Source organism: Taudactylus pleione, unplaced genomic scaffold (assembly GCF_031769625.1).
Source record: "Taudactylus pleione unplaced genomic scaffold, aTauple2 ptg000548l, whole genome shotgun sequence".
Lineage (NCBI taxonomy): Eukaryota > Metazoa > Chordata > Amphibia > Anura > Myobatrachidae > Taudactylus > Taudactylus pleione.
The window spans coordinates 2,000,262-2,058,141 of NW_028284950.1; the positions used below are offsets into that span (position 1 = coordinate 2,000,262).

General features: G+C 45.7%; 1 protein-coding gene and 1 pseudogene across 1 annotated transcript; one reads left to right on the plus strand and one right to left on the minus strand.

Annotated features, from left to right (window-relative positions):
- The first annotated feature begins 4,160 nt into the window (after positions 1–4,160).
- Positions 4,161–20,046, plus strand: NDUFC1 (NADH:ubiquinone oxidoreductase subunit C1). Its single transcript, XM_088451455.1, has 4 exons — positions 4,161–4,318; positions 16,395–16,498; positions 18,010–18,097; positions 19,936–20,046. The coding sequence occupies exons 1-3, from the start codon at positions 4,249–4,251 to the stop codon at positions 18,067–18,069; spliced, it is 234 nt and encodes a 77-aa protein (XP_088307581.1). The 5' UTR covers positions 4,161–4,248; the 3' UTR covers positions 18,070–18,097; positions 19,936–20,046.
- Positions 20,047–56,591: 36,545 nt separating this feature from the next.
- The window catches only part of LOC148500714 (uncharacterized), a 16,156-nt pseudogene continuing 14,867 nt past the window's right edge, over positions 56,592–57,880 (minus strand).

The following is a 57,880-nucleotide window of genomic DNA, read 5'->3' on the forward strand; positions in this document are numbered from 1 at the left end:
ACGCCATGAGGTCGATTTCTGGAAGACCCCACCTGTCCACCAGTAGTTGAAAAACGTCCGGGTGCAGGGACCATTCCCCTGGATGAACGTCCTGGCGACTTAGAAAGTCCGCCTCCCAATTTAGCACTCCCGGGATGAAGACCGCTGATATGGCTGGAAGATTGCGCTCCGCCCAAACCAGGATCCGAGAGACCTCTACGAGAGCCGCCCGACTGCGAGTTCCTCCTTGCCTGTTTATGTAGGCCACGGTGGTAGCATTGTCCGACTGGACCTGCACCGGGTGACCCTGGAGAAACCGCTGTGCCTGCAGGAGAGCATTGAAGACCGCACGGAGTTCCAAGATATTTATTGGAAGCTCCGCTTCTGTCGGTGTCCACCTGCCCTGGAACAAGTGTGGACCCGAAACTGCTCCCCAGCCCCGAAGACTGGCGTCCGTTGTCAACAGGACCCAATTTGGAACCCAGAACGGACGTCCCTTGTTGAGGTGGGTCGTCTTTAACCACCACGCAAGGGACAGGCGAACCTCCGGGGTGAGCACAATCGTCTGGAACTTCAGAGACTGAGGCAGCCCGTTCCACTTGGACAGGATCAGGTGCTGCAGAGGTCTGGAGTGAAACTGGGCGTATTCCACCATGTCGAACACCGACACCATGGAGCCCAGTAACCTCATCGCCGAGTGTAAGGACACCCGGCGGCTGTGCAGACAACTGCGCACCCTTGACTGTAAAGCAGAGATCTTGTCCTCCGTCACGAAGATCCTTTGCTGTCCCGAGTCCAATAAGGCTCCAAGATGCAGAATCCTCCGAGACGGGATTAGAGTGGACTTCTGCCAGTTGATTAGCCAGTCGTGCCGTTGCAGCAGTGCAATGGTCAGGTCCAAGTGGTGTAACAGGAGCTCTGGAGATCCTGCCACCAATAACAGGTCGTCCAAGTACGGCAACATGCGGACTCCTTGCAGCCGCAGAGAAGCCGCCATGACCGCCATAGCGTCCTGTATGTCCAATGACACCATGTAGTCCCCAGGTTCCAGCGCCAGAATGATGGACCGTAGGGTCTCCATCCGAAACTTCGGGACCCGCAAAGACTTGTTGAGTGCTTTGAGGTTGAGAATCGGACGATATGACCCATTGGGTTTCTGTACCAAAAATAGATTTGAATAGAAACCCTGGCCCCTCTGGGAGAATGGAACAGGCACTATAACTCCAGCCTGGAGCATAGTGTGCAATACCTTCCGCAGCTCCGTAGCCTTGTTCCGGTCTGATGGTAGACCCGTGGTGAAGAATCGAGCCGGGGGTCTGTGCCGGAAGGAGAGGGCGTACCCGTGAGAGACCACCTCCAGAACCCAAGTGTCTGTCGTAGTGAACGACCAACACCGGGAGAACTTCAGCAGGCGGCCTCCCACCCTGGGATCCCCCAAGGGGAGACCCGGACCGTCAGGCCGCAGGCTTGTCATCTGGCTTGGGGGCCGGACGTCTGGTACTCCATGCCTGTTTCCGGGGCTTGACCGATTTCTTAGGGCCAGCCTGTCGAGGAAACGACTGTGGTTTGGGCCTGCCCTGGGCCCTAGATGACCGAAAGGACGATGGTCCAGAACCAGAAGGAGCAGCGGCCGACGGGAGACAAGCAGATTTGGCTGCCGCCAGCGTGGCCACAATCTTATCCAGATCCGGACCGAAGAGAACTTCTCCGGTAAACGGCAACGCTTCCAGACCTTTCTTGGATCTGCGTCCGCCTTCCAGGATCGCAGCCACAAGGTGCGACGAGCAGCTACCGCTGCTGAAGAAATTCTAGACACCAGAGTACTAATGTCTAGAACCGCCTCGTTGATGTAGGTGGCCGAATCACGGAGATTGCCAATCAACTCCGCCTGTTCGGCCGGACAGTCGGATTCAAAAGAAGCCTCTAATGAATCCGCCCAGCGCTCCATCGCTCTGGCAACCCAGCAAATGGCCATAGCCGGCCGTGCTGCCCCCCCTGCAAGGGAATAAGCGGACTTCAGGCAGATTTCTACCTTGCGGTCCGTAGCATCCTTAAGGGAGGACATGGATGGCATCGGCAATGTGGCACTACGGACAAGACGGGTCACGTGAGAATCCACCTGTGGAGGGGATTCACACTTAGCAAAATAATTATCCGCGAACGGATAAGCCACCGCCAGGCGTCTCTGCGGCTGGTATCTTTTGCCAGGTTGTTTCCACGCCTCCTCTAAATGGTCCACCAACTGACCCGAAAGAGGAAAGACTGTGGCATCGCCCTTCACATCTTTGAAAAAGGCATACTTAGATTTAGCCGCTGGGGGAACTTCGTCCTCAATCACCAAGGCTGTGCGGACCGCCCGAATAAGTCCAGGAATATATACTTTGGACTTAGCATCAGCGTCCTTAGTATGGAAAGGTTCCTGATCGTAAGGATCCAGAATCTCCCCATCATCAGACGTCCCTTCGTCATCCTCATAAGGAGCGGACAGAGACGCCACCGGCCTTTTATGAGGCCGCATCACAGACTCCCCTTGCAACACATCCGACAAGTGCTGTACAGAACTCGTCAGGGAGTTAACCCACGCTGGCTCCTGAGAACCCGGGAGCGGGGAAATAGGGAGACTGTGGGGTACCACCAATTGTCGTGGGAACCCCTGCATGGGTGACGACACCACAGACTGCTGGGACAAACCCATCGGAGTAAACGCGGGCTGCGGAGCTAACTGGCCCACTAAAGCTGTTAACGCCTGAGCGAAACAAGCCCAGGGCGGCTCCTGTACCGGTGCTGTAACCGTAATAGGCCGCGCCATGGACAAACACTGCCGGCAAAGGCCCTCCGCGCTACCCTCCCCCTCCGCTAACGGTACTTTGCACGTGGTACACTGTAGCCGGAGGGGAAAATCACTTTCAGACATTATGGCACCACGTATGTGACCTCTCTCACCAATTAAGTATTAAATAGGCGAGAGACCACCCTGCAGCACCGCACCGCAAGGGCTTTAGCAGAAAGAACAGGGACAGTAATAAAGCTGACAGTTTAGAGAAGAAAAGTTACAGGCAGCGCTAGCACAGTCACATACAATGCAGAGAAATAACAATTCCTGCACTAACAGCGCTGATCACTCAACTACACAGACACAGGGCCTGGTAGGACACAGCGCTGCATACACAGACCTGAGCCACAGCGGAGGAGAGGTATGCGGGGGGACCCAGACCACGATGCTTCCTTCCAGACTTCCAGCAGCGTTCACCATGCGTTGCAGAGAAGATGGCCGCCGAGGAGCAGAGAGAAGCTGGCCTGGGGGAGGAGCGCTGACACAGGACCAGTCAGCACAGTGCAGAGAGGGCTGTGTGCAGCGGGGGAGGCGCCGGCTGTGAGACAGGGAAGGCGCGCTCCCCTGGCATGCATTTAACCCCTGGGACGCCGCAGCGCTACCGCTCTGCTGCGGTCCGCTGTCCCAGGGGGTAGTGGAAGCGCAGGTTGGTCGCCTGGCTCCACGCTGCAGCCAGTCCCCAGGGAGCCCCCTGCCTGGGGACTTAGGACCATGTGATCAGCGGGGACCCACCGCGGGACCCCGCTGCTTACCTCTGTCCCCCTTGAATCCGGCCATGGTCCGGAGCATCTGGGGTCACCGCTAGCTGTGACCCCAGATGCCCACCAGCATCCCCGGATCAGTACCGGCGTTCTGGTACCGGCGGGGTGTAGGGAAGACAGCATGGACGTCAGGACTGAATGTCCATGCTGTTCATCCAGATGTGCAGCCACAGCTGCATGAAGAAAAAGCTTCAGGGGCTCTTCTAGCCCCCACTCCAACAGGTGCACCCGACTCCGGCCGGGCACCAAACTAAACTGAGGTGCCTTGGCCCGGGGGCGGGGTATAGGAGGGGGACCTAGTGCATCCTGGGAGGCTGAAAGCTTAACTCTTTGGTGCCCTGCGACTGACGTCACACCTATACCCCAAGGTATCCTGTGGATACCCTATGGACCCTGAAGTAGAAAAAACACTTTTTAGCTCACATCTATCTCCCATCAATACAACACATCTTACATCATTTAACCAATTCCCCCCTGTACAGTGGCGTGAGCATTGTACAGTCCTGCCGGGCAGTTTGACCAGTGTGCGGCAGCCTCTCCTCTGTGACGTAACCGACAGCTCAGTGTTCGTATATTTATGTCTAGGTAGACGGGTGGGGGAGAGAGAGATTGCCGAGCTGATCGCTCCTCACACAGACAGCAGCACTAGTAGTGTACGGCTGCAGCGGCTTTGCTATGTCGGTGTTGCAGCAGGCGGCTGGGGCGCTGAGGAGAAGGGGGAGGCTTGCTGCTTCCTCCTCCATAGGTATGTTTTATCCATTCCTGCCTGTACGTATATATATAAGGCGAGTTCATCACATGGTCACGGTATACCGGGGGTGTTCCTGCGGGGGGGATACAGTGTACATCTCATTCAGTTATATGCTGTACTGTGCCTCATACGCAGATATTCTGCCGTCTCTTCATTTAGTATTAATAGCTTCTTTTATATGTAATTGTCCTATTAAGTCTTCTCAGTTCAGTTCTGTAAATAAAATAAGTGACCTTGACTACATTGGCAATCGTGGCAATGTCATGTCTGCTACACTAGGGGGAATGCTTTACCAACATAGGGGCCCATTTATCAAAGGGAATTTGAGGTAAATTCCCCGAAAACACCTGTTTTCGGGGGTTTACCTCAAATACTAAGTATCCCCCGGATGTATGAAGGAGGGACCCCAGCAGGTATCTGATACCTGCTGCGATTCCTCCATTGCCGCTGGCAGCCAACCCTGCGATGCTGCCAAATGTGTCAATGATCTTGGCACCAGCAGCTAACGCCATCTGAAGATAGCGTTAGCTGCTGTAGCCTATGGGGATTTACCACATGTCAGCCGGCGGAGGGATCTCCCAGATCCCTCCGCCGGCAATGGGCGCTGCTCATGTGCAGTCCGTGGGACTGCGCATGCGCAGCAGCCTCCGGCCACATCGCAGGACCGGTCTCCTTTTGTGCTGGATCATACGTTCGGCCGCTATGATCGCTATGAGTTCTGTTTTTTTGGAGGGAAAAATCCGAACTCAACGTGCAAACTCGAACCTATCCGAGCCTGCACATCCCTAAAATATATATATATATCTATCTACTGTTCAAAAGTTTGGGGTCACCCAGACAATTTCGTGTTTACATGAAAACTGACTTTTATTTATCAAATGACAACATAACTGATTCAGAGCCGTTCGCTGAGGCGCGATTGCTCGCTGCCGGGCGATTGTTGCTCAGTGTGCATGCATATAAGTCGCAGTGCGCGTGCGCAAGCCAGTCTCAGCGATGGGGAATCGCGTGCTTGTAATACGCAGACTGCCCGCTAATTTGATTGACAGTGCCGTTTGTGGGTGGTAACAGGGGAAAGTGCTTGTAAACGGGGGAGTGGTGTTGAGGACGCAGGCGTGTCAGGCCGACAAAACGGCATTTAGAGGGTGTGCATAATTAGCAAAGTAGCATCATTGTACACGTCACCTGCATGTATTTCAGCCAGCATTGATCGCAGTGCTTGCGGCTGGGTAAGGCTTCCTCAAGGGAGCAGCTCCGATGGCTCTCGATGTTACAAACTAATTCAACAATTCCAGGAGATGACGTGTGTTGCGAGGGGAAAGGGGGCGTCTTTATACACTAGCGAGCGCTCAGTGCCGTAGCTCGCTAAGACATAGTGGGCGTCCTTACGCCACACAGTGCGAGCGTGGAATTTGAATATCCGGCCCCTTTTTGCCAGCGAGCGGCCGCATCTTGCGAGCAGGTCTGAATGAGCTCCATAGTCAAGACATTGGCAAGGTTAGAAATAATGATTTTTATTTGAAATAATAATTTTGTCCTTCAAACTTTGCTTTCATCAAAGAATGCTCCTTTTGCAGCAATTACAGCATTGCAGACCTTTGGCATTCTAGCTGTTAATTTGTTGAGGTAATCTGAAGAAATTTCACCCCACGCTTCCTGAAGCATCTCCCACAAGTTGGATTGGCTTGATGGGCACTTCTTGCGTACCATACGGTCAAGCTGTACCCACAACAGCTCAATGGGGTTGAGATCTGGTGGCTGCGCTGGCCACTCCATTACGGACAGAATACCAGCTGCCTGCTTCTTCCCTAAATAGTTCTTGCATAATTTGGAGGTGTGCTTTGGGTCATTGTCCTGTTGGCGTTGGAAATTGGCTCCAATCAAGCGCTGTCCACAGGGTATGGCATAGCATTGCAAAATAGAGTGATAGCCTTCCTAATTCCAAATCCCTTTTACCTTGTACAAATCTCCCACTTTAATAGCACCAAAGCAGCCCCAGACCATCACATTACCTCCACCATACTTGACAGATGGAGTCAGGCACTCTTCCAGCATCTTTTCACATGTTCTTCTGTGTGATCCAAACACCTCAAACTTCGATTCATTTGTTCATAACACTTTTTTCCAATCTTCCTCTGTCCAATGTTTGTGTTCTTTTGCCCATATTAATCTTTTCCTTTTATTGGCCAGTCTCAGATATGGCTTTTTCTTTTCCACTCTACCTAGAAGGCCAGCATCCCGGAGTCGCCTCTTCACTGTAGACGTTGACACTGGTGTTTTGCGGGTACCATTTAATGAACCTGCCAGTTGAGGATTTGTGAGGCATTTATTTCTCAAACTAGAGACTCTAATGTACTTGTCTTCTTGCACAGTTGTGCATCGGGGCCTCCCACTTCTCTTTCTACTCTGGTTAGAGCCTGTTTGTGCTGTTCTTTGAAAGGAGTAGTACACACCGTTGTAGGAAATGTTCAGTTTCTTGGTAATTCCTCGCATGGAATAGCCTTCATTTCTAAGAATAAGAATAGACTGTCGAGTTTCACATGAAAGTTCTCTTTTTCTGGCCATTTGGAGATTATAATCAAACCCACAAATGTGATGCTCCAATTACTCAACTAGCTCAAAGAAGCCTGTTTTATAGCTTCTCTAACAAGCAAACCCGTTTTCAGCTGTGCTAACATAATTGCACAAGGGTTTTCTAATCGTTCATTAGTCTTCTAATGCACTTAGCAAACACAATGTACCATTATAACACTGAACTGATGGTTGCTGGAATGGGCCTCTGTACACCTATGTAGATATTCCTTTAAAAACCAGATGTTTGCAGCTAGTATAGTCATTTACCACATTAACAATGTATAGAGTGTATTTCTGATTAATTTAATGTAATATTCATTGAAAAAAACAGTGCTTCTCTTTCAAAAAGAAGGAAATTTCTAAGTGAGCGCAAACTTTTGAACGGTAGTGTGTGTACACACACACACACACACACACACACACACACAAATCACTCTAGACCTGGAAGTATTATGTATAGTAAATCTTAAGGGGGGCATCCACTACACGATTTTAGCAGGCGATTGAACGATAACAACGTCATTATCGTGCAATCATTTAAAAATCATTTATAAATCATGCAGTGTTTGGTCGTTAACGATCAACGATGCGCGCTCACGTTGGTCGTTTGATCATCTCGTCAGTCGATTGAACATGCAGGTCAAATTCACTTGATCTATGAAAGATAGTTTGCAAATCGTTCAGACTGAAAGATAAAATTTCAAAGGAAAAAATCAAGGGAAAATCGTTTAGAGATTGGACAGGGAGTAGATCGTCTAGTGGATGTGCCCCTTTATTGGGCAGTCTTACTACTGTAGCGGTTGTTCAGCTATAACTGATCAGTCACCACCTGTGATTTTGCTGAATAACAACTGGGGAGCCTATATTAATATGTATACCTGAATAATTTATTAATCCAGTGCTTCTACTGTGGCAAAATACAATTTAGTAAATTAAAGGGCAAAGGTGCTGGCAGATATTTATTCATGGAGAACAACAACCACGGAGGCAGAACAGACGTAATGACGGGCAGCAGGTGCTGTGAGCCTGATTCTGATATGTACGTAAACCCAATAGATTATGTACATATCCAATGTGCAGAAGTCTGCATATGTGCAATACGAGTCCTGTGTGGTTGCTTGCAGCATGATTGACATATTGCAGCGTATGTCAATCATGTATATATTTATTTTTTTAAATGCAGACAGACATTTTTCCTGAACCACTAAAGAAAGCAATTGTTAGACCATTTCTTAAAAAACCTGATTAAAACCCCGACTGCATGACCAACTACAGACAGGTATCAAACCTTCCTTTTCTAGGAACGGTTATTGAGAAAGTGGTGGCAACTCAACTAGAAACCCGCCTGTCTACCCATGATATTTATGATCCATTCCAGTCAGGATTCAGGAGATGACATAGCACTGAAACAGCACTGGTATGTGTGCTTAATGATCTTCTGATGGCAAGAGACAGAGGTGACTGTTAGTCTTATGGTGCATACACACGGTCAGATTTTTCTTCAGATCTGAACGATAACGATTTTAAAAATCGTTCATATCTGAAGAAAATTCTGACATGGAAGGCTTCGAAGATGAACGATGCGCGTTTCCGATTGTCAGATAACGATATCTGACATCTGATGTGTTTGCAGTCAGATTTGGTCGATTTCAGTAATTTTAATACAATCAAAAATCGTTCAATCATTCAAATCGTTTGTAAAATCGTTATAAAAATTGTTCAATCGTTCATCTGACCGTGTGTATGCACCATTAATCCTTTTGGATCTCTATGCAACATTTTATACTGTGGACCATGGGATTCTAATTGAGCGCGTGAAAAACTTCTGTTTACTGGATGGCACAGTCTTTAGCTGGTAAAAATTATTTCTCAACAGCAGGTCACAGAAGTTTCTTCGGGAGTAAACTCTTCGTCACCAGTGCCCCTTCCATGTAGTGTCCCACAGGGTTATATACTATCTCCCATTCTTTTTGCTGTATACATGCTACTACTGGGTTAAATAATTAGACATCATGGCCAGGTCTAACACTGCTATGCAGATGATACATAACTGTACCTGTCCTTTGCTCCAGGTACTGAGAACTCCATAACAACCTAAATAAGCTGTCTAGCAGAGCTCTGGAAGTGGACGAGTGCCAATTGGCTGCAACTGAACCTTGATAAAACAGAGGTCCTTATGATAGGTCACAGGACAAAACTGCAGCATAGCCAACCAACAGGACTTACACTTGGGGGTTCAGAACTACAAAACACCGAACATGTGTGGAATCTTGGTGTTGTCCTGGATAGTGGCTTGACACTTCAACATCAGGTATCTGCCACAATCAAATCCTCATTCTTTCATCTGAGGAACATAGCCAGAATCAAGCACTTAATTCCCTCAGAAGATTTGCCTAAAGTCATACATGCATTTATATCATCATGCATAGGCACTCTACCTTGGACTCCCAGCAAAAGAAGTGCACTGCTTGTAGATGGTACAAAATGCAGCTTCCAGGCTATTAACCAACCAGCCCTTATTTCATCCACATAACACCCATTCTCTACTCCCTCCACTGGCTGCCTGTAAGTTGGCGAATCATTTTCAAAATTGGCTTACTACTTTCTAACAATATAACACAACAATTGGATCTGCGCCTGAATAGAGAGTGGTGCCTTATATCAAAGTCAAAATATTAGGAAAAAATGAATAGAGTTAATGTGCTGCATAAAACCTTTTATAATTTTGGAGTCACAATGCTCTGGGGTTTTGGGTGTTTCTATAAGTGGCTGTGTGATGTATCTCTCACCACAGGTATCCTTTTTTCCTTGTAATTTACAAGGGCAAAGTATGTAATGAAATGGTACCGGGGTTGGCTGGTTGTTATCTCCTTTTTATATAAGGGAGGGGGGGGGAGTGGATGGGCTAAATCAGTATGGGGTAGGCAAGTCTCCAAAGTTCTGGATATGTGTGGTAGGTGGGCATCCCTCACCCCCACTAATGTCCGGGTGGACCACGGGGTGGCGTCATGATTAATAAGAAATATAAGATGCAGTTTTGGTGAAGCCTCATCTGATCATCCGTGTGCTGTCTTCTTCTTGTCTTCGGGTCACCTGATGTGCCTGGACCGCTGCCCGGACGAGCTGTCAGCTTTCTGGTGTGGTCCCCGCAGTGATACTTAACACTTTCCTTCTCGAAGTCATGTGGACACGGTAGGGTGGATCGGGTTCCGAAGGCTACACTGCGAGCTCGACTCGCCTGGTGCCTAACGGCAAGGAGACTTCAGTCTGTGCTTGTGTCCTTTCGAGATTTAGTCAGTAAGTGTGCTCCAACGCGTGTCGGCTTGATCGCCTTCCTCAGGGAGAGAGTGTATGGTGGCTATGTTTAGTGTGGTTTTAAGTTCTATTAGTCATTACGTCACCTCCCTCATTATTGGGCCGTCCATTGTTATGTACTTCGGTTGTTAGGGGTTGTGTTTGGTGATCGATCTCATTATGTATGGATTTGAGGTTAGATTTAAATAGCTCCTATGTCTTGATTGCGCTATTTTGATAATGGAAATACAGGATGGTTCCAGCACTTTCTATGATCTATTCTATGAATTTGTTTGATGGTGTTCTTGATGTATTCAGAGATATGTAAAAAAACAGAATGGTAATATCGTATAATACCGTCAAAAACCTTTTTTTTTTCTTTTTCTTTTTTTTTTTACGAAAAATAAATGCACCATTAATTGGTGGGTGATGAGCGTTGGACACAATTTTCACTGTGGTCCTGCGGTGGTTGCAAAATGCAACATAGATCTGGATCCCTTTGCGTCACTCCATAGATGGGGGGGAAAACACATATGACAAGCTTCCATAGTGCAAATCAGTAAACCCAATACAAGGTTAAGTAGTATACTCCCCTTGAATGGGTGTGATGGAAGCCTTGGACATCGATGTCCGTCGGTTTAATATAGAGTTTGTTGAGCTCTAGCTATTTCGGTTTCCGAAAAGAATATAAGGTCAGCAGGAGGGTGCTGGGTTTATTACTATGTGGATATGTCAGTATTCTAATTTAAAGCTGGAAGTGCCTTGATTGTTACTTGTAACAAAGGCTCGGGGTCTCATTCAGACCTGGTCGCAAGCGCCGATGCGCTCGCAACCGGGTCGATGGTTAGCCCTGCGCATGCGCAGCTGCCGCACTGCGCGAGCGCAAGCCCCGGAGCGATAGAGAAACTCTCGCTCCGGAGCTCTCTACAAAAGGGGCGGCTGTCGATGTTGATCGACATCTCGCCCCGTTTTCTAGGCGGGCCAGGGGGTGATTTCCAAAACGGAGGCGTTCCTTAAGGAACGCCTACCGTTTTGTGGGCGGCCGCACTGACATCATTAGTGATGTCAGTGGGGAGCTTCCTGCTCGATCAGAGCAGGAAGCTCCCTGGGGCTTGCGGTTGCCAAGACCCAACTAGTGTTCCCGCTAGGCTGTTTTAGCTGGGCGACGCGCCCTGCCCTATTTCTGAAGGGCAGAACGCGCCCTGCCCTCTAGCACGGCGGCCCGCTGAGACAGCCTGCGGGTTTTGCCATCACCCACGGGTCGCTGTGTCCCACGGGTCGTCAAAACAGTGGCGCATCGGTCACAGCCGGTGAATGGACGCCGCGCATCCATTCACAGTGACCGCAGCGCTTGGGGGCTGCCCGGCATGTCCGTTAGTGCCGGGCACGCCCCCAGGAGTGACGAAAAGGGGACGCGTCATACAGACACGCCCCCTTCTCGGCCTCCCGCCGGACCTAGAGTGAACACTTCACAACTTTAGGGTCTCGTCGCAAGCCCCGATGGTCGTGATGGTGTTCACCATCGCGACCATCAATCAGGAGGCCGCACTATAAAAAAGGAAGCGGCGTCCTCATTCAGAGAGCGATCGCTTCTTGCGACCGCCTCTGAATGAGGGCCTTGAAGTGATAAATCTCTTGTTAGTAAACCTTTTCTTGATTGGTGGGTATAGTGTGTGTGTGTGTGTGTGTGTAGGAATTACAACAGTTTCAATATGTGCCTCCCACTTTTTAAGGGGCCAAAAGTAATGGGACTATCAACTCAAAAGCTATTTCATGGACAGGTGTGGGCTATTCCCTCGTTATTTCATTATCAATTAAGCAGGTAAAAGGTCTGGAGTAGATTCTAGGTGTGACATTTGCATTTGGAATCAGTTGCTGTCGACTCTCAATATGAGATCCAAAGAACTGTCACTATCAGTGAAGCAAGCCATCATTAGGCTGAAAAATCAAAACAAACCCATCAGAGAGATAGCAAAAACATTAGGAGTGGGCAAATCAACTGTTTGGAACACTCTTAAAAAGAAAGAACGCACCGGAGAGCTCAGCAACACCAAAAGACCCGGAAGACCACGGAAAACAACTGTGGTGGATGACAAAAGAATTATATCCCTGGTGAAGAAAAACCCCTTCACAACAGTTGGCCAAATCAAGAACACTCTCCAGGAGGTAGGTGTATATGTGTCAAAGTCAACAATCAAGAGAAGACTTCACAAGAGTGAATATAGAGGGTCCACCACAAGATGCAAACCATTGGTGAGCCACAAAAACAGGAAGACCAGATTAGAGTTTGCCAAACAACATCTAAAAAAGCCATTACAGTTCTGGAACAACATCCTATGGACAGATGAGACAAAGATCAACTTGTACCAGAGTGATGGGAAGAGAAGAGTATGGAGAAGGAAAGGGACTGCTCATGATCCAAAACATACCACCTCATCAGTGAAGCATGGTGGTGGTAGTGTCATGGCGTGGGCATGTATGGCTGCCAATAGAACTGGTTCCCTTGTATTTATTGATGATGTGACTGCTGACAAAAGCAGCAGAATGAATTCTGAAGTGTTTCGGGCAATATTATATGCTCATATTCAGTCAAATGCTTCAGAACTCATTGGACGGCGCTTCACAGTGCAGATGGACAATGACCCGAAGCATACTGCAAAAGCAACCAAAGAGTTTTTTAAGGCTAAAAAGTGGAATGTTATGCAATGGCCAAGTCAATCCCATTTCCTGAATCCGATTGAGCATGCATTTCACTTGATGAAGACAAAACTGAAGGGAAAATGCCCCAAGAACAAGCAGGAACTGAAGCCATTTGCAGTAGAGGCCTGGCAGAGCATCACCAGGGATGAAACACAGCGTCTGGTGATGTCTATGCATTCCAGACTTCAGGCTGTAATTGCCTGCAAAGGATTTGCAACAAAGTATTAAAAAGTGAAAGGTAGATTTAGGATTGTTTAGTTTGTCCCATTACTTTTGGCCCCTTAAAAAGTGGGAGGCACATATAGAAACCGTTGTAATTCCTACACCGTTCACCCGATTTGGATGTAATTACCCTCAAATTAAATCTGAAAGTCTGCAGGTAAAGCACATCTTGTTTGTTTCATTTCAAAACCATTGTGGTGGTGAATAGAGGCCAAAATCTGAAAATTCTGTCAATGTCCCAATATTTATGGACCTGACTGTATATGTATGTGTTAGAGAGAGAGAGAGAATTAACCTTATTTGGTTCTATTGGTTAATCTTAGGTTATGTTTATAGAAGTGAGTGATTTGTTATCCCATTTCTTGTGTGGATCATAGATACCTTGTTAGGACATCTTTGGGGATTGTGGGGGTGGGTCATCCTGTGATGACTGCCTTCACCTCATCTAAATTAAGGCAGTGTGGTGTGATGGTTTTGAGTGTCACCATCCACCTCAGTTCTTCTTTATTAATCTTTTTGGTGAAATTCCCCCCCTCTCCAGTTGGTCGATACAGCCTGTATCCCTGTAAGGTGAAGGCTGCTGGGATCTCTGTTGTGTTTCTCCCTGTAGTGCCTAGATTGTGTGTTTCCAGGCCTCTGTGAATATTTCTAAGGTGCTTGGAAATTCGCACCTTTTTAGTTTCCTCGTGGTTCTGCATATACATTGGAGTTGGCACGGGCATGTCAAAAGATAAATAACCCCCATACTGATTTAGCCCATCCACTACCCCCCCCCCCTCCCCCCGTAGGTTTAATATAGAGTTTGTTGAGCTCTAGCTATTTCGGTTACGGCAAGGAATATAAGGTCAGCAGGAGGCTGCTGGGTTTATTACTACGTGGATATGTCAGTATTCTAATTTAAAGCTGGAAGTGCCTTGATTGTTATTTGTAACTAAGACTCTGGGTCCTTTTGACAGACGCCAGTCTCAGAGGCTGGGGAGCAGTCACAGGTCCACACTTGTTCCAGGGCAGGTGGACCCCAGCAGAAGCAGCGCTTCCAATAAACATCTTGGAACTTTGCGCTGTATTCAATGCCCTCCAACTTGCAAAACAGGTTCTACAAGGAAAACCCGTGCAGGTTCAATCGGACAACACCACCACGGTGGCTTACATAAACCGCCAAGGAGGAACACTAAGTCGGGCAGCGCTGGCAGAGGTGTCCCGCATCCTGAATTGGGCGGAGGCCAATCTCCCTGCCATCTCAGCGGTATTCATCCCGGGAGACCTCAACTGGGAAGCGGACTTTCTCAGCCGACAGGACGTACATCCGGGAGAATGGTTTCTTCACCAGGAGGTGTTTCAACTCCTGGTGGACAAGTGGGGCCTTCCAGAGATAGACCTCATGGCCTCCCGACACAACAACAAACTGCATGTGTACGGGTCAAGAACAAGAGACAAGGAGGCGCTTCTGGTAGACGTTCTGTCAGTCCGATGGACCTTCCAGTTTGCGTATCTCTTCCCTCCGTTCTCCCTTCTTCCTCAGGTAATCCGGAAATTGAAACAAGAAGTCGGCATGCTCCTGTTCATAGCTCCGGAGTGGCCCAGACATCACTGGTTCTCAGACCTTCGGGATCTCTCTGTAGACGCTCCAATGAGGTTGCCTCTACGTCCGGACCTGTTGTCACAGTGTCCTTGTCTTTACCCGGACCTGAGTCGTCTGTCTTTGACGGTGTGGCTGTTGAGACAGCCCTCTTAAGGTCCAGAGGTTTTTCCAGCTCTGTAGTTAACACCATGCTAAGAGCTTGGAAGCCTACGTCAGCAAGAATTTACCATCGTGTATGGCATACTTTCTTTGAGTGGTGTCGCCCTAGAGGCTATGATCCTCAGATATTCCGGATATCCAGAGTGTTGGCTTTCCTATAAGTGGGCTTAGATCATGGTCTTCACCTTGCTTCTCTGAAGGTGCAGGTGTCTGCCCTGTCAGTGTGGTTTCAGCGTAGGATTGCTACTCTTCCTGATGTCCACACCTTTATGCAGGGTGTACTTTGTATTCAGCCTCCCTTTGTTCCACATGTGGCTCATTGGGATCTGGCTGTGGTCCTGAGGGCTCTTCAAGGACCACCATTTGAACCACTGGGCTCAGTGGATTTGAAATGGCTTACAGCTAAGACTGTATTCCTTCTGGCCATTGCTTCGGCCAGGCGGGTCTCAGAATTGGGGGCTCTCTCATGTCGGCCTCCCTTTCTCATTTTTCATAGGGACAGGGCGCACCCGCCCTAGTTTCCTCCCGAAGGTGGTATCTAGTTTCCACATCAACGAGGAAATTATAGTGCCGGCCTTTAATTCACCAGACCTCTCGTTTGGTGAGGCCACCTTGGATGTGGTGCGGGCTCTAAGGATTTATGTTGACCGGACCGATTCTTTTAGGAAGTCGGACTCTTTGTTTGTCCTCTATGGCTTTCGTAAGAAGAGTTGGCCTGCCACTAAGCAAACTTTGGCAGGATGGAGTCGCATGGTGATTTCTGAGGCTTACAGTCATGAAGGCCTTCCTGTTCCGCGGAGGAGGAGACCGGCTACACTGGTGTGAATTCGGCAGCTCACACTGACTTTGTGCCTCCGGATTTCGAGGGGTGTGGGGGGGACCCGGCCACGGGCCCCTTGGAACCCGACGAGCCCTAGGCAGGCGCCTAGGTTACATAATGGTAAATCCGGCTCGGCCCTTACTATAGGTATCTGCTGCCACCTGACAGTGAGCACTAAGCACCCTGTTATCTTACTGCTTTCTAAGCCCTACATGACCAGGGTCCAAGGTACTTGAAGCAGCTTCTGATATCTTACTGTCATATTTGATTACTGCAATCTGTAGATGAAGGACTATTAACAGTACCTAGAGTCTCCCAGAATTAATGTGGGTGGCCGAGCTTTCAGCTCCAACTCTATGGAACTCTCTTCCCGCACAGTTTCCGAGACCTCCACTCTAGAATCCTTCAAAACTAGACTCAAGACTTACCTGTTCACCCAAGCATTTCACTGATGTCCCTAGTTAAGCTTGTTTATGTATTTTGTGCTGTAAAGGCAAATGTAAAGCACTTATTAGGAGAAAAGTGATCTATAACTTTTTTTTATTATTATTAATGTGTTTAAACTTTTATACAGATACCATCGATTGAAAAGTAATTTATCCTCTTAAATGGGATTATAAGAATAAGCATCTATAAGAAAAAAATGTTGATTATTGTAGTATACTCTGTTTATATTGTATTATTCCTTGTTTCTAATAAGTTTATTGCCATTGTTTCAGTTCTTGCTCGATCAATGTTTACTGCAAGACCACTCGATCCTTCAAAACCGCACTGGTTGAAAGTGGGCCTGGCACTAGGGACTTCAGTAGGACTCTGGGTTTTGGTGAGTGTGTTACGAAATAGATAGTATTGCTAAATACTGCATACCAAATTCCCTCTCTATAGAAAGGATAAGTATTCCTGCTACCAATATGACCAAACATATTGAGTTTGGTATGGCATCTTCACAAAACAAATATCTACAATAGTTTATCATGTATGTTACCTGGAATATTATACACCCTAGAACAGTGGTTTCCAACCTGTAGCTCCCGGTCTTAATTTTGGTAGCTCACCTAGCTGCAGTACTGCCGAGTCATCTAGGAGTTAGTGACCTCTGACGTGTGCTCCCCTGTAGCGTCTACGCCATGGGTGAAGCCACAGAGTAGCACGTCAGGTGATTGCCGCAGCCTCTACAGCAATCACCTGATGTGCTTCCCCGTGGTTCCACCCACAGTATCTACGCTACGGTGCAGCAAATGACTCCCGTCCGGCTCTGCCAGAAAATCACACAGCAGCCCAGCCTATATCTTTTACTCCTCTACTGCATGTACCTCCTTGGAGCCAGTAATGTGAAATGTGCCTCTGCTTAAATGTTATTTACAAACTACAACAATATCACTCTAATAATTAAATGCATTGTTATTTTCTATGAAACATTTTTTTTCATTTTCTTTAAATGACCTTCAATTGTTCTGTTATTAGCCAGATTTTTTTTTTCTACAATTTTAGTAGCTCTTCAGGAGGTTTCAATTTTCTAAAGTAGCTCACAACTAAGTTAAGGTTGGCGACCACTGCCCTAGAACATAGTAGAATGGACAAATGTCCATGCTACTCCCAGTGAATATATGTTGAAGCTATAAAAGTGCCATAGTACACATATGGGTGCGCAAACTGAGAGGAAAAAACCTGGTGTTTTGCACCTTCACATTATTTATCATGCTTGCCGTCCTACTTCTTTGACTAAACGTAGTATTTTTACCGTCCTTCAGTAGTTTTCAGTTAAGTATTTTATAAGATCAAAAAGCTTTATTTTGCATTATAACTGGCATGTGACTATGCAAAGTTATTGTCTTTATGGCCTTATTAACTTAAATATTCACCAGGTCATTATCATGTGTATTTTATGCCTTTTACGTATCAAGATTTCTCCAAACCTCTAAGAAAGTAAAGCTGACACGGTACAAATGAGATTACAATCTGTTTCGTGTCATGATCCCCTCAATGTACTCGGCTGCATAATGTCAACCCTACATAAATAAAAAGATAATATATCTTTCTTTTACAGATCTGTATAATGACAGCTCTTATACTGAAGCTGTATGGTCAGTAATTTGTTTTAGCTATATTTAAATGTTTTTATGATGGCTATAACAGCTATGGCTCAGGGATGTAATTGGGCAGTGGCAATGCTGACCAAGCACTTGTTGCCTCCTCACCCACCCCCTTGTGGTGTTCAAGGGAATTATAGTGTTGTTGCTGTGATCATTGTAATATGTAAAGATTTACTATTCTGATCTATTTTGTCAGCCATACCATATGCCACCAATTATTTCCTGTGCCTGTTATTTACAGCTCCTCAAGCAACACAGTGATGATGTGGCTGAGTATAAAAGAAGAAATGGGTTGCAGTGAAAACTATGAACCCATCAAATACTATATTGTAAGTGAAATATATTGAACTTGTCATCCTCATGTAATGTCTTCTTGTTTGTTTGGTGTCAGTCTAGCCTGGTGCTTACTTTTGCAGATCTATGCCATAATTTATGCTTTCATTTCAAAAGTGCTTGAAGTTTTTAGTCATTTTATCCATTTATTTATTTATTTTGAATTCTCTTTGATTTAAAATCCTAGGTGAATATTAACAATTTAAAAAAATGTAAGACTCCTAAAGAAGGGGGAGGCTGGTAGACTAGTATTGGGTGGATTATTAATTTGGGTGGAGACAACCTTTTTAAACATTTAACTGGGAAATTATTTTTTCCAAAAACAGCTCGGAAATTGTCGGCTTTTTTAATGATTGAAGTGGCTCAAGAACGTCGTATGTAAAACTTATCCAACTCTATAATATAATTTATTTTTATTTACATTTTTTTAAAAATTTACAACATTAACATACATTTTTGGTATATTGGATCATCAATGTTCGGATCATGGTGACAATCCCAACTTTCATTTCCCCAGCTGCTACTCCTCTGAGCAGCCGCCAGGCACACAGTGGGGGGGCTAAGGGATGTTGAATTTACATGTTTCCTGGCAGCTGCAGAGGGGTCCTACCATGCTGACCGTTCGGCAGCATGGCAGATACTGGGATGGGATGCAGAGGGTCCGGGAGGTCTTTCTGATATTGGCGACTGCTGGACGATTCTCCAGCTGCTGCCCACTGTGTGTTTTTGACAGGTTGCATAATTTCAGATGTCAGTTAATGAACTGCCTGGTGTGATTGCAAATGATTCAACCACACCAGGCAAGTGCTTAAGGTCTGAGTGTTGCTGTAACCTGATCTACTCTTATGGTGGTCAGAAATATAAGGCCAGATCAGACAGTAAGGGCGAATGCCCAATTCACAGGAGGCTCCATTAATGACTTAAGACAAATATCAATTGCTTTTTTAAATAGGACTAATTAAAATCAAGAAAGTTTAAGCATTTTTGGATATATATTAATGGTGGAGGCCCACATGTTACCATCTCTGTCAAGTTGGCTACCAAAATTGCCACATATGTAACCAGATTTAGGTTGATCTGATTAGTTGTCTGATGTGTGTATATTTTAGGAAGAGAGGGTGTTAAAACCCAATACTTTCTTACATAGAGCAGCATGGTCCTTTTTACCATATGCACATAGTTTCAGGATTAGCAGCCACACATCTGCCGCTGGGCTTTCAAAGACGTTCTGATCGGTTGATGACAGCTGCACTGTATACAAGATGCGGTACGTCTGCATCCTATATCCCTCCGATGGTGACATGATCACAGTGGGGCTATAGGGTGAACACTGGACAAATTAGCTGTCACATTTTATATCATTAGCATATGTCTACTCAAATTAGAGTACAATCAGTTGCTGGAAAATATTTTAATATTTATTTAATACATTTTATAGCCAAAATAAATAGAATTGTAGGCTGAAATATAACTAAAGAGACACTACCACCTATAAACTTCTCCTTAATTAGAGAATCTACATATCTGGTATCAAAAGTAATGAGAGATTTACTAAATACATTTAATGAACTATGTATAGGGTTGTATTAGTTGCTTTAAATCCTAGAAAACTATAAAAATAGCTATTTAAAATTTTTAGGGAAAAAAAAACCCTATACACAAAAAAAAAAAAAATTATCTGATGCTGCAATAAAGAAAAAAAATGTATTTTTGACTCGCGAACATGGTTAAAGCTGTCTGGTAGCAATGCTACAATGTACCCTTGTCATTAACTAAGTTATAATAAGGATTCTTGTGAAATGTCTGTGTAACCTATATTTTGTTTTTCTTTCAGATGGACTATTACATTTTCTTGACATGGTGAATTCCTGTACACTCTGAAGTACCTGATTGAAAATAATATTTTTTTTCCTTGTGCAATTTAATAAACAATAATTTCCATTATTATACATGTTTAAATTATTTTCTATGATTGAACATGTTTATTTAAATATGTAAGTGTTTAAGTGGAATTTACATTTTGTGAGACTCTTAGCAATTATTTCTATAGACCACTGTAGCAATTACTTTTTTTTTTTTTTAGTATGGTACAAAATGTTTACATTCATTATTTTCATGCAAAGAGAAAACTTTCAAGAAATGCAGTGATTTTATGTATTCATTATTTAGACTTATATCAGTCATGTATAAAATTGATGTACAGCAAATTTTAGTGAAATTAAGGTAGTACAGGAGGGTAGAGGATTGGGTAGGCTTAATTCTAAAAAAAAAAGGAGGTTGGTTGTTAGTTAAGGAAAGTTAATTAGCATAGAATATGTTGATTAGCAGTAGGCAAAGTACAAAAAAACAGGATAAATGCTGAGCAAAAATATAAGATGAGTTCTTTATGACCATGTAACCAGGGTCCATATCCAAATAAGTCGTGACCCTCCACCTAACCCCACTACTTACTGTCGGGATTCTGGCGCTGGCATCCCAACAGCCGGGATAGTGACTATATCCCATTGTGAGACACATAACTGCAGGTGAATTAATACCAGCATACTAATATTAGTATGAGATATATGCTTGGCTAGGACAACAAACATCCACTTACACTGCAATAATATGGTTAAAATTACTAAAATGAGGAAAAAAACTCAAGACCCATAAAGGTGTACATAGTGCATTTATTTTTTCATGCAATCTGGTCAGGGACATGGTATTCAAAGTATAAACTCTGTGATTCTATAGAAGAGCTAGTATTTCCGCTTGGCTGTTTTAGCAGGGCGTCGCGCCCTGCCTGATTTTAAAAGGGCAAAATGGCCCTGGCCTTTTAGTGGCGCCCTGCAAATAAACAGCCTACCCTGAGCCTTCCCCCACCCGCGGGCCGCAGTGTCTCTAGGGTGGGAAAAAGTTTCAGTGAAAGATGCTAAGCGCATGCGCACAGCATCTATTCACTGTGAGTGGAGAGTTTGAGGGAAGCCCAGCACCTCCATAAGTGCTGGGCATGCCCCCAAGTGTGACAAATTGGGACAGAAGCTCCTGGCCAGCAACCCTAGCGCCTTGCCCGCATTCTAGCGGGAACTCTAGAGAAGCTGTCCTGATCCATTTCCCCAATGGTGCAATGAGTGTATATGATTCACTGGTGTTTACTGCAGGGTGACCCAAGCTATGTTTTGCTACAAAAAATGTCTCTACTACTGCTCTTATTGGCCATATGTTCCTTTAATGAGTCTAATGGTTGTAGCCCACAAGGTCTTACCATAATGTAGAAACCAAATCGGCTACAGCATGTAACTGCATTCCTTTTTATATGCTTTACCCATACTATGATGACAATTTAGAGCCTGTTTCCAAGTAACAAGATTGGTACATTTATAACATCCTGTTTCTTTTCTTGGTTAGAAAAGTTTGATCATGTTAGTCAAAACCAGCCTGTGCAAACCACTTATCTCCAATGTAACGTCCTCTAAAGAAGCTGGCCTTTCACCTTATTTTATTTTATTTTTTTAAGGCCAGGTATTCAGAATGTTCCACAAAGCCCTTGTAGATATATACATCACAGGAAATATCAGTAATCCATACAATCTTATTTTCCTTTCTTTGTATTTTATTCACAATAAACCCTCCTTATGCTGGGCATACACGGCAAGATAAAATGTCTGTCAGATCGACAGACATTTTATCTGGCCGGCTGCCAGCCGCAGATGTCCACGGCATACACTGTGAGAGAAATCTCAGTGTATAGCCCGACATCTGCACTCCTCCCCGGGGGAGGAGACATTTCCCTGTTCCTTCCGTAGGAAGGAACACAGGAAATGTCTGTCGGCCGCGCTGGGCATACACTGCCCGATGCGGCCGACAGTTACCGGGTAAATATCGCATCGGACGGGCATGCTGGACAATCCTGCATGTTTAACCCTTGTTCGCCCCCCCCACGCTACAATTATCGCGACGATCCGCCGATATCGGGCGGATTGTCCCGATAATTGCAGCGTGTATGGCCAGCATTAGGATTGGCAGAGCTTTTTGTTTCTTATATACCTGGTGGATTTTGAAACTATCAAATCAAGTTGGCTAGTTCCTGTCTGTTGCTGCTAATACATGCTACATGGAGCATCTGGGAATAGGGCCTTTTTTGGTGCTCTAGAAAGATGGCTATTCTGTTTTAATAACGTATTCCTATCCATTGGCTTATGAAATATTGTAGTCTAAATGATGTTAATCTATACATATTATTAAATCCAGATAATCAATTTCCATGCGGTTGCATTATATGTAAATTTAATAGGTGCATCTTATAAATTGATACCTTCCATTAAAGAAGCAAAGAATCCTCACTTCATGTCCAGATAAGAAACAGGCTACCTATTTACCTGGTGTACATCAGTATACATTTATTAGTCTGACGAAAACTAAAAATGCTTGTATATGATGGATTCACACTGGGCTTAATCACACAACCAGCTAGTTGTAAATGGGCATCGTCGTTCCAAAAGTCAATTTTAGATGTTTCACAATTATTCCAATTTTGGACCTGTACATAGTGTTACAGTCCAGGTTCTAAGGCTAGCCATGTTTGAGCACAGGTGACTTAATTAGTAAACACATTCAAGTGTGTTATCTTCACAATTTCTTAAGAATGTCTTATTTTCATCATTTATTTAACATTTATTTTTCTTTTCAATTTAAAATGGTATATATTCTTTTTTCAGTTATATTAGTCGTTTTATTATCTTCACTTTTGTAGATCATACACCATGTCACTATATCTTAACAGACATTACCTATACAATCATGTAAGATGGATTTACTGTTTTTTTCCACTAGATGCTAAATTCACATGAATTTTACTATAATAATTAGTTTTTTAAAAATCATATTAAATTTGATTTCTAAAAGCAATCTTTTTGACCCCACTTGAGGGATAATTTGATATGTCAGATGTTATTTATGAGAATTCTTGTGACCTAATTACGATATCTAAGCTATCATGGGGGATATCAGAACAGCATATTGTTCAAAATGACATAATATATCTTCATATGATTATCTCATCATGTTGTATATATTGTAGGTATGATTATATGGTATTGCTTATCATATAAGGGGGTTATTAGACTCTTATACTATTAGAGATAGTATCGCACTGTCTTATTATAATAGATTATTTTGTTGGAAATATGTGTATCTTTCATATACACATATGGGAACATTTATGTGATGATTTTTGTCTATTACAGCTAGATGCTGAATGTACATTATCAGGACAGGGTGTGCTATAATTAGAAACAGAACAGCATACTTAAGGTGCCCATCCACTAGCAGACATGAAGACGACTGCACGATTACGACATTGTAATCGTGCAGTCGTTTGTCAGTCTGTGATGAGCCTGCACTGAACGAGCAGTCGTTCAGTGCAGGCTCATCAATCATCTGCAAACATGCTCAACCTGACGTAATCGTCATCTTGACCAGCATGTTTGCACAATGATAAATGTTTAAACGACCAGCGCACGCGCTGCATCGCTGGTCGTTTTAGATATTTTTGCAAACTATTTATGAACGATCGTTATCAAGTGTCATTATACAACACCCACGATCTATAATCCAATCAGGGTCGCCTATACATTTACTAATTACCAGTCAGGGCGGGTCTAATACAAGAACCGAACTACACTTATACTTATTAACGTCCCGGAGCAGACTATGGGGTACGCTCACTCCTTGAATTGCACGCCATAAAGGGATCTGTCATTTTCTATTTTCCACTCATCTCCATATATGCAAAATCAATTGTATGTCATCTTCCGAATACTTACACTGTGGTTTCTTTGGCAATAGGAGATACTTTGGATACTATTTAATTCACTTGACAGATTATGGGGTAGATGTATTATAGCAGCACTTAATGTGCCTCTATAACGCTTCCCACTTCGCCTCTTTACCGAGGCGAAGCAGGAAGCACTACCGATGAGATGTATGAACGTCTCATCAGCCGGAGAAGGGGAGCGTTAACTCCCCCCTCCGGCGCTACCCGCTAGTGACCACAGCGCATCAGCCTAGTGCTGATGCACTGTGTGTCAGTCCCGGCTGGCTCTACTGAGCATGCGTGGGATCTCGCAAGTATCGCGAGATCCCCACGTGCAGCCTGGAGCCGGCAGCCGCCGCAGGAGGGACAGCGCTGCCCTGCTGTGTGGATAGGGCATCGCCAAGCTGTAGCTGTCAATAGCGACCGCTACAGCGGGCCGAACGGTCAGGCAATCTGACTGTTCATACATGGCCCAGGCTATTGGTGCTGCTATCTTGTAGATAGCGCTGATAATGACAGCTCCTCTCTTTTACCACCCAACCTCCCAATAATACATCTGGGAGAGGCGGTATAAGCGCACATAACGTGCGCTTATAACGCTTCAGGGCTTCTTACATCTCCCCATGTGATACTTATGTATACCTCAGATTACTTTAGATTGTTACATGGTACATGTAACTGCGTTATAATACAAGTTTGATAATTGTCTCTAATTTGAAGACGACATAGTATATGGTAACAAATTATCGATACCTCATAAAAACCTCTGTACAATCCTGCCTATACCTTCTACACCTTTATACGATCATGCCTATACCTTCTAAAATTATCGCAATTAGCGTAATGAGTCAAACAGTAAATAAATGCCTTCAGACTTTGAATGTTTCCAACGCACAAAAGGTTATTATTCAACATAAAAAACAGGTTACACGCTGTGATCTAAAGACAATTTAGCGCAAATAAATCATACAGACCCAAGGTAAAGTTGTTACATACGCACGCGCTCTGGGACCAGATACCGGCATCAGCAAGAAACTTCATCAACAGCATCAGCAAGAAGACTCTCGATTGGGGTCAGCGATCGCACATTTATACTTTTACAGGGATAGGCAATACAATAGGCAAGTTTGGCATGTTTCCATTGGTTCTCCGTCACGATGCTTCTGTTACAGGACAGTTAACAGGTCAATTCAAATGGACACAGGTCAGCCTCCAACAGCCTTTTGTTTCCCGCTGCATGCAAATCTAAGCTGCTAATATTACATAGTACATTTTAGTGTTTTAACTCTACAGTCCATAAGTTGTGGACGCATGTTGCGATCTTCTCACCGATGACACCGGAAAGCTGTTGAGGACAGAGTAGATCAGTAAAACACCCAACATTGTCCGCTTATCATGTACTAAACCTTAGATACCAAATAGTCTTATTTCGCAACATTAGTAATAAATGAATAAACCTTGAATATTACACTTTGGAGTTATGGAACCTTTTATGTAAGTGTGCAGTGTGTAAGTGTTAGGGGTTTGGGAAAGGACGCTAGTTAGAGTTCACCATGGTAAGTGACTATCTGTATTTATGTAGTAAGGACTTTTTTTTCTTGGGGAAGATGCGTACGCATGAAACTAATAAACAGCGTTCGTGCGCGGGGTATTATGCATTTGCTAATTTGCGTATGGTGTTAACAGCGTAACTGCGTATTTAATGTGTATATGAGATATGCGATCGCACAATGTTAATAGCATCGCCGTATGTACTTAAGTGTGAGTTACACTAAAATGGCGTTGTGCAGATCTCATTTTCAAAATGGAGTCTTGTCGCCATTCGCAAGATGGTGTCGCTCTAATCCAATTTTTAACTGATCCTGTCTCAGCCAATTATCCGGCTTCGACAAAATAGATTGAGAGAAATCTGCAACCTAGACATCATATGGTGATTTATAACTTTTTGATACTCTGTGTAGAGGTTTGTATTAACAATGCAGTAATTTAACAATTTTTTACGAATTAATTTTGTGACTTTGCTGCAACTAAATTGAAGCATTTGTACTTCTAAATTGAATTATATTCTTGTTGCTTTTCATTTAGCTAATATTGAGCTCTTTTGTGTTTTACTTTTATATGTTGGTTTGGATATTTTGTTTGTTTAGATGGATTATTAAAATTGAAGTTTTAACATAACAATAACGAGTGCCTCCCCAAAAAGAGAGTTAATTTTCTCCAATTTTTGCTCTGACTTAATTAGAACCTCAGTCAATTTGATTTAACCATCTGCACTCAAACATGGATAGCCTTAAAACTTGGATAGTAAAGACAGAGTTTGGGAAACTGATCTAAAGCTTAAAGGACTGCTTGCAGACCCGGATCTTGGTGTATAGACTTGTGAAGAGAACAGACGTCCATGGTGCACAGTAAGGTAAGGTAAGTATGCCCTTTTAGATAATTGTGTTCCTTCAGAATACCCAGCTGCAATAGTTTATGTAAAAATTGGGACATTTGCTGGTATAATAACACCAGGCTAGGGAGGTTATCCTTATCTTTGTGTATCTAATGCTGGGCATACACAGCCAGATAAAATGTCTGTCAGACCGACAGACATTTTATCTGGCCGGCTCACAGTATACAGCCCGACATCCGCCCTCGGGGGAGGAGACATTTCCCTGTTCCTTCCGTAGGAAATGTCTGTCTGTCGGCCGCGCTGGGCATACACTGACCGATGCGGCCGACAGTTACCGGGTAAATATCGCATCAGACGGGCATGCTGGACAATCCTGCATGCCCGACCGAGCAATATTTAACCCTCGGTTGCCCGCACACACGCTACAATTATCGGGGCGATCCGCCGATATCAGGCGGATCGCCCCGATAATTGTAGCGTGTATGGCCAGCATTAGGGACTGTAAATAAGAACTAAAAGTTTGTTGTTAATACTATAAAAGTCTCATCCTGCTTCAAAATAAGATCCAATTCTCATTGGTATTCTATTCTGAGTATTTTGTAAGTTTGTTTATACACTGAGATATCACAGCGTTGCCTAACAATTTCTGATCTATAGGTGAAAATATCTTGCACGGCCTTTTCCACTGTGCAGATCGCGTAGTCTTTATATTGTATATGCCAAGATGCTACAATGCTTGACTTTCTAAATGCGACAAATGAAGATGAACCACATTTTGGGACCTATTTATAATTAAAATAATGTGGAATCTTGTGTTTTCACACCCTTTGATCTATTTAATGATAATAAAATAACGTGTAGAGGGCTTTTGGAGCAGCTTACGTTAAAAAAAACGTCTCCAAGTCCTTACGTTTCAGATTTACCAAAAGAAATTACTATAGCTGCATACACACACAACGATTTTATTAACGATTTTCTGTCAGATTATCTGTCAGATTTTTTAAAGTGTAATGAACGATTTTTTTGAACTACAAACGATTTTTGCATATTAACTTAATGAAAATCGATGAATTGACAAGTCTGACTGAACTACAAACGTGAATGCGCATGAACGATAATCGTTCATCGTTTGACTCAGAAAGTGAACGATTTTTTCAAACGATTATCGTTAAACGATATCGTTTAACAAATCGTGTGTGTATGCAGCTTATTTCTTTAGAATCAGTTAGGGCAGCTAGCTGAGGGGTCAGCTAGCTGTGGAAAATATGAAGTGTGGAAAGTGTGATTTGAATAACGGTTAATTAAAAGGTATGTAATTCGATATCCATCCTGCATGACTACTACTACTATTCCCAATCTGCATTCACCCTTATGCAAAATCATCTGTGTTTTTTAAATTTATGTGATTTCATGGCTTGCTTGTAATTGGTATTTACTTGTTCTGGGGATGTTCTTGAGGTTAGTATAGTTTATTGAGCATGTATTTACTTAAGAGCCCACATACATCTACCGACAGATCTTGCGATCCAGCGTTCGGATTGGAAACGCCAACCCGCCTGTCGGAAATACCGACCGGCGGGCCATCGATGTTCTCCAATCTGTCGGTGGATCGGTGAAATTATAAATGTTAAATTTCTCAGAATAGCAAATCCCAATCATATTTTGATCGTGATCGGCAAATCTCTGAAATCCAACATGTTGTATTCCACTGATCCTCTGACCTGGCATCGCTGGAACGTGGTGATCCGTTGCAGATGTATAGGGGCCTTAACACAGTGCAATTTATCTGCTATGATTAACTGACCATTTGAGTTCAGCTGTAGTTTGTCATAATGAGACTTTCTTCTTCAGAGTCCATAGGGGGTCCACAGGGTTGACCTTGAGGTATAGGTTGGGAACCAAATCTGGGCACCACGCAGTTAAAGCTTTCATCTCCCAGGATGCACTGGATCCACTCTCCCTATAACCCCGCCCCCAAGCCAGAGGCACCTCAGTTTGAGTAGGTGCCCGGCTGGAGTTGGGTCTCAGTTATCGCAGGGGGGGCTGATTAGAAGCCCCTAAGCTATATTTTATTTTATGAGTTTTTAGTTTATTTTTTACTTTAGACTCTTCAGAGCGGCAGCATCGGACTGTCCATAGGACGTCCAAGCTGCCGCTCCGTCACCCTGCCGGTGCCAAGACGCCAGTACAGATCTAGGGATCTCGGCGGGACCCCAGAGTCTGTGCTAGCTGGACTCTGCGGGCGCCCAGGACTGCTGCCGGTTCGACGGGGAACAGGTAAGGTCGCGGATCTCCGCTTGCAGTGATCCGCGCATTCCGGTGCCTCCGGTCTCTGGGAACAGATGGGAGGCGCTGGCAGTGGCAGCGGGCCCCGCATACTCTATGTGTACACTAGACCACAAGGGACTTCAACATCGGCAGCGGAAGCCGGCGTCCCGGGGGTTAATAGCCGGCCAGGGGAGGCAGCCTTCCCTGTTGTAGCGGCTCCTCAGCTCAGCGTGCCTTTCAAACTTCTGTCTGGCGTCCCTGAGCTGCTTCCTCCATGGGCCACGCTTCTTCTGAGGTCTCCAGGCGGCCATTTTACTATGTGGTGCAGCAGCAGATCTCCTAGGATGGCAGTTGGTCCAGTCCCCCTGCGTACCTCTCAGTTTGGGTCAGTGTACACCGCGCTATAGCCTCCCCAGACACTGAATCTGGGCAGTTGAATGTAGTGCCATTTGCAGTATATTATATGTAATGTTTATGTATATATATTTCTGCATTGTATGTGACTTATGCTAGCGCTGACTGCTTTATTCTCTCACCTGTCAGTATATATCTATCCCTTTTCTTTACAATCTGCCCTAAAACAGGTGTACTTAGGGTGGTTCCGAGACCTCACCTATATACACTTGTCAATATTTGTGAGGTTTGTCACATACTATTGCGTGCTGCACGTTGCCATATTGTAGGTGGAACTGTGTGTTGCTTACGCTGATAATGGGTCCCTGTAGCTAATCTTAGCGCCAGTCAGGACCAGTATAGCGCTGCTTGATATTTCTATAGTCAGATGTTTTGAACAGAAAACGGAGCACAATACTGCACCCATTTTTGCTATCCTGCAAGTCATGTGTTGCAGGTATGAGTATGGAGGATTTGACTCAGGAAGGGTTAGGTGCCATCAGGCGCCTGGCCCCTTAATGGACCCCCTTGGGTGGTGTGTTCCTCAAGTAGGAGGCTGCATCTCTAATGTGAGGTATGTAGGACAGCTGTTCCCTCGAAGCAACAGGGGGAAAAGTCTCTTCTAGGGCCTCTGCCCAACTCTCAATGGCTTTTGCCACCCAGGCCATAGCTCTAGCAGGACAAGTAATAGCTCCTGTAAGAGACTATATTGATTTATGACAAACTTCTATTTATCTATCTGTAGTCTCCTTCAAGGATGTTGCAGTATGAATGTGTAAGATGGCATTTTTAACCAGATGTGTTACATGAGAATCAACTGCTGGGGGAACTTCCCATTTAGTACCATCAGTAGTTGGAAGAGGGTAAAAGGAACTGAACCGTTTTGGAATTTGAGACCTTTTACCGGGCATATTCCAAGCTACACTCATGTGATCAGATAGTTGGTCAGAGTGAGGAAACTCTGGTAAAACAGCCTTTTGTCACTTAGAAGAGAAAAAGCACACACTTTTTATTTGTAGAATAGTTTTAACAGCTCTCACAAGAGCAGGTATATTCAGTTTAGAGGGTGGCTCCTCTGAGATGGAGTTAGACTGAGAGAGATCTGCGTCTTCTGCCTCCCCAGATGATATCTCAGAATCAGATAACTGTGTGGATTGGGAAGATATCATTGTACGTTTAGTATGCTTAGTAGGTAAAGGCTTTTCTTTTTGCAGCATTTGCTGAAAAAAAACGTAGAGGTATTAGCCAAACTCTGTACTGAGGTAGACAGTACATCTACCCATGCAGGAGGCAAAGGATTTGCAGGGAGTACCCAGGGCTGGCAACAGAAATCTTGGGGCCCAGTACAGTGATGTCTCTGGGGGCCTCGCCTTCTCGCCACCACCCCCGATCCCGCACATCCCTCCCCTGCATGTGTGATATGTGAAGCATGAGAATGTTAACTGAAAGATATGCCAGCCTTTAAATAAAGTAAAAATACACTATGACTTACCACTGTCTCTCTGTCACTGATAATGCAGGCTGTAGTTTTTGTCTGCCGTCTCTTGCAAGGTCTTCTTGATGTCAGTGCTGTGGATGCCTCAGGGGTAGGAGGGATGGCGTTTGCAACCAGCCATCCTCAGTCGTCAGCCCCTCATCACCTTCCTCCAATTCAGCCTCTCACCACCATCCTCAGCCCAGAATATTCTCCATCCCCAGACCCGATCCTCAGTCCCCAGCCCCTATCACCTTCTACCTCCAGCACCCTATCACCTTCCTGCCACCAGCCCCCTTCATTTTCTTATGCCCCTTCACCTTCCTCCGTCCCCAGGCACCATCACCTTCCTGTTTCCCACCATTTTCACCTTCTGCCCCAGCACCTTCCTCTGCCCCAGCCTCCTTCATCTTCCTCTGCCCCCTTCATCTTCCTCTGTCCCCAGGCACCATCACCTTCATCTGCATCCAGCCTGCATCACCTTCCTCTGCCCATAGCCCCCTTCATCTTCCTCTGCCCCCTACACCTTCCTCCGTCCCCAGGCACCATCACCTTCCTCTGCTTCCAACCCCTGTCATCTTCTGCCCCCAGCCCCCATCACCTTCCTCTGCCCACAACCTTCTTCATCTTCCTCTGCTTCCAGCCCCTGTCACCTTCTGTCCCCATCACCTTCCTCTGCCCCAGCCTCCTTCATCTTCCTCTGTTTCCAGCCCCTATCACCTTCTGCCCCCAGCACCTTCCTCTGCCCCAGCCTTCTTAATTTTCCTCTGCTTCCAGCCCCTGTCACATTCTGCCCCAGCCCCATCACCTTCCTCTGCGTCCAGGTTCCTTCACCTTCCTCCGTCACAGGCACCGTCACCTTCCGCCCCCAGCCCCTATCACTGTCCTCTACCCTCTGCACCTTCTTCCATCCCCAGCCCAAACGGCAGCCTCAACTACCTACCACCTGATGGCCAGCCTGGGGATCTATCCACTTCCACCCGGGCAAGGAAAACGTGTGGCAACGTGACTAATGACGTCACGCCACCGCATTGCAGTCAGATGTAAAGGTCATGCCCGGCCCAGGCCGCAGCTGAGCTACCTGGAAGGGCCCAGCGCTGCCCGGGCCAGGCTACAAGTGAGCTGGGGCTGGGCGGCTATGGTTACCGCCTGGACCTCGGGGTCCCTCTGGACCTCAGGGCCCAGTACGGGTGTTCCCATAGTCCCCCCCTGTCGTCGGGCCTGGGAGTACCTGCTGTGGCTATCCCATATGGGGAGCTACCATGGGAACTGCTACATGGTCCAGCAGTTTTGCCAGCATTTGTGAAAAGGCATCCCAGTATGGGTTCTGACGGAGAGACACCAGTGCTGATTGGCCTGGGGCTGTGTAACAATAAATACAGAGACCATCCTGAATGAAGTCCTCTGTGGCTAAGATTGCAGAGCAGGACTTACAAGAGACTAGAGTAAGACAGGCAGCATCAGGCTGCTTGTTATTCTTTCCTCAGCCAGCCATAGCCACAAGAATAAAAAAATACACAGTATGATACAGTGCAGTGAATGCCCTGAAAAATATGGCACAGTGTAACGTGCAACGCGTTGTAAAGTATGTGGTAGCATTCACAAGTATCTGGGAAATATGAGGTACTATGAACCCCCTATACCCTAGTGCAGTGATTCCCAACCTCGGTCCTCAAGGCACACTAACAGTCCTGGTTTTGGTGATATCCAGGCTTGAGCACAGATGGTTAAATCAAAATAACTGAGGTACTAATTAAGTCACCTGTGCTCCAGTATGGCTATCCTCAAAACCTGGACTGTTAGTGTGCCTTGAGGACCGTGGTTGGGAACCCCTGCCCTAGTGTGTCCAGGTATAGTAGAATAAAGGGAAAGGTATAAGATGTGCAGTATAGAAAGTAGAGATTAGCGCTAGCACAAGTCACATACAAATGCAGAAAAACATTACATGTTTACAATGAGCACTAAAATCAACTACACAGACCATAGCGCTGTATGATGTGGCCCGTGGGAGACGTATATAGGGAGACTGGACCCAGCGTTCCCGGATATCTGCTTGCAGAAAATTTTCTGCCATGCGTCTCCGGGGGGCAGGAGGTGAGGGAGGAGCAGCCCAGGGAACACCAAGACCGCAGTGGAATGGCGCCATGGACTGGGCACCTTACATGTGCCCTGAATACTGGGCTGCAGTCTGGGGTCCAAGGAGCCTGCTTGCTAGTCCCTCTCGGAGCCCCACCGGGAGTGCCTAGCACAGGCTTGGAGTCACGGCGCCTCGGAGGGGTGATAGGGCGGCAGCACAGATGTCCGGAGGACAGTCTGGTGCTGCTCATCCGTTATAGTAAAAAAAAATAGACATAAATTAAATCATATAATAAAAGCTTGGGCTGCTTAATGCAGCCCCATTATAATGGTGGTATAGCTCCTGCCGGACACCAACAAAAGTGCCCTAAGGCTGAGCGGTGTATAGGGGGAAGGACCGAAGCATCCTGGGATTGAAAAGCTTTGCTGTTATTATCCAGTCCTCCAGGTCCCACCTACACCCCGATGTCTCCCTGTGGAGCCCTATGGACCCTGAAGAAGAAAACTACACTTATCTGCTTCCAGGGACAGGCAATCCAGTGAGTGCCTCGATTACCCGGTCAAATGATAGCTGTGCTCGGTAACCCCAGTCAGCCGATCTGAAAAGTGAACTGAAATGCTGTGAAGTTCCAACCGGGATCTCAGTTTACAGTACTATGTAATCAGGATCCCAGCGATCAGATGACCGGATCACCAAGTAGCTCACAGGTCTCTGGGTGCAGGTAAGAGTAAGCTTAGCGGTGGGGGTAGGGGCAAACATGACATTGTGAATTTGGGCGATATCACATCCCATCAGCATCTGAGATGTGGAGTGTGATAAATATGCCCATTTTCTTAAACAAACTGGGTAACTGTCCAGTAATCGAATAAATTATTTAAAGGAGTAATTTCACAAAGGAGGATCAATAGCTGAATTCGGGATAAGAAGTTTCTGGTATAAAGTCTCCCCAGGGCTATCTTTCTGATGGTGAAAATACTCCCTTAATATAAATAAGTGAATTTATGATGATCAATCCTCATATATGCCTGTAAAGTGATGATTAGGAGCTGATTGGTTGGTACTTTATCTCTCTCCACTTTATCTCTCTCCAAGGCTTAGTACATCTACCCCTTTTCATCTGCTCATGGCATTCCTCTGCCTTTTCCTTTCTTCTATACTTATTATTCTATACTGTTACACATTATTGGTTGTGAACAATGGACCTGAATCTGAATGGTACGTAAGTCCAAATGTGGACGGATCTCCAGGATATCTACAAATTGTGCATGCACCGCAGAAAGCAATTGCACACCATGCATATGCACGGACGGAGACTGAAAGAATAGATAGGTTGATCAGTCTGTTGGAAGGTCTTAAACTTCCCATCGTCTGAGGATTGACCTGCGTGTGAATCAGTGACAATAACATCTTAATTGAAATAAAGACACGGAGACTTGTATTTGGCAGAATTTGTTAGCTATTTATTTAAAAACATATAATAAATTAGTTACTATATTAATTAAATTAATTTAAATATGGTGGCAAAGAAAGAACGGCTAACAACAGCCCAAGCCTAACACTATAAACACTCCAACCACAACACAATACGCTCAAGCCTTCTATCTTGACTACCCACCCGGTAAGGTGATGATGCTGCCCCCGGCAGGGTGGTCCAGCAGACTTTATGAGTCAACGAAGGTGAGCAAAACAATGAGTAAACAAATATTCACAGTGCTAATAGGTAACCTGCCGTTCTTTCCCGCCTAAAATAGCCAACGAAACAATCACCAAACCCAAATCAAAAAGAGCCCATAAAAATAAACTTTAGGGAGGGAGGGTGGGAAGACAGGAACAAAAGAGGCTGACTCCGCCTCCAACAATCTCTAATATCCCTGCTATAACCTACAACCCTAAAAACCCATTGGCCCTAATTATCACATGATTCCTCACACTGGTCTGCCCCCAGCCTAGGAAGTTTAACCCTCTCCACTCCTATAAAGTCATTTCGTTTATCTAAACTTCCCATCGTCTGAGGATTGACCTGCGTGTGAATCAGTGACAATAACATCTTAATTGAAATAAAGACACGGAGACTTGTATTTGGCAGAATTTGTTAGCTATTTATTTAAAAACATATAATAAATTAGTTACTATATTAATTAAATTAATTTAAATATGGTGGCAAAGAAAGAACGGCTAACAACAGCCCAAGCCTAACACTATAAACACTCCAACCACAACACAATACGCTCAAGCCTTCTATCTTGACTACCCACCCGGTAAGGTGATGATGCTGCCCCCGGCAGGGTGGTCCAGCAGACTTTATGAGTCAACGAAGGTGAGCAAAACAATGAGTAAACAAATATTCACAGTGCTAATAGGTAACCTGCCGTTCTTTCCCGCCAAAAGCAAGGTTCTGCCAAAAGAAACCTTGCACCGCCACCATAGAACTAACGCACAGAAACCACAACCTCAAACAGATCCTCAAAAAAAATAAACATACCTTCCTCCGCTAAATGAACCCCGTCAGACCGAAAAAGGTAAGTATACCGAAATTTTATCCTAGGATGTCTGACCACTGCCCCACCATTTTCCAACACAAATTTTGAAACCGTAAAGTTCACTTTCTTCCGGGCTTCATCAATGGCTCTGCCGTCAACCACACCACGCCAACACAATCTAGGGACCATGAAAGACCAAACTATTGTGCAAGCTGGCCATGCCATTATAATCTGACCCAAATCCTCCACCACCGCATGCCTTAAATCCAGAGATGTCCTCTTGCCCAAATCATTCCCGCCTAGATGAATAACCACGACTCTCGGTAAGCCATACCGCTGAACCTGCTGCAAGAGTTTAGGCTTAAGGCTCTCCCACAACATACCTCTGACCCCTATCCATCTAACTCCACTAGCCCCCGGAAACAACGGCGCGTCCTGCGCCTGCATGAACCTAGCCGCCCAAAAAACAAATGAATGGCCAATTATCCATACAGTACAATCATCAAAAGCCATTCCTATAATGAGGGAAAAACAAAGAAAACATTAAAGTTATTGTAAAATTTTAGCATATTTAATCATGTATATCTAACGGGGAACATATTACTGAGGATCTGCCAAAAAGAAAAAATTTTGATTTGAATCTTTAAAGATCAACAAGCTTCTGTGCCAATTTGAAGCAACATGAAGACATAAGAGGATAAGTTAAAATAAAAAAGAAGGGGGGGGGGGGGAGAGCGGGGGGGGGGGTTTGGGAGAGATATCGGATAACACAAGTGAACTCGACCAGAGAGAAAACGTAAAACCTGCTGAGGGACATATAATTGTAATTATAAACCAAATAGCCGAATTAAATCCGTCAGATCAGGTAAAAAAATCGTCAAAACTCTCCAGACTCCCACTGAAATCAATGGCGAGTAGCTAGTCCCCGAGTAGGAAAGACAGGGGAAAACAAACAAGACCAGGACCAATGACATTTCGTAAAACATAACAAACCATATGTAACGTGCATGCACAACATTAACCTCAATGATTCGGTCGAATGTAACGCTTATAACTGGCTGATTTCCATCGGCCCAGAGCTTGAATCTGTGACTCTGGAAATCCCGCAGCAGCGGCGGAAGTGGCAGCACCAATTCGAAACGAATGCGTGCCGAACTCCCCTGGTGAGAGGCCCACGCTGCAAAGACATCGCCGCAGCATCCAACTAAACTGAAATTTTGTCAGCGGAAGCCCATCGCCATGCATCAGCCATGAGCCCTCCGCTGAGGGTCTGACAGATGCATAACGAGTGGCCAAGCCGACCGGACAAATTCGACAATCCGCCGAGGGGACCAATGTTATCCAGCGACCCCTGCCTAACTGATCGGTCTTAGAACGACGCAATCTGCACAGCAAGGACCTCTCACCCACCTTCACATCCGAACGCAGCATAGTTGAATCCCTCCACTTGGAGGGAGCAACCAATTCCGACACCCGGAAAGCACCATGAAAAGCCATGGAAAAAGCTAACTTAAACAAAAGCGTTTCGAAACCGGAGGCCGCCACGTCCGCAACCGCTCCTAGAATGGACGGTAACAGATAAATGTCTATAGGCCGTCTTTTATCGGGGTTAACCGGCTCAGCGCGCGCCCAACCTTTCAAGGCCTTTGTGATGACAAAACTCCTTGTAAGGTCAGGGATTCCCTTCAATTTGGAGAAAAACGAAATACCTGCCAGGTACCGTGAAACTACCGCTCTCGATTTGCCAGATACATACAGCTGCCAAATAAAAGCAAGCATCAATTGATGCTGACCCTTACCTCCAAGGCCTTGGCTACGGGAAAAAACTTCCCATTCTTCCCAAGACCGACGGTAAGCCTTGAGGGTACTTGGTGCAATGGACAGCTCCGCTAACCCCTCCAGTCCGGCTTGATAACCTGCCAAACATAAGAGGGGCACAGCACACCATCAGTCTCTGCATCAGGAGCCAATGTACGGAACCGACCCCATTGACATCTGGACAGCGCATCGGCAATCCCGTTGTCAACTCCGGGTACGTGTTGAGCTCGAAACAGCACATTATGGTGCAAACAGGCAAGCACCAGCTGCGCTAGCACACGCAAAACCAGCAACGACTTTGCTCGCTGCCCGTTTACCGCATGCACCACGCCCAGATTGTCACATCTGAACAGAATGCTGCGATTGCAGATGCGCTTGCCCCAGACCTCCAAGGCGACCATTATTGGGAACAGTTCTAAGAGCAGCATATCTCTTGTCAAACCTGCACGAATCCACTCCTCTGGCCAAGTTGCGACGCACCAGGATCCCCTCAGGTAGCAACCGAACCCCGAAGATCCTGCTGCATCGGTGAAAAGCTGCAAATCGACATTGCCCACCAGAGGGGATAACCATATCCTGATCCCATTAAAATCTGCCAAAAAGGAAACCCAAACTTCCAGGTCTCTCTTTATTTCTGACGATAAACGGATCAAATGGTGAGGTTTGGAAACCCCCGCTGTGGCCCTCTCTAGCTTTCTGCAAAATACCCTCCCCATCGGTATAACTCTACAGGCAAAGTTCATACAACCCAACAGTGATTGGGCCTGCCTGAGCGAAATTTTGCGCGCAACCAAACACTCTGAAATGGAATCTCGCAATTTGTCAATTTTATCGCGCGGCAGCCGACAGGATCCAGCCAAGGTATCAATCTCGATACCTAAAAATGACAAACACGAGAGGGGTCCCTCTGTCTTTTCGTCTGCCACAGGTACTCCAAAATGAAAAAACAGCGCTCTCATGGAACCAAGTAACTCGTTACAACGCTCTGACCCAGCGGGCCCCACGCAGAGGAAGTCATCGAGATAGTGCGCTATCCCATGACCCCCACAAGAAAACTCTACGCACCAATGAAGGAAAGTGCTAAATTTTTCAAAGTATGCGCAGGAAATCGAACACCCCATAGGCAAGCACTTGTCTATGAAGTATTCCCCCCCAATGCGAAAACCCATGAACCTAAACGATTCGGGGTGCAAGGGAAGCAAACGAAAAGCTGACTCCACATCCATCTTAGCCATGAGGGCCCCGCGTCCATATGCCCTAACGATACTGAGAGCATCATCAAAAGACTGATACCTCACTGAACAGAATTCAGGAGGTATAGCGTCATTAACGGAGGACCCCAATGGATAAGACAGATGCTGGATCAGCCGAAATTTTCCTGGAGTTTTCTTAGGCACCACCCCCACTGGGGAAAGAATCAGATTCCCCATTGGAGGATGCGCAAATGGACCCACCATACGTCCTAACTGAACCTCTTTCTCGACTTTTAACTGAAGAACGTCAGGAAAAAGTCGAGCTGATTGTAAATTTCTCGGGGAACCGACTCGAACTTCCCCTATAACTGGTAAACGAAAACCCAACTTGAACCCGAAAAACAAAAACTTAGCGTCCTGCCTATTAGGGTACCACCCTAGCCACCTGGACATAGCATCCAAACGGATAGGGGTTGGTGCCCTATTTAGCGCCTGCGCTACCTCCCGCTTTGGGAATAGCTCCTCCTCCCGACTTGGATCCCTGTTGGGCTGACAACCTGAAACAATTAGAGGCGGGGTGCGATCCGTTGCAACGCAAGCAAAGGTGTCGAAAACGGCACCGTTGGCCCTGGGAACAGGAGGCATTATTAAAGGCAAAACATTTACCTTTAAAAGGTGTCTGCGCAGAAAGCCGACCGGGGCCCGTCTGTCGACGCCCCGGGGAGGGATCAGAACTCGGGCGCCACGCCCCAGACCCCCCCTTATGAGTATCCCCGCCTACCCGAGAATCCTCCACTCCACCTTTTGGTGGTTGCGTGACGTCAAGCCACACTTCCACGTCCTTGCACCCAAAATCTAAGCGCTTGGATCCGTCCTGCTTGCGCCTAAATTCCTCATCATATGTTCTCCAGGCGCTGCCCCTGGATTTACGCTGCATCCCATAAATCAGGTGGATATACCTTATTACGTTCAGGTGCTCCCCTGGGCGATCTTTCAAGTAGCATGCTGCGAATACGCAAAACCCAGCAAGCCAGTTATCATAGGAACGAAAAGCTTCCAACCCCACCCCGCCTTTAAGCTTAGCTGCCTTGAAATCTTTTTTGGCTTGCTCAGTTAAAATGAACATGTCCACATAATCGCCCTTCCTGATTTTTTTCTTGCAACAATCGCGCAGACCCCGCAATACTGCTGTATTGTCGCAATGCACCACACCTGGTTGATGCTGACGCTTCTTGGACTTCCGCGCGCTACTACTCTGACGCTGCTGCTTAGCCCGCTTATCCCGCCTATCCGCCTCCTTGCGCGCATATTTAGCAGCCCTCTTCCGCGCCTTTTTCGCGCTGCTGACAGAAGAAGCCAGAGAAGAAGAGGTCGACGACAAGTCAGAGACAGAGGAAGAAGAGGAGGCAGAGTCAGCAACATCATCATCTTCTGAGATCTCACCTGACGATCCGGACTGCTCCCTCCCGGACACGACCGATGATGAAGCCTCCTCGACGCTGAAATCCTGTTCCATAGCTTCGCCCTCAGCAGTATCTGAAACAGACGATGAAGCCGCCCCCTGGGCCGAAACCCTGGGCACGGTCGACACAGCAGGAGAAGACACAGCCGCACCAGCCCCAGACGCCTCTGGTCTTGCCAACTGAGCCGCAGCGGAGCCCATAGCCTTGCAAGCCTGCATGAACTGATCTACCGCTGGCCCTAGAGTAGCAGAAATTGAACGCTGCCTCTGATCCACCCTTTCACTATCTGCTTGGCTAGGAGCCAATGCCGCAACCATGGGAGCAAAAGCAGATGTCATTGATGACATCATGGCCGCAAAAGCTGCAGGGTCAAAGGACTGACTTGCACCCCCACTAGGGACCTGAGTATCCACATAGCCAGAAGCTGCTGCCCCAGACATGGCCCTGTCTGCTGATTGCTGACTAGCCTGCCAATCATCCTCCATCAGCTCTCCCTGTCCTAAAATGGCTGCCTCCCTGACTGACAAAGCCCCTAATGTGCTGCCAGGGCTGTCCATCTCCCCCACCTCGACATTCCCCACTTCATTAACTGTGGGGGAGTCCCCCCTGCCCCTCCGGGCACTAACAGGGCTATTAGCAGCCCTCCTTGCGGTGCGCGTGTGCGCCTGTGACCTTTGAACCCGCGGGGGGCGAGCGCTCACCGCCCTAATCGCGGCAGCTCTGCCCTCCCGCGGGCTCACTAACTGCCTCTCGCGGCTGCTCAGAGCAGCCGCGCCTTCCCCCCGCCGGCGGCTGTGTCCAGCCGCCCTGACAGCACCTGCTTGACGGCCGCGGGTAAGCGCGGCCGCGCCCGGCCGCCCATGACGCCGCGGGGCTGCGCGACTCGCGCTAGCCCCTTCAGCTCCCTCTTGAGAGGCAGGAGCCTCCCCAGAACTCCCTGGGCCTTCTTCCTGTGCCCGGTAACGGGCGGGGATCCGCGATGAGCGGTGCGGGCGGGGCATGCTACCAATTTGGGGGGGGTCACAGTCCTTATAAGGGTTAGGAGGATTGTTAGAAAATGCAGAGCGCAAAGGTGGGGGAGGGCAGAGAGAGAGAGGGATAGATGAAGAAGGTGAAGAACAAAGATAAGAAGAGGAAAGAAAAACAGAAGGATGGCTATGAAGAAAATATAACAGAGCTCAGGTAAGAGCACTTACCCACTCCAAGACAGGAACAAAAGAGGCTGACTCCGCCTCCAACAATCTCTAATATCCCTGCTATAACCTACAACCCTAAAAACCCATTGGCCCTAATTATCACATGATTCCTCACACTGGTCTGCCCCCAGCCTAGGAAGTTTAACCCTCTCCACTCCTATAAAGTCATTTCGTTTATCTTCTGAATGAAATTGCATGGAACAGATCTGTCTAGTTGGAGTATCATGGGCGTGTAGGCTGACTTCCATGCTCGTTTATTGCGTGCAGGTGAGAAGTGATGCCTATTTCTGGCAAATCTTTTGCACCCTGCATGAGGTGGATGTAAGTCCTGATGTTAATAATGACATCTGCAGATGGATAAACAGTGAGTGCTGCTTCCTTCCACATGCAGATAGACTGGAATTGACATAGACGAGTGGATACTTGCATCAGCATAAGGTAGTAAGTGTGAGGTTCTGGTTTTGTTGTGGGCCCGGGGTGGTAATAGGAGCAGACACTGAAGCAGATTTAAAAATAAACATGGAGTTTTTAATGAGTGGCTTAATAGACATGAATGTGGTAAAACAGAACATCTGGGTATAGCACTAAAGTGCACTTGGGAACTGTAGTGAGGCAATGGGAAAAAGTCCAGGTAGTGAAAACTGAAGACAGTCCAGTATTCCAGGTCTTGTGAGGCTGAAATGAATTGTGGCTGAAGAAATAATGGGCCTGATTCAGACCCGCTCCCGAGCGCTGAGCGCTCGCAAGCGGGTCGATGGTGCCCAAGTGCGCATGCGCACGACGGAGGCGGCTCCGTCGTGCACATGCACGAGGCCCGAATAGGGCCTCGCACCAAAGGGGGCGTGCTGTCAATGGTGATTGACAGCATGCCCCCTTTGGTGGGCGTGCCGGGGGCATGGCTGCCCAGACGGAAGCGTTCCCATGGGAACGCCTACAGTCTGGGTCCAGCCCCACTGACCTCACTAGTGACGTCAGTGGGAGTGCTTTTGGCTCTGATAGAGCCAACAGCACTCCTGGGCTTGCGGCAGCAAGACCCTACCACAGAGTCTTGTCGCAAGCCCGATGGTCGCGATGGTCTTGACCATCGCGACCATCATTTTGTCCGCTCGCTATAGCTGTGGGTGGTCACCCACAGCTATGCGAGCGGCCAGGAGGCCGCTCCAAAAAGGAGCAGGGATGGCCCCGATTCAGAGCGAGTGCTCTGTCAGAGCGTCCAGCTCTGAATCAGGGCCAATGTCCACAGGAAGGTGCAAGTGGGGGCAAGGTGCAGGGTAACAGCTGACACAGGTACTCAGGCGATGGGGATGGCAAAAGGAGGAGGCAGTGGGAGAAGGCAGTGGAAGTCCAGCAAGGTAAGGAGCAGGTTATGCGAAGCAGGCTTAGGCAGAGATCCAACAGGCAGGCGGACAAGCTCAGGAACTCTCTCTCAGCTTGCGCTGAGAAACACATTGCACTGGCAATGCAAGGGAGCTCTGAACTCCCTTTTATACCCAGCGCCCAGCCGTGAGTGGTCAGAGAGTGAGCATATGACACGCCAGGATTGGGGAACTAGGTCACATGGCCGAAAGCAAGATGGCGGCGCCCATACCGGAGCGGAAACACCGCCAGGCCTACCCAGCACAGAGTGACAATATGCCCATACAGGACTGCACACAGCCAATGCTCCCCGCCAGACACCAGCACCACCACCATACGCCCCCCGCCACAACATCCGCACAGGTAACACCCGCCGACCACCTTGCTGAGAAACCCTGGTAGTGACAGTAAGCAGGCGGCGAATGGAGGAGCGGCGGCATATGCGTCCTACTCAGTATCAGGCCCAATGTTGTGATGTCGCCATTGTTTGATTTTCAGGAGTGTCCATATTTTCATCATGAGATGGTGTTAGTGCGGCATCATTTGTAGATGAAAGTAAACTTGCGTGCTTGGATCCTTGATGTTGACAATAGGGGATGTAGCTAGTATGCCGGTGGACAGGATGCCGGCCTCCGAAATCCCGATGTCAGAAGTTTGACCTGGGACTAAAGATTGGCGTCGAAATCCTGACGCCAGTCTATATCTCGATGCCAGAATCTCGACAGCCACCATTCCAAACGAAGGTACACGGGGCGTCTTAGCTGTTAGCCGTGGGGGAAGGAGGGTTAGGCACCACGGGGGGTTAGGCTTTGGGGGACATTAGGCACCACTGGGGGGGGTTAGGGTTAGGCATTAAGGGAGGGGCAGTTAGGTTTAGTCAATAATGGGGAGGCTTAGGATGCGGGGTGGGGAGGATTAGTGTGCAAGAAGGGAGGGTTAGGGGGAGAAGGGGGAGGGTTAGTATACTTACCTGACCACTGTTGGGATACTGAGCATCGGGATGCCTCTGTTGGCATTTTGACAGCAGGCTTCCTGACTGCCGGTATTTCATACCCAACCCGATAATAGAAATAGCCAAATTATGCTGCTGCCACTATCCACTGTATTAGGTTGTTGCTGTACCTGTTTGAAAATAATGGATGGGTTGTAAGGGGAAAATTATGCTAAAAAAAAAAACTCAGTTCAGTTGGTAATGGTGGTTTAAACTATCACAAATGAGTAAGCTGTACCCATCAAAACATATGCATACCCAGTGTGTGATATCCTGAATATGTACAATTGGTACAAAGGGTTGGCAACAATCTCCAGACTTTTCAAAATATTGATTTTCATGGCAGAATGAACACACAATGCTAGTAAATGAACAGACAAGTCCAGTATATTAATAATATGACTTATATAAGTAAAACATAGTCAACAGATCTAATTTAAGATTGTATGGGAGATACATATAGAGGCGCAGGCTAATGGTGCGTACACACTGGGCGATTAAAGTGGACGACTGAACGATAACGATATCGTTATCGTTCAGTCGTCCACTTTATCGTCCATTTTTAACACAAAAAAGATGAACGATGACGACGACGCGCGTTCCCGCGGGTCGTTCGTCATCCTCGTTCATCGGGCTGACATGCAGGCCAACCTGACGACCTCGTCAGGTTGCTGCATGTCAGGGAATGGGTGAGAGAGCCCGGCGCTGAACGATATCGCTAATGATATCGTTCAGCGGCTGTGCTCAATGTCATGAACGACATTGAGCACAGCCTGCCGGGGACACACTAGACGATATCGCTCAGGGAGCATATCGTCTAGTGTGTATGCACCTTAACAGTATACTCTTTGCTGTGGACCCAACACAGGAAGATCTGGATGCAAGTGTGGAGGAAGTATACCATCTCCTTCTGAAACTATTTCAAACAAAAACTAATTCCCTGGGGATTCCGGGTTCGGAATACCCCAACTATTGGGAGGACTAATCCTGAGTTTTGTCGAAGGTGGATCGTGGTATTAAACAAATGTAGCCTGGATCTAATGCACCTTGTGATAGAGGAGGCTGGCAAATATGTTAAACAGGATAGAACCAAGATAGAGCAGGTAAAAATAACTCATGCGACTACTTTGTCGGAGGCATCATATACAGCCTGGTGGAGCAAATTAACATACAATGCGATACGTACAAAAAAGAATTATTGAAGTTTAAAAAGAACACACTACATACTGTACAACAGGATTATGAAGATAAGCGGGTATATCGTTGGCTCACAGGCACAGATACCAAGAAAAGAACATACCGCTTCCAGTGTCAACAAAACTGGAGAAATAGAAAGGACTGTTCAGATACAGAACAGTATTCATCAAAAAGTGAAAATGACTGCCATACCTGATTCAGATGAATCCAAAAATGCTATGCGTGTCCCTTTAGGGGTAAAAACATGTACAAAAGGCGTAAACAAACCAGGCGTACCAGACGCGGGGGGGGGGGGGGGCAAGGCGAGAGGGACTACAAGAAACACAACCAAAAAAATTTAAATTCAATCTTTCATCACGCAGTTTAACAAAAATAGAGGAACGCGTTCTAAACAAAGGATTGTCTTTTATTCCGACACATCACAATGAATATAGCTGGCAATTAGATCTATACAAAATGGGACGCAAGTTGTGTCTCATGGAACATTCCCAACAACAACCTCCTTGATTTCCTCTAGTCAGCCGGACTCTTTTCATGCAGCCCGCTCAAGTTTGACCCTGTTTCCGCCAATGCGTCAATTAAAACATACACCAGGCTATTGGATGATTCCATACACAAATTTGATAAGGCGTCCTTCTCCAAGCATTCCAATCTCTCTAGGTCGGAATTTGCAGCATTAAAAAACTTAAGGCAAGACTAAGCATTGTGATAAGACCAGCCGATAAGGGTGGAGCTATAGTATTGCAAGATCTCCAACCCTATAAAGAGGAAATTATGAGACAACTGACAGATAAGGATACATACATCAAACTTTCGAACAATCCTACTAATCAATTCCACCAGGAACTTCCCACCATCTTAAATGAAGCATTTCCAAATAACATCATTGATGAAAAAACCTTTGGAGCTCTTCAACAAAAGGATTCCATCACGCTATCCTATACACAGTCCCCAAAATTCACAAGGACCAATTTAATCTGCCAGGCAGGCCTATAATTTCGGCACGGGGCTCCATGTACCAACCAGTCTCGCAGCTTCTAGACACGTTGATTCAACCGCATGTCATGTCACAGACAACCTGTTTAAAGGATACCACTACCTTTCTGAATTGTTGAGTGGCATTGGAAAACTAGAGAATACTACCATCATGTGAGTCATGGACGTACAAAGTTTATACACCTCCATACCACACCGTTTTTTTGGCCATGCAAAGCGTTCTACATTCCATTCCCTCACCATTGGGTTTTGACACAGAATTATTCTTACAACTTTTACGACTTACTTTAACTCGTAATTATTTTCTTTTTGATGGTCAGTATTATTTACAGCAATCTGGATGTGCAATGGGGTCCAATGTGGCCCCATCATATGCAAATGTTTTCATGTTTCAACAGGAGAAGGATTTGTTTTTCAAGTCAGATGAATACAGCCAACGTATCGTCGTGTACACAAGGTACATTTATGACCTGTTTATGTTGTTGTCCGGAGGTAGAGAGAAATGTGAAGACCTGATGACTCAAATCAATCGCTCCTCATCTCCAATAAAATTCACCTATCGATGGAGTGCCACAAGCATAGATTTTTTTCAAAGTGTGCATCATTTCCACCATGGTCTTTAATAAATCTACTGACAGAAATACTTTATTGGAAGCCACTAGTCACCACCCCCAGGTCTCAAGAAGGGACTACCATTTTCCCAAATGGTCCGAGTTGCTCGTATTACCAGCAATACACAGGAACTTATATCAAAATTGGATGAGGTCATACTCAAATTCAGGAATAGGGGGTATCAGCTACAGCCCTTATTATCCACTAAACAGAGGATACTCTCTATGAAAAGGGAAGACCTTTTGCTACCCAAGACACGGAGTAATAAACGGGACCGGTTTCCGTGGATCACTACTTACATCTACTTCCATCATACCACAAGCCACTAAAGCTCTATGGCCGATTGTGGTCAGTGATGCTGATTTACCTGGGTTTCAGAATAAACATCCCATGGCTTGCTATCGCAGGGGCAAGAATTTACGTGACATCTTAGTACATACTGATATTATTAATTATAACCCAAACATTAGCTATATCTCCACAAAAAAAACGAGATGTTATAAGTGCCCTTCATGTGTTCTGTGTAGTTACCTTTTAATGGGTAACACATTCCAACACCCACATACAGGGAAAACATATAATATACGACATGTTTTATGTTGCAAGACGTAAGGCGGGATGTAATAGAGATCGAGTCTACCGGAGGTGCGGGATGCAGACTGATCTCGATCGTTTTTTTAAAGTTGCAGTCATTTACAAGGCAATCACGAACTGGCTTTGACTGCAACTTTAAATAAACGATCAAGATCAGTCTGCATCCCGCACCTCCGGTAGACTCGATATCTATTACATCCCGCCCTAAGTTTGTGATATATATGATCTCATGTCCCTGTGGCCTGCATTACATAGACATGACATTGCATATGTTTAAAGAGCGTATGGCTCTCCATAGCACAGCCAAACAAGCTGCCCTTGCTGGAAAAGAGTCTGACCAACCGGTCGCTAGACATTTTAAAATGAGAGAACACCAACTGTCATACCTGCGTTACAAAATTATAGATCATATACCCCCACTACCAAGGGGTGGGGACAGGGTGGCAGCTTTATTAAAATGGGAGGCACAATGGATTCTACGTTTGAACACGGGCCTGATTCAGAGGCGCTCGCAAAAAGAAAGCGCTCGGTCTCAATCAAGGCGGGTGCATGTTTTTTTAGTTGCGGCCTCTTGGCCGCTCGCATAGCTGTGGGTTACCCCCCACAGCTATTGCGAGCACTCATGATGATGGTCGCGATGGTCTTGACCATCGGGCTTGCGACGAGACCCTTGTGGTAGGGTCTCGTGCCCGCAAGCCCCAGAGAGCTTCTGGCTCAAATCGAGCCGGAAGCTCTCCCACTGACATCACTGGTGATGTCAGTGGGGCCGCCCTCAAATGGTAGGCGTTCGCATGGGAACGCCTCGATTTGTGAAGCCACCCCCCCGCCACACCTACAAAATGGGGCGAGCTGTCGATCAACATTGACAGCCGCCCCTTTTGTAGTGAGTCCCAGAGCGAGTGCTTTTTGCGCTCGCTCCGGGGCTCGCACACACGCAGTGCGCACACCGCGCATGTGCACTGGGCCACCATTGACCCTCTTGTGAGCGCAATGCGCTTGCGAGCGGGTCTGAATCAGGCCCATAGTTCATCCCAAAGGACTCTATAAAAGAATCATGTGGAATACTTTGGTTTAAATTCCTTACAGTTACTGTCATGAACTTTCGATTTATATAAGTCTTTATTGCATGTTTTTGCCTTTTTACTATCTGTTTTGGATTATATATATTAGTATTTTTATTGATCTCATGTATACTCTGCGGCAGATGTGCTTCTATATCTTTAAAGCACTTAGATGTAATTCTGGGTGTCATGATTTTCTTATGTATTATGTTTTATTGCCTCACTGATTCTATCCACAGACTGCCAGCGTCCGGAGTAGCGCTTTGGGTTGCCATAGCAACCCCTAGAGAAGTATGGCATTGACGCCAAGCGTGCATGCCCGTCGCCCTCCGGCAGCGTGCACCCGGCTCGAGCAGCCTGAGGACACTGCACTTGATTTCACGAGAGAGACCCTGAAATGTCGTTCAATAAATTAGCATTTTTTCAAGTGCCGTGCAGTTTGTTAGTATCACACCTTGGATATATGGGAATTTGTACACGGGCACCCGGGCAGTTGATATATAGAGAAGAGTGCTGAATCTTTGCTACATATATGCTATATATATATATATATATATATATATATATATATATATATATATATATATATATATATATATGGGATGTGCAGGCTCGGATAGGTTCGAGTTTGCATGTTGAGTTCGGATTTTTCCCTCCAAAAAAATGGAACTCAGAAAGAGGCTAAACGTCATCTTACATGGACGAACATCATCATTCCTGGACTTTTGTCCAGGAATGATGATGCTCGTCCATGTAAGATGACGTTTAGCCTCTTTCTGAGTTCCGTTTTTTTGGAGGGAAAAATCCGAACTCAACATGCAAACTCAAACCTATCCGAGCCTGCACATCCCATATATATATATATATATATATATATATATATGTGTGTGTGTTGTCTTATACATAATATTCATTGGTCAATTTGTCTGTCCGGTTATGCATTCAGACACCCCTCCACCGATCGTTATTAAAGCAATGAGAGATGGTCCAGTTGGATCCAGGCCAGGTTTTAGGTTGGGTTAGGGTTCCGGTCAGACCTCCCATTGGTGTACACTGAGCAGAACTATGACCAGGGAGCCTGTTCTAGGCCTTCCACTGGATGGATTTGGATGAAAACTTCACAGAGGGGTGGCAATTGGTCTGGAATGCCTAACTTAATAACTTTAAAGCTAGGTACACACTGGGATGATGGGCATTCGTTCTGACATCTGAAAAAACACTCGCCAACAGTGATTGTGCATCCACACTGGACGACTTTTCTGAAAGATGTAACAATCACCATTACGCCATTGATTCAAAATGCATTTGCTGCTAGAGTTATCGCTGGGCTTGATGTGCAGCACATCAAACCTGGTAACCGCAGGAGCACGCAATCATATGTAGGCGATATGTCCTTACGAAATGGCATTTTGTCCCGACATCGCTCCATTGTGTACCTAGCTTTGGATTTAAACCCGGGCTTAAAAGTAATGGGTTGAAAGTATTATAATACACACATCAAATACATTATGTGGAGAGTGGTTTGACTTACTATACTATGGAACATATTATTATTGTTCTAAAGCCGGGAAAAGATTAGATGATGTGTGTAGCCGGCCGACGAATGATGCGACGAACAACATATCATGCAGCCATTTGTCACTGCATGGTCTGGTGAACGACCGCACAATATTTTGTTCACCAGCCGCCTCCACAAACATGGGGTCGTTCATCAATTGACAGATTAATGTCTGTATGCGGCCTGGTTTTGTCCGCTACTCACCACTGTGGCAGCGGCGTCCTTGAGCTTAGAAGTTCTGTCGCCGGGGGTGGAGGTGAGTGGTGGGCTGAGTATTCTCTCTGGGGTCTGCTAGGGTTTCCGTGTGGTGTCCTGGTTCCCATGGTGGCGGTCACGGGCGCAGCCATGTTGGTCTGTATCACCTGACTAATCTCTCCCAATGGCAGTCCTGCGGTCACTCAGCTGATCTCCTGATCCAATGACCAACTGCCTAGGGTATTTAGGTCTGACTCCAGGAACAGTTGCCTGATCAACTTAATTTCTTAATTTACTTCATGTCTTCAGTGTTCCAGTGACTGAGTACTATTTCTTCACTCCAGGTTCCCTGTTGTCTTCAGCTTGCAGTGACTTCCAGCGATTCTCTCTGCAGTGTGCAGTTCAGCTCTCAAGCTGATTCCCTGTGTTATATATATTAGCTCTCATGCTGATTTCTGGTGTGTAGTTCAGCTCTCATGATGACTGCCTATGTTTCAGCTGTTAGCTGATTACCAGTGTTCCCAGTTTCACCTCTCATGCTGATTGTCCTGAGTTACATGTTCAGCTCTCATGCTGTTTCCATGTTACATGTTTCAGCTATTAGCTGAATACCAGTGTTCCAAGTTTCACCTCTCATGCTGATTGTCCTGAGTTACATGTTCAGCTCTCATGCTGTTTCCATGTTACATGTTTCAGCTATTAGCTGAATACCAGTGTTCCAAGTTTCACCTCTCATGTTGATTGTCCTGAGTTACATGTTCAGCTCTCATGCTGATTCCTTGTGTTACATGTTTCAACTGTTAGCGGATTGCCAGTGTACCAACTTTCACCTCTCATGCTGATTTCCCTAAGTTACATGTTCAGCTCTCACATTGTTCTCTAGTGTTTCTTGGAGCAAATCTGCATCTGGATTCCTAGTATTTCTCAGAGCTAATCCGCGTCTAGATCTCCGGTACTTTTTAAGCACTTCCACGTCTATATCTCCAGAGTTACTCAGAGCAAGCCTTAGTCTGGATCCCCAGTGTTTCTTACAGCATTCAGTGTTTGGACTTACTATACATTTATTGTTACAGCAAGTTAGTCTCAGTATCTCCTGTGTTTTCCAGAGCAAGCCTGCGTCCACTTCAGTCCCAGTATTTCCAGTGCCACTCCATTACCAGTGTTTCCCAGTGCCATCCCATTTCTAGTTATTCCCAGTACTGTCTCATTGCTAGTAATCTCTAGTGATACAACAGTTTTTAGTAATTTCCAGTGTTATTACATTTCCAATAATTCTCAGTGCTATTTAGTCTCTAGTATTATAGCTCTGTCTTCTGCCACTCCCAGGTACCTGTCCAGAAGGCCGCGACCTGCTCAGTTGGGGCCTGATTCAGACCCACTTGCTAGCAATCAGCTGCTCGTTGCTTGGCGATGTTTGCTAATGTGCGCATGCGTGTAGTTCGCAAACTAGTATGAGCGATTGGAATGTGCTCGCTCGCCCTGCCAAGACAGCCCAGCGGAATGAGTGACAGGAGAGGCCGTTTGTGGGTGGTAGCAGGGGCAGGGCAGTAGTAACTGGGGAGTAGAGTTGCGGACACAGGCGTGCCAGTGTTTCAACGCCATTTCAGAGGCATGCATAATTAACAGGCCGAGTCATAGTACACGTCACCTGGTTGATTTTTACACTGAACTGCTCGCAGTGCTTGCGGTAGGGTACAGTCAACCGCAAGCACTGAGGTCTGATCCGAAGGTTCCCAAAGTACCAATGGTTGTATATACTTCCTTGAGATGATGTACACTAGTGGGCGGCTAAAGACAGACTGGTGGGCATCTGTAAACACAAAGTGATCGCTCGCCAAAACATAGTGGGAGTGCTTATGCCTTGCCGAGCGAGTGCCTGCCTTGATGTCACTTAGCTGAATTTCCATATGCTGGGAGCGAGCGGCCGCATCTTGCAAGCGGGTCTGAATCAGGTCCTTGGTGCGGCGAAACCCAAATCCCAATAGAGGGGTCACTTGGTGGAGACTCCGCGCCTCTGGGCAGGTCTAGCCAAACCTGGGTTTGACGCAATAGGAAGACATTATTACTGTCACCCCCGTCAGTTGCTACTCTACCACCCTAACCCCATGGTTCTTGACCTCTACAGAAGTATCTCTAGTGCCCGGTTGTGACAATTGATCTGCATTTAGGCTCGATCTGTTGATGCAATGAATGACCCGGCGGGAGCACACAGGGTCGTTCATAGTGGGTACACACTGGCCGATTCGGACAGTATCAACTACTGTGTACCCACCATTAAGTAATATAATCGTTATGCTTTATTTCTGCAATAACATCAATGATAAAAGAAAATGTATTCCTCGAAGCGCCTACATATCCTCAATAATCTGTTAAGTTGCTCATTGTGATTGCATTATCCTAATATAGGATATAAATGAAACTGTAGATGTGTGTTATTCCGGAACTCTCAGGTCATAACATTACTGATGATGATAGTAGGGGTCAGAGGTCAGACCAACTGTCAGTAGCAGTAATGAAGCTGTTACATATACTGGGCATGCATATTATTGTTTATTACCAGTTATTTATATAGCACACACATCCTGCAGCGCTTTACAGAGAATATTTGGCAACCAATCAGAAAATATTAGCCCCTACAGACAGACATCTCCCCTGTTCCTTCACAGAGAAGGAACAGGGAAATGTCTCCTCCCCAGGGGAGGAGCACAGATATCAGGGCCAATACAATGTGGGATATCTAACAGTGTATTCCCGTGTTATCTGCTGGGTGTCAGGCTGCCAGATAAAATGTCTACCGGCCTGACAGGGATTTTATCTGGCAGTGTACGCCCCGAAATTAGTTATGGTATTTTTGGTTACTCCTGATATTAGCACCAATCTACAGAGACACTGGTAACATCGAGAACATCCAGGAGGCATTTATATACACTAGTGGCCACAATTGTGGAAACTTTTTGGAAAATGTGTTTTTATGGTTTAATTGCGTATAACTGCATTACTTTTAAAGAATCTTTATTAGATAAAAATGTATAGCTAAATAAAGATAGTGAGCACATTTGTTGTGACCAGAATTGATAGTAAAACATCTTATTTAGTTGGTTGCTGTCTATGCATTTTTTTACTTTAAGCTCTTGAAGTAAGCTGTGTAACTTATTTAGGATGACAAGCAAAGTAAAAAGAGTTGACTATTTTAAGTCAAGAAGGTAACCAAAGGAGGCATTTAGAAACTGGAATAAGTATCAACAGACTCAGTCCATTCAGAACCAAACTGGTAAAGGTACAAAAAGATCCACAACACCATGCTGTGATAGAAGAGTGAAAAAAAACTGTGCTTGAGTGACAGAAGAAAATCATCTTAGAGAATTCAAAATAATTTACATGACTGTGGTGTAAACATCAGTGCCAGGACTGTCTGAGGCAGACTTCAATATTTTAAATGAAACACCATAATTCCAGGGAAAAAGAAGCTTTTATCTCTCAAAGACAGAAAAGATTAGAATGGACTAAAAAGCATATTAATTGGTCAGAAAAATAATGGAACAGTGTCAACTGGAGTGACAAAACCAGAATATCCATATTTGGTAGTAATGGAATGAAATATGTCCGCAGAAGAATTGGAGAAGATTTGCTACCTGAGTGCACAACACCTACTGTGAAGCATCCATATGGGGATGTATGACAGCAAAAGGTGTGGGACGAATTTGTGTGATCAATGACAATTTATATAGCAGCAACTACATCAGTGTCCCTCAGTAGGGGGGCAGTTGGGGTGAGCACATACCAATGGTCTGCATAGCAGAGCAGCGGGGGAATAGACACTGTGCACATGCATACAGCATCTATTCACAGTGCAGAAAGAGCCTGGGGGCAACCCAGCATCTCAGAGAATGCTGGGCACACCCCCACAGTGACAGAAATGTGGGTGCTGTGAGGCTCCGCACCCTTTCCTGCGTGTCCCGACCCACTGGCCACCAATGTTGGGAGGTATATAATTGCCGCAAAAGGCTTCCAAACAAAGTACTAATGGATATTGTGCAAAACTAAGAATGTACGGCCCGCACACCCCTTGTGACGCCACTGTACACATATTCCACAGTACTTTACAGGCATTTTCAGTATGCTGTGTGGTACAGTACAGTCACCTAACACTCCAGATAACACCCATAAGCGATTAATCAAATCTCAAGTATGGGTTGGGTAGGGGATGCCGGCGCTCGGGATCCCGGCGGTCAGAATCCCGATGCCGGCTACCAACACCTGTTGGACGGTACGTATACTAACCCTTCCTCCCTGCTGCACTAACCTAACAAACTCTCCCCCTAATTTCCATCTTGGTGTTGGCACCGGGATTCTGACTAGTGTCGGGATTCCGGTGCCAGTATCCCTACATCTGGGTTTTAAATTCCCTAATAGATATATTTATAATATATGGTTGAAGCCCAAAGCAGTATCTTTCCTAGGGTCCCACAAGGTCTTAATATGGCTGAGTTATACTTTTATTTGCCCCTATAGCTGCTAATTTTCTCTGTAATATCCAAAACAAATAATGTTTATTCCAATATGCTATAGAAAAAAACAAACACAAACCTGAGACACATTATAGGTGTGCCCATACACGGTGCAATTTTTTTAAACGATTCGGCCGTTTTTGATCATTTGTAACGACCAATCGTGTAAAAAGTGGCGTATTCCAGTTCGATTACGATGCGTACCCGGCGTCGTGTATCGGCATCGCAGATCAACTGAACCTGCAGTAATCCTTTCATGTAGGATTTGACACACATCGTACGCTGTTTTGCTTGATGTACGATTGCGATGTGCGATTTACAATGTTCCTGGCCACTCCCCTCCTCCATTTTCTGGCAGACGACGGGAGAAGTGGAAGCAGCAGCATCAGCATTGTCTATCTTGCGAAGGTTTGCCTATAAAAAGTGAGTAATCGCCTGTATTATATGTATTATATGTACACCCTGAACCACCAATGTACCCCTGCACCTCCAATGCCCTGCACCACAAATGCATACTAACCATTGCACCACCGATGCATATTAACCCCTGCTCCACCATGCATAGTAATCACTGCACCCCCAATGCATATAACCCCTGCACCACCAATGCATACTAACCACTGCACCCCCAATGCATATTAACCCCTGCCACACCAATGCATAGTAACCACTGCACCCCCAATGCATATTAACCCCTGCCCCACCAATGCATAGTAACCACTGCACCCCCAATATGTATTAACCCCTGCCCCACCAAGGCATAGTAACCACTGCACCCCAAACCCCTACCCCACCAATGCATAGTAACCACTGCACCCCCAATGTGTATTTTAACCTCTGCACCCCCAATGTACCTGTGAAATCCTGTTTACATCTCTCTACGGCTGTTGATATCAAGTGGACGCACCTTGCGTATGATGATACGCAAATGTGGATGCACAGTGTATGCAACTTGTGATGCATACGCAAACCTTCCCTTATTGTAATACCAGCAGTATGTGTAATAGTCGGTATCTTCGTATCAAAACACAATGTGAATTACAGTGCAATATATATATCACAGTATTATAATCTTAGGTGAAAACAAGTGAACACACACACACACACACCAGTTTCTGTGGTCCAACGCACAAAGGTGAATATTGTATTAAAAGGATATAACATTATTATCACAAGTTATACAGTGGTATAAAACAAATCAGGAAAAAGGTCAGAGTTACAAACCAGTATACATACGTTTGCATGCGGTCCCTGGATCCAGAGTATAGTCGTCACCAGATGACTGGTAGAATACAGCTACTACTCTCTGAACCAGGGGTGCCTAATTTATACAGTTAAATTATGGGTGTGTATAATAGCAGGCTGTGTCTTCTTCCATTGGTCCAGGGGCGGGATGTTTCCAGTTCACTGTGGGTCATTGGTTGGTTTAAACAGTGGGTGATGCCTAGGCTCAGGATGCTGTTGCAGATGTTCACCTCTGGGTTCCCGACGAAAAGCTAGTTCAAATCAACCATTGTTATATGCTATATTAAACATAAATCCGGCATTGCTAATATCTGGTTGCCGCAATGTGAGACAGTCTATTCGCAACCATCGGCTTACTGCTAACAAAATTCTGTACATTATCACCCCAAACACGATGTTAATATGTGGTCCCGTCCCTGGACTATGTGTAGAGCTGGTTTTCTTCTCTTTAATACATTTGTACTTTGGTGTAAACTGTTGGTTGTATGTGTGACTACTATGTGTAAATTATTGAGTAGGAGGCAGGTTTGTATTGTGTGAGCCACGAAAGCCAGGATATATATAATACATTGTACATGTCACTATTAATTCTAATATAAATGTCTGATCTGTACTATATATACATATTGAATACAACTTATAGTAAAATCTACAGATAATGGCAGGCACAGGGTGTGTTAAACAAAATGCAGTCAGGAGCTACAATTAAAGATCTACATATCCTTAGCATTTTGTATGTTATCTTACCTTCTTGTTGGTTTTCTGCAGACCAGAGACAATTACTGTACAGGGTCTATTTGATCACCAACAAATTCCAATTGTCCAAGCTAACAATTGAAGCAAACATACGGTATTTACACTCCCAATCAATCCAAGGTCTATTTTAAAATATTGTGTTTTAGGCCAATTCGAAATGTAAACTGGGATTTTGTTAAAGTCTGAAATATAAGGCATATTTTGTTGTGTATTTAATATTTTTGACTTCGACAGTTCAGCCTTTGATGGTCTCCATAAACTATCACACCTAAAAACATTTGTCCCAGATTCCTGTCTTATGTGTTCTAAACCCCCAGGAGAAAGTCTGCAGTGTAGGAGGCTTGAGTCTCGGCTTTTTGAAAAGCCGGTTTGGGACCTGGGGGTTGTGGGTGAGAGGAGAGGGAGGGCTCCACCCACGGCCACTCCAGGTTTTGGTTCTCGCAGCCTGGTAACAGGCTTGTTAGGGTTTCCACCTGAGAATGGCCAATATAAGCCTAGTGTTTTGAGGGCTGATTGTCTCACCTGGGAGAGCAGACAGGGAGTTTGCTCAGAGACACTTGAAAACCTAACTGTGAGTGTTGTGCTGTGCCTTTGTTGCTGGTGAGGGCATTAGGCCCTGCCAGGTTCTGGTAGTGAGGGAACCACCTGTGAAGTTAGTGCCCCGACAGGGCTAGGATTTGTGTTTTGTTTTCTTTATGTATTTCTGACATTGTACAATAAAGACTGGCGCCGACCAGCTTGTACTCGAATCCAGTCTGGCGTACTGTTTCCCAGCTGCTGTATGTGTAAGGAAGGAGTCCTCTACCCAGGAGAGGGACCCCCTAACCTGACTGTGTCACAGTATATATAAATATATATACATTCCTATCACTATCTGATCATCGTTTCGATTGTCGGAACATACACCAAATCTGCCACATTTTCAACACTGCCCCTCCTCAGACTCATTAAATTTGTATTTCTGGTTGCCCACTTTTGCCAGGTCATAATTGGAACAAATTTGAATATCAGGCCAATAAGTATGATGATACCCAGGACACAGAGTAGAAGTTTCCCTACATTCTTCACCATTTCTTGTGCCCACTCTCCTAAACCAGAGAACCACTTCAGTGGGTTCAGCCAGGTGACCCATCCAGTTAATTCCTTGCCCACGGTTGCTAAAGTGAGGTTGTGCTTCCTCCTAAATTCCCACTTCAGCAGCAGTATTTCGTCCATTTTCTGCTCAATCACCTCCTTCGGATCATCCGTACTATTGGTGATGTAAGTGCAGCATTTTACTCCATACTGAGTTGCTAAGGTTACACAGTACCCACCCATTATAGCCATGACATAGTTCAAAACCAAACCATCCTGTGTTGCACAAGCTATTTCTTGTAGGCTTGCAACTCCCTACCAGTAACCCTGAAGGTGTCATCATACATCTCAGTGATATTATCAATCAAATTCGCCAACGCTTGGATGTAACTATAATTTATAACTCCTCTGGCTGTACGGGTGATATCTAAGGCGATAAGGAATTGAATCCCGGTGGATTTCTGGATCAAATTTGAGGCTAAGGGTTCTCCCCTGTCTATGAGGTGTCTCTTATAAATGTGTTCGTAATGAGTATGGGTATAAGGAGGGGGAGAGTTGTAGTGTATATTTATCATTTTATCATGTGTAAGGGTCATGATTTCTGGTAGCACCCTTTCGAGATAGCATAAACCTTCAGAGTTTGGAGAGAGCCACTTGTACGCTTTCCTTCCACATATGAAATACACATCATCTGGGAGAACATAAGGAACAGAATGCATCATTATCATTGAACACATTATTCTGACAAAGAATCCTGTCCCAATCTCCCCCATTTGACTGGTACATGTTTCCGGTTGTATAATATTTGCACAGTACCCTAGTGATACTTTGCCAACCATTACTTTGTCATATCTACACATGTACCTATACTGGAAGTATCTCCCACTTGCAATAATTCTACATACAACTTCAGAATCGATAGGCTCATTATCAGCTCTGTGTGAATAGGTCATTGTCTGATTGTTCCAGATCACCTCCCAATTTCCTGGTTTTCTGAAATTGGTGAGATAAACATACCAGGGATCTATCTACATGGTACTGGTGGAGCTTAAGACTAGGGGGTCTAGATATATTATATTTCTTGT

Excerpts from the sequence above, each read along its gene's own strand:
- NDUFC1 (XM_088451455.1), top strand. The coding sequence starts at position 4,249 with ATGTCGGTGTTGCAGCAGGCGGCTGGGGCGCTGAGGAGAAGGGGGAGG. Across the intron at positions 4,319-16,394 it reads TGCTGCTTCCTCCTCCATAG|TTCTTGCTCGATCAATGTTT; the intron begins GTATGTTTTATC and ends CCATTGTTTCAG. Across the intron at positions 16,499-18,009 it reads CAGTAGGACTCTGGGTTTTG|CTCCTCAAGCAACACAGTGA; the intron begins GTGAGTGTGTTA and ends TGTTATTTACAG.